Genomic DNA, 72,089 nt, shown 5'->3' with positions numbered 1-72,089 from the left:
TAAATCAGAATAAAGCCAGCATAAAATAGGTAAAGTAATAATAAGGAATATTCATTTTGTTTTGAGAGGCACCAAGGCAGTCATGTCGGGACAGCCAATATGCAGCTGGTTTTGTATTCATGCTGTTCAATTACATGAGGGATCATGAGAAATTCCCAGTGTCTCTGCCACATTTCTTTCCTATTATAGTTCTTATTTTAGAACTTGGATTTTCTTTAAAATGCATGAAATGCCTACCTCAGGGCAAACTTTCTCACCCCATGTGTCTTGTGTTGAAATAGCTGCAATTTACAGCTTCTATAGATAAGGAGGTCAGTTTGTTTTATGTAATGTGATGTTATTCAGGAAATACCTTTGATTTTTAAATTTAGGACTTGAGGTTTCAAATATTTGCTCTTTACCCAAGAGTGCCTCCTGGCCTGACCTGTCTCTCATTCTTAGGGCCAGGACTGCCTCGGGTTCCCTGCTTACCATTTCCCCCCAACACACACTTTTCCTATCTTCTGAAATGTCAGTCCTGCTATTTCTGCACTCTACTCTTGACTTCCAAGTGGACCGGACAGCATGCTTTCTTTGTCAGTGTAGAGATTCACACATTTCACAGAGTAATGCTAAAGATAGATTAGCACCTACATTAGGGTTTCTTCTTTATATAATCAGAAGAATTAGAAATTCGAAGGAGCAAACTTTGGAGAGAAAGACAAAACATGAACACTGGGAAGTTGTATGAAATGTTTTGCAACTGGAATAAATGCTTGCAGTTTTGTTCTTTCTTCTCAGGCATCTCCTGTCACTGGGGTAAGTATTCTATATGAATATTTTGTTTGAATAAGCCAGTATAATTATTTATTTACCCAGTCTCATTTCATAAGAACATCAAGTGGCTCACAAGAAATTAGTACAACAGAATACACGAAGGTAATGTTCACAACATACTAACCATTCTCAGCTGAAATTCTAGACCTTTCTGTGTCTGCCTTTCTTTCGATTTAATGTTAATGTTTTGATAACTACTAAAAAAACCTAACTAGGAACTGTTAAACAGTTAATGACTGGATCAGTTCATATGTAGTGATCAAATCATTTCTCTAGAAGTTATAAATTCCTGCAGGTAATTGAAAAGCCCAACTGGCTGTTCAATTGTTGCCCCATGTAGGGTGGGCTCAGCCACCCCGCCCAAAATCAGACCCGGCTCTCCAGACTGATGACACCACCCATATACTATGAGAGTGTGAAGGATGTGTTACTCACATACACAGGATTTCTGGGGAAAGTAGAAGAGCAGGCTCTTAAAGTATTCTGAAAATGGCTTGAGAGCGTGGAGAGGCAAATGATTTTTTTTCTTGTGGTTAGAGGGTAGGTGAGTTGTGAGTTTCCAGGTGGGAATCTTGACTCATTTAAGTCAAATACTAAATACTAAAATAGAGCAAAAACAAATTCTGAGTGTTATTTATTTGTTAAAGGTTTGGGGTGGAGCAGCAACTTTACTAAAGAAATACGAGTTGGAGACACACTTCTGATGACAAAAGGATGCTAAAATATTAAGCCATTTATGGGTTATTAGACATAACTACTCTTTGTTCACAGAAAGCAACAAGAAATATCTTAATTCTTGGAACATGAAGTGGATTTTCAATTTACAATCAATTATGTAAACTGCAGGAGGGCACAACTGAAGTCAGGGAAAATCTAATGAATACCTTACAAGTGAAATTTGTTATGTGTAGTTATTAACAAACCAAAATACCTCCTGAACAGAAGTGAATATAGACACACAGAAAAGTAATTAATAAATAAAATGTATGAATTAGATGTCATTCTGCTTTCCAGTCTAACCCACATCAGCACACAAAAGCTATTATTGTCTTGGAACTAAACAACAGTTTTTTGATTTATTACATATTCTGAGAGGTGGCTATTTTGATTTTAGTTCTTCTTAAATATCTAGTTCACTCTAATTAGTAACTATTATTACACAGGCATTTGATATTCTGCAGCTGTGAAGTTATATGGCTGCCAAACTCCGTGACTGATTGCAATGCTGTCAGAGTCTTGGAAAGGTGGCTCAGTCAGACCCCTTCTTGGTGTCCGACCCTCAGTTAGGTTAGCTTTCAGCTGCCTGCCTTTTATTAACTAAGGGATGTGGAGAACTGCATGCTTTTCAGAGAAGTCTGTTGCTCAGCAACCAGGCCTTCCCTCTTAGGAAACAGGTCAGGAAAGAGGGAAAGAGATGAGGGGTGATTAAATGTTTGTCTGCCATCCCTGATAAAGGAGAAATTCTCTGAAAAGAAATCATTCTGTATAGATACCTCCAACCCACAGGGAAACAAATTAATCTCATTAGGCAAGGGGTTAATATCTGTCTGCTAGGAAGGCTGTTTCCCCTATCACCTGGAGGAAAGTTTTAGTGGTTTTAAATAATACATAAGGCCAAATATAGCATTATATTTGATAAGGTTAGAAATTTTGCATGTTATGGCCATTGTCTCAACATCAAAGAAAAAAAATTCTTAAAAGACAAGAAATGATATTGTATATGGTATAGTTGATTTACTTAGTTAGTCAGATACTTAAAATCTTTAACGTCCTATATTTTTTTAAATCACAAAAAGTCATCTAAATGTCTTTCTTCTTCTGTTACTTAGGAATACTGACTGATAGCGCTTGTCAAGAAAAATTCCAAATGAAAAATGCATTGCAGAATCTTGACTATCTCTAATTGAAATATTTGAAACAGAAAATGCTCTTTTTAAACAAAAATTTCCTTTCATGTATTAAATAATGTAAAGTTGTGTTAACTGTATACCATTTGGTGGATTTACAGTCTAAGATAATTAAAAATTAGATCTGCAAACATATGGTAAAACAGACATTTTGTCTAGGAATAGTAGGTGGAAAAAGAATCCATGATTCTTTAAGAGTCCACTCTTACCACTCCTCTTAAATTAAACTTAAAAAAAGAATTTGTCTCATCTGGTAAAATTACACATGCCAAATGGTCATACATTTGTTTTCTATATTATGTGACTGATACGCTATTTAAAAGGAACAATAGGCCACTTTAGTTGCTTCTAAGTTAAGACCTTTACAATGTTCTCAAGAAATTAGAGCTCAATTTAAGGTAGGAGTCAGTTAAGAAAATGGGGTGTTACCCACGGTAATAGCCAAGTATCCACCTAGGACACTGTGGGTGCTTCTAAATATGTGTTGATGACTCTGCCAAAATCTGAAACTAGATCTATGTATCTGTCTACAACTTTCATTCATTTATGTGTCAGCTTTTACAAGGCCAACAAGAAATATGAATAAATTAATTTGGTAATTATTTTCTGCCTTTCATCTTGTTTTCTCAGTAGAGAATCTATTGGCTTGAGAACTGAAGAAAACTGAACATGTATAACACCCACAGAGAAATATGGGGTGAAAGTCAGCCCTTTCTTAATTCATGAGTGCTCACTACACTACAAATCCAAAAATCTACCTTAACTTTGTCTGCTGTAAAATAGGGTTTAAACTTTCTCTTGCACCTTTGAAGAGGTATTGTTTGGGAGTGTTATGAGATTTTATTTTTGTAAGTATTTTAGATCTTACAGTTAATTAATCATAATTTAAAATAACATTGCTATAAAACCAATAACAATTCCAATCTATCCATATAAAATACACACATTTCTGTTCATGTTTATATATATTTTATACATATTTTTGAGTTGAGCTCATATAAATTGTAATTTGAGTTAAACAATTTACAATAAATTGTAATTATTATGATTTTATTTAATATATTACATGATGATAATGGAAACTTTATCACATAAACGCATAGTGATATTTTACCCCGACTCTTGTAGAATTAGTTTGGAAGATTATAATTGTAATTAGAGCTGGAAGTTTTCATCCACATCTTTCTCATTCCCACATTTCAGCTCTTGTGCTGGAGGTTAAACCTCTGAGAATCAGAGAACAGAGGTATTCCATCCACTTCCGAGGCGATTTTCTGACTCTTGTATTACGGTTTAGCTCCCTTCACTGAAACATAAAGAGGTCATGTTCTATGTGAGGAATAGCATTTTCTCAAAACTTAAAACATTTAAGACTAATCCCCATAGGTTATATTCATTTTAACATGCCCTGTTCGGGTTTCACTGAGTAAAAAGTGGCAAAAAATATGCTTATATTATTTAGGCACAATGAACTTTTTTAAAAATAAGAAAATAATGCAAGCTCATATACCTTTTGCAGCTATAACTAAGCTATGGAATCTCTTTGCTTTATAAGATTTCTTCACAACTGTAACAGACTAGCAGTGTATCAAGCAATTTGCATTTAAACGTGATGATCAGGAAAAAGAGATTCTTTAAAATATAAAGCTCAGATTAAGAATAAATTGCACATGCAAATGTGCTGATTTAGATGCAGAGGATAAATTCCAAGAGTAGGCAACTATAGAAATTAAGGCTAACACTTTTCCTGAGTGCCCAGTAATGTTGAATTACAATTGAACACCTATAGAAATAAATGTGACATCCAAATGGTTACCAAATGAATATATTATGCTCTGTGATGTTTCGCTGAATTCTAAACGAGTTCAGAATGATGACATACCAAGAGGTGCTGAAGTACTTCAGACACACTCAGTAAAACGTGTGTAGTTAAATAAAACTCCGTGGAATGTTCCTTATATAAAATGAGTTTTTCCTAGTCAGAAGGCAAGTAGATCAATTTATTTTTTTCTCATACATTCTCATTACAAGTAGGAGTTTAATAAACTTGCTTTGGTTTTTAAAGAAACTCTTGCAGTTTGAAAGTTACTTTGTAATGTTTTCAAACCGTGATCTGCTACATTTGCGATCTTGCTTTTATTGTGTCCTGTAGCATTTATTAAGTGACATTTCCTGTATTTTATATTAAAAGCAGTAATGACCTGGGTAAGTGTACTAATCGGCAGAATAGTTTGTTACCAAAGGCTGTCCAGTAAGCTGGGGAGTGGGGATGTTCTGATTAAATGTTCTGGTTAATACTCTTAATGATATTTTAATAAGTAGTATTAAATGTTATAAATTTAGATTATGCGAAAACTGCACTTATATTCAAAGTCCCTACTCCTTTTGATAGGTATGAATTAGTGATTATGGAGTAAACTTCAAAGAGCAACTCATAAGGAGTGGCCCCTCTGAGGATGATTTCCCTGGGGTGGAATTTGTATTTGAACAATTGTTTGGAGGAGCCAGTGCCCCCCAGTGAGTTACAGCTAAACCTGGGCGATTACTAACACAGAGGAAGGACTGCATGGGTGGGGGACAGAGGAAGCAGAGAGGAGCCTGGAGTGGGGATTCATTCCTGGGGCCAGCGGAGGGAAGGGAAAACCGAACGGAGGAAGCGGGAAACGGCTCCTAAGCTCCTCTCATGTCTCCTCATATTTTCACCAAGAAATCAAATCCAGTAACTTCATAAAACATTACAAATTCTGAGGATGCCGATTATTTGCTGTGTAGCCTTGATGAAGTCATATAACCTCAGTTTCAGTCTTTCTGTCTCTCTTCCTTTTAGTTTTGGTGCTGACAGTTAAACCCTTGAGAATCAGGGAGCAGAGACATTCTATTCTCTTCTAGAACCATTTTCTGATCTCTTGTATTATCTGCTCAGCTCCCATTTCCCATCACTACAGTATGGAGACCACATCCTCTGGAGCGATGGGATTTCTCAAACTTACCTGCTAAAGAAAAGGATTGTACCAAACAAGACGAGCAGAAAAAAGTTGATTCTTTCTGCTAACGTCAGCGCATTACCAGCCAGCAATAGGAAGAGATCACAGACCAAGCCTGGGCACCAGCCCCGCTGAAACAGAAGCACTGGGGGGGGGGGGGGGGGGGGGGGGAGGAAGGTGCAGACCCTCTGTGCTTGCCGATTGGCCTTAATCAAAGGAGAAGTGAACTGTCTTTTATCGTGATGACAGAAGGTGATTTCACATCATGGAGCAAGCTGTCCGCGGAAGTCAGGTTCCAGCCTATGCACAGAGACTGGGAGATAGGGGAGCAATCTTCCATGATGAGCGTATTTCAAAGGAATGGCCCCGGGTCCTTGAGAAAGAAATTCCTAGATCAAAATCTGAAAGAAGTAAAAAACATTTACTTCTCAAGGGGCAGAGAATGGATTTAGAATGGCAAGTTTTCACAAGTAAAATGCTCTAATAAAACAGAAGTCAGGGGGCCAAAAGTCTAAAGTTAAGTCTAGCTGAGGGGAATGTCAAGACCCCCTTGGCCACCAAACATGTTTTAATTTCCTTAATGACTAAATTTAGAGGTATTTTAAAATGAGATGTTCATCTGGAAACCAGGTTGCTAACAATTTGCTTGCATTTTCTCTATTTTTCTTGCCTGGAATGTGAAGATTTTGGCTAGCTTAAAGGCATTCGTGGCTTAATGGTATATTTATTTTCTCAACTTTGTCTTTAAAATATCACAGAGTGCACTTTCCTAAATTAACAGCACAGTGAGTCCTGCTGGCTCTTTGGCTATCTTCATAGTGGTTTTTTCATCTTAACTTGCATTCCAAAGTTATTGGTTTTAAGCTTGATGAATGCTTACATGACATTATTAAAATAAAAAAAAAAGATTTATGCAAGTCTTATGTTAAAGTAATAGCACAACAGTAACCAAAATCATCTGTAAATGTTCCTATGTGTATAAACAACAGCTTGGATCACACGATACTGTGAAAGTTTAGAAGTGCTTAGAATACTTAGAAAAGTTTAGAATATTTCTGTTTACCCGCAAAAGTACTGCCTGTTGGGAGGCATAGACTGAAGCAGAGTTTATAGATCATTTGGCCTTCCAACTTGGCAATGTTGCCGTTACTAACTGAACTTTAAAATTGTTGCGAGGTTTCCATGGTTTCAAACTTTGTCATGAAATGGGCTAACAATATTAATCTATAGCAATACGTGGGCCTGTATTTTAAATTTCAAATGGAATTCTTGCTTTAGTTACAGGTGGCCACAATCTTAGCTAGTTACGTTTTGAAAGAGCAGAAACTCATCTTAAATTGCCTCGTTCAAGCACATGAATGCCTGATAGCGTGTCTCTCAGGGGTTTATGACAATTATCTGAGCCATCTTTGCAAGTGTCAGTGTGCTAGTAATGCTGATACTTGGGCATTAGCTGGGGCTATTACTACTTTTATTTACCTGCAAAATGTGTAATAGAGTCATCCTTTAGGTGACTGTTAAATCTTTTCTTTGATGTTCAGTTATTTTCAAGTTCATGACTACTTTTACTTCATATGGTATTTTAATTAAATGATTGAATTAGAGTTATGAGGTATCACGTTGTATGTCTAATATTTAATGAATGTTTGACATGACTTGAATGATATTATTTGTGTTGCTGTTGAATTGAGCAATCAAATCTCCTCCATATTTGATGTTACACTTTTCTATAATAGTTACAATAAAGAATGGAAACAAGCCCTTGATAAAACATATATAAGGGAAATGAAAATGTCTTTTCTGCCTGCACTAAGGTTGGGGAAAAAATGTTAGTGCTCTGAACTTATGACAGTTGTATATGGCAAAGTTTTTTTTCAATATAAAGCATATTGCTTTACACCTTTAATTTCAATTAAAATTTATGGAAATTATGAAACAAAAATATAATGAGTGGCAACCAAGGAAATGAAGCACAGAAACTATTACCAGATTGTTTAATGCTTAGAAATTTTTATATAATGGCTGAGACTTAACCTAAAAGCAGCCACATTTCTTACCACAAATGGCTTTATTCATGATAGCTCCCATTTACAACAAAGTTATCATTTTAAACTAGGTTTATTACTATCTACCAAAAACGTAAGAATTTACTGAAACTAAAGTCAGGGTCAGGTTGGCGTTAACTGTGGAGGCTGGTACCCTTTATTTTGCTTCTTCCTGGCAATTTGTCATCTGAAAGGACAATTAAGCAGTGTCTAAAGATTTTATTTTTCATCCATGAGCTGTGAATTAATCACATACATTGGGTTTTCTCAATTGGGGTGTGAAGGTGCTGAATCCGTCTCCTGCACACCCCTCTACCCCAATGCCCTACATTACGAAAATATTCTAGAAGGGACTGTGGCTGTTCATGAGCAATTTTTAAATTGAAAATTTTTACAGATGCCTAAAAAAAGTAAGCATATTCTGAATCACCTGAATGACCATGCTGTAACTGTTAGGTCATAGTATAGTAATAGTAGCTATCTAAATTTTTGTGTAAAATGGATCTCTGTAACTTTTTCATCTTGCACAACTGACACTTTATATCCATTGAGCCTCCTCCTTTTCCCCCTCCTCCCAGGTCCTGGGAACCACCATTTTCCTTTCTGTTTCTTAGAGTTGGACTATTTTAGAATCCTTGTATCAGTGGAATTGGCAGGATTCATCTTTTTCTGGCTGGCTGCTTTCATTTAACTATTTCTAGAAAAGTGGAAAATGTTAAATGGTTATTAACAATTAAGGTGAAGAAAGGAAACGTTGACAGGGCAAAACAAAGGGAAAAGAAAAGGAGAGGCACTGAAAGCAAGTGGGGTGGAAATCTATAGACAGTTATTAGGAAAAGGGATCAATAAAATGAACATTGATGGGGGTTAAAGTTTTCGTATAGCTCTGCCAAATGTTCAGCAGACGCAAAGGGCCTCCCTGCCTGTTTCCAGACATTAAAGGGGCCCAAACAAGTCCACTCTATTTACCCAAGTTTGGAGAACTTAGGTAAACTTAGTTAGGAAAACTTAGTCTGCTAATAACCCTGAGGCCATTATAATATCATTGTAATAAAATTTACATTGCCATTTTGGCCCCGACCTCACTTGGGTTTCTCTTAGGCATTATGGGAACATAATGAACACAAATTTGAACAGAGAGGCTGAAGGGGAGCCTGAAGGGGAGGATCAAGGCAGATCCAAAGGATGGTGTGAGAATGACAAAACACAGGGAAGAAACAAAATAAACCCCAATAAAAAGACAGTGTAAAAGCCAGCAGGCTGCTGCCCACCCTCAGCGTCAGCCTGCTTCTCTGTCTTTGGAACATACTTTTCTCTCTCTTTGCTGACTAAAAAAACCTTCACAGCTTTAACTCTCTATTGGTTCTTGACTCAGTTTTTTCCTTCAAGAAGCCAAGAACCTAGGAGTTCCACAATCCAGTGCCTCCTAACACATGCATTTAAGGAAACAGTTAAGTAGATTCATCAAGATAATGAGTGAGAATAGGGCCAGGGTCCCTTGGGTCACCCCCCTGCTTAGGGACCTGAGGCCTTTCGCACAGGAGTGGTTAAAGCAGCTGATGGAAAGGTGAAGTCTCGAGCGCCCTTCACACAGAAGCCTCACGCACTGTGCTGCCGAAGCTCCAGTGAGGCCCGGACTCAGGCCCCGACCGGACTGAGAGGATGTAGGGCACACGGGCTGATAAGATTAAGGAGAAAGTTGGAATGTTTAAATGAACTTTATGTAAAGGAACTGTGTCTCTTTTATCTGTTCTATGTCTGACCCTGGCACACTTTTTCTACCTACTATTAAAAACAAGAAGACATACAAATTCATCCTTCAAGCAATATGATTGGACAACCGAAGTGGGACCGGTATGACTGCCCCAGAGAGCACATGGTAGCATGGAAGCTGGAGCACAGGTAAGACCCCTCTCCTGTGTGATAGCTCTGTGCAGCGTGGGCTGGGCTGTGGCAAAGGCGTTTGGGATTAGAGAGTGTCCATCTGAGGGGCAAATGCTAGTATGTATCCATCTATTGAAACTGTCCCTATGACTGAAGGACGAAAATAATCTTGAAAGTCAAAATACCCATGATGTCTTGGGTGATGTTGGAGAAACACTCTAATGGGAATGGCAGTGCCCAGGAGAGTTCTGTGATAAAATGGAAGTGGTTTTTCCAGGGTCATGCTGGCTGGAGAATGCAAGAGAGAAGCTCATGAGTAGGGAGCCTCTTCTTCCCTAAGACTGACTTTGGAACTTTGTGAGTTGCTGCCAACTTCTGCCATCACTTGGACAATGCCCTACAGAAAGCCCTTGACTGACCAACAAATAGCTGCTTGGCTTGTGGACAGAAGTTCCAGAGTGAATGGACAGCATCCTATCTGGAAGGCTGCCACTCTGGTTGAAGAAGTTAAAAATAAATCAGCTCTGTGTGTTGAATTGCACATTGTTTTCCTAGCTGTGATGGAAATATTGAACAGTGGTTGAAGCCCCTATGTTTGGTATTTGCTGACTCATTAGCAGCAGTCAATGCCCTTCAAGAGAAAGGGCAAGAGAAACCAGGAGAAAAAAGCTGGGTAAAAGGGTTTCAGCCCAATAACATTCCACTGTCATTCTTCGATCTCACTGAATTTACAGTGAACTTGACCAGGGCTGAAACCCACTGGCGAGACAATTGGTAATGTCATCAGGATTCATTGTTGATCAAGAACAGAACAGGCTGCCCCAGTGGGTGCCGTACTTCAGTGGCCTGCCTCTATGAATTCAGAGAAAATCGAGTGTCTGCCAGTGGTCATGAGGTCTGAGGTGGCTTGCCTCCTAGAGGACTGGGCCCCACCCTGGGACTGGAAGCAGGTGGAGGTGATACCAGGGTCAGTAGAGGTGGTATAAAAAAGAGCTCCTTTGAGAAATAGAATGCCCGTGAGGCAGTGGGAACTGTTGGTTGGCTGTTTCTCACAGTATTAAAAAAGTCTACAGATGAGAAGAATGTGCTCTTGAAAGAGACACAAGAAATGGCAGCACAATAATATGAGCTATGAACTGCTGTGTATTCATTGAAGAATGAAATGGCTTTAATATGAGAGGAGGCAGTACAAGAATGCTGGCTGCGAGGTGCTATGGAGGAAATAGAAGATTTGTTAAAAACTGAAATGGTGTTGCTGCGAGGTACTGTGGAAGAGGTAAAGGCCATGAAGGAGAAGAACATACCCCTGCAAAGAGCACAAGAGGCAGTGAGAGAATATGTGCTGAGAGGTCCAGCAGAGGAGGTAAAAGATTCCTTTCAGAATGAGACACCAGTGCTGCAGATGCTCTGAAGGAGGCAAAGGCCATGGAGGAGAAAGACGTACTCCTGAGGGAAGCCCAGGAAGAGGCAGCATGAGAACAACAGCAGCAAGGTGTTGAGGTGAAGGTAAGAGAGCTGCTGAAGACGGAGCTAGCACTGCTGCGAGGCGCTGTAGAAAAAGTAAAGGGTATAGCAGAGGAGGCGCTCAGGGGAGTGGAGAGAAAGGTGCCATCAGCCCTGGAAAAGGGGCTGGGAAAGGACAAAGGGGTGGTGCTGGAGGCACCAACCCTCGCTACTGAAAGCATGCCAAGTGGTTGTAAATAAAATAGAAACACAGCAACCGAGGGTTCCTCTGGGAGAGGAGCAGCCCCCTCCCCAGGTCATGGGGCACTCTGTGCTTTGCCCCTATACTCAGGCTGAGGTGGTGGATTTGGGCTCCTGGTTTAGGCAGAAACTCTCAGAGTCAATACCAGCTTGGCTCCTGCATCTGTGGGATTTATGGGTGAATGGAATTGTTCTGTCTGGATCAGAGAAGGGAAAGCTGGCTTCCCTGGCAGCTCATCCTGCCTTGAGGCAGTGTTTACGAAATGCACATCAGACCCCAGAAAATCACTCCATCCTCTATTGGCTTATGGCTATGCTTTGTGTTGTGAGGCTCAATCAAGGTGTTAGGGGAGCTATGCATGAAAAATGCCATCTGTAGTCCAGAGAATTATGGCCCATATGAGGAGCCTATTACTGCAGAGATGAGAAATGTGATTCAAATGGTTCCCACATCCCTCTTTGGGCCCCTAGGGGTGATTCTTGCCTCTTACTTAGCGTAGCCCATAAGTGAGGTTACCTGTATAGTAGAAGACTTCAGAGAGGCTGAAGTAAAGACAGCACAGAAATAAATAAGGTCTGCTACTCAGGGGAAGAATTTAAAGGGCCCCATGAAGGTTACAAGGCCCCAGATGTGGGTTGATGTAATACAGGTAGGAGCAAACATAAGGAAATTAGATGGGAAGTCAAATAGAATCTTACTGGATCTGTGGCAACAACTGACACTGGAGTAGCAGTTCCAGCCACAGACGATGAAGAGGCAGAAGCTAGAGATAGAGCCACAAGTCTGGCCTGTGTTTTCAAGACTTCCTGCTGGAGAGTGAGTCAACCTAACTTGGACCCACACAGGAAGATGACTGGGGACAAGGCTTGATTGAGGAGAAGGTTGAGTTACCTGCCCTGAGGGACCAGGGTGGGACCAGATGCCACATTTGAAATATGTATCCATTGGTCTGCAGTGAATGTACAACATGTCCTGGCTCTGGTAGACACAGGAACTGAATGTTCACTGATTCATAGTAACCCTGAGCAGTTCCCCAGGACCCCCACTATCATAGATGGGTATGGGGGGAAGGCTATCAGAGTGAAACAAGCCCAAATACCTTTGGGAATAAGACATCTACACCCAAAGGAGTATACTTGTATATCTCTTCCATCCCTAAATATGTTTTGGGAATAGATAACCTGCAGAGTCTATGGTTTCAGACCACTGCAGGTGAGTTCAGACTGACAGTATATGTGGTGAAGGCAGTTCTGAGGGGACATGCTAGGTACCCATCTATAGCTCTGCCTGTAGTCAGCAGACGACTAATATCAAGCAATATAAATTGAATGAAGGGCATAAAGAAATTGGAGAAACCCTCCAGAAACTGGAAAAGTTGGGTATTATAAAGCCCAACCATAATTCTTTAAAGTAATAGAGAACAGAGAATAACTCTATTCTCCTCTATAAATATGCTCAAAATACTTAAAGATTTCTAACATGATTAACTGTTTGATAGAAAAATATTTTCATGCGTACCTATTTTTTAAAATTTTGGTACCATTAGTCTACAATTACATGAGGAACATTATGTTTACTAGACTCCCCCCATCACCAACTCCCCTTCCACATACCCCATCACAGTCATTGTCCATCAGTGTAGTAAGATGCTGTAGAATCACTACTTGTCTTCTCTGTGTTGCGCAGCCCTCTCTGTGCCCCCCTACATTATACATGCTAATCATAATGCCCCCTTTCTTTCTTCCCCACTTATTCCTCCCTTCCCACCCATATATTTTCCTCTTAGAACTGCTTTCACTGCATCCCACAGAAGTTGGGGCTTTATGCTGTCAGTGTCATTAGTCTCCATATATTGCTTGATCTCTGTTTTAATTTGGTCATTGATTCATTGATTATTTAGGAGCATGCTGTTAAGCCTCCAGGTGTTAGTGAGCCTTTTTGTTTTCTTTGTACAATTTATTTCTAGTTTTATGCCTTTGTGGTCTGAGAAGTTGGTTGGTAGAATTTCAATCTTTTTGAATTTACTGAGGCTCTTTTTGTGGCCTAGTATGTAGTCTATTTTGGAGGATGTTCCATGTGCACTTGAGAAGAATGTGTATCTTGCTGCTTTTGGGTGTAGAATTCTGTAGATGTACATTAGGTCCATCTGTTCTAGTGTGTTGTTCAGTGCCTCTGTGTCCTTACTTATTTTCTGTCTGGTAGATCTGTCCTTTGGAGTGAATGGTGTGTTAAAGTCTCCTAGAATGAATGCATTGCATTCTATTTCCTCCTTTAATTCTGTTAGTATTTGTTTCACATATGTTGGTGCTCCTGTATTGGGTGCATATATATTTATAATGGTTATATCTTCTTGTTGGACTGAACCCTTTATCATTATGTAATGTGCTTCTTTATCTCTTGTTACTTTCTTTGTTTTGAAGTCTATTTTGTCTGATACCAGTACTACTACACCTGCTTTTTTCTCCCTATTGTTTACATGAAATATGTTTTTCCATCCCTTGACTTTTAGTCTGTGCATGTCTTTGGGTTTGAGGTGAGTCTCTTGTAAGCAGCATATAGATGGGTCTTGCTTTTTTATCCATTCTGTTACTCTGTGTCTTTTGATTGGTGCATTGTCCATTTACATTTAGGATGATTATTGAGAGATATGTACTTATTTTCATTGAAGGCTTTAGATTCGTGGTTACCAAAGGTTCAAGGGTAGCTTCTTTACTATCTAACTGTCTAACTTAACTCACTTATTAAGCTATTATAAACTCAGTCTAATGACTCTTTATTTCTCTACCTTCTTATTCTTCCTCTTCCATTCTTTATGTTAGGTGTTTTATTCTGTGTTCTTTTGTGTTTCCTTTGACTGCTTTTGTGAGTAATTGATTTTATTTTTTGCCTTTAGTTAGTATTTGGTTGGTCTGCTTTCTTTGGTGTGATTTTATTTTCTCTGTTGACTCCTATTTAGCCTTAGAAGTTCTTCCATCTAGAGCAGTCCCTCTAAAATACCCTGTAGAGGTCATTTGTGGGAGGCAAATTCCCTCAGTATTTGCTTGTCTGGGAATTGTTTAATCCCTCCTTCATATTTAAATGATAGTCTTTCTGGATATAGTATTCTTGGTTCACGGCCCTTCTGTTTCATTGTATTAAATATATCATGCCATTCTCTTCTGGCCTGTAAGGTTTCTGTTGAGAAGTCTGATGATAGCCTGATGGGTTTTCCTTTGTAGGTGACCTTTTTTCTCTCTCTGGCTGCCTTTAATACTCTTTCTTTGTCTTTGATCTTTGCCATTTTAATTGTTATTTGTCTTGGTGTTGTCCTCCTTGGGTCTCTTGTGTTGGGAGTTCTGTGGGCCTCCATGGTCTGAGAGACTATTTCCTTCCCCAGTTTGGGGAAGTTTTCAGCAATTATTTCTTCAAAGACACTTTCTATCCCTTTTTCTTTGTCTTCAAAGACACTTCCTATCCCTTTTTCTTTGTCTTCTTCTTCTGGTACCCATGTAATGCGAATATTGTTCTGTTTGGATTGGTCACACAGTTCTCTTAATATTCTTTCATTCCTGGAGATCCTTTTGTCTCTCTCTGTCTCAGCTTCTCTGTGTTCCTGTTCTCTGATTTCTATTCCATTAACGGCCTCTTGCACCTCATCCAGTCTGCTCTTAAGTCCTTTCAGAGACTGTTTTATTTCTGTATTCTCCCTCCCAACTTTATCCTTTAACTCCTGCATATTTCTCTGCAGATCCATCAGCATGGTTATGACCTTCATTTTGAATTCTTTTTTGGGTAGTTTGGTTAAATCTATCTCCCCAGGCCCTCTCTCGGGGGTTGTCTGGGTAATTTTGGACTAGATCAAATTCTTCTGTCTTTTTGCAGTGATAGAGGTAGATGGGAGGACAAAGTCATTTCCTGCTTGCTGGTCGCCTTGCCCTTCTCTGCTGCCTATGTCAGCTACCCACACTTCTGTAGCCACCTCTGGATTAATCCCCTAAGCTGCTGTGGACAGGGTCTCCATCAGGGTAAGGCAGAGCCCTGTGGGGAGTTTCAGGCATGCCAGATGTGCCCTCATGTGAGAGCAGCACCCCAGCTAGGCAGCTGTGCACTGGTGGCAGCCTTTGGGTTTGGCCTGGGTGGCTGTGTGCCAGGAGGAGATTCTGGGTGGCTGCTGGGAGCATGGTTGCTCCTGGGCCACTTGGCTGCTACAGGCTCATGCAGGCTGCTCCTGGGCCACTCATTCAGCCACCACTGCTATGGGCTCACACAGGCCGCTCCCGGGCTGCTTGCTCAGCTGCCACTGCTGCCACCACTGCCGGCTTGCGCCCTACTGGGCCAGTGTGTCGGGGTCTGCACCAGCCCGGGAAATGACTGGCTGGCTGCTTATCACCATGAGGGGCTTCAGAGCTGCATTGCTGCCTAGGGGATTCCCAGCTGCTTGGCTGAGTGTGCCAGGACAATTCCATCCAGCTGTGAGTTCCCTGTCCCTTTAAGACTTTCAAAAAAGCACTCACTTCTCTTTTGTCCCAGGGGAGCCAGTTTCAGGTACGCACTCTCAGATTTTGCCCTTCTGTTTCTCTAACATCCAGCACACCATGCACCCTGTGTCTGCGCTCCCGGTGTGGATTATTAGAGCTGGCTGTTTAGCAGTCCTGGGCTTTCAGTCCCTCCCTGCTCTGACTCCTTTCTTCCCGCGAGGGTGCTGGGGTGCTCTCAGGTCCCACCTGGCCGCGGCTTGTATCTTACCCCCTTCGTGTGATGCTGAGTTCTCACTGATGCAGATGTTAAATCCCTTTTCCTAATTTTCCCACAAATTTATTTGTGTTCTTTATTCAATTAAATGGAGCTTGAAAAGTTCTGATCTAAAATAATTTCCATGATGTCATTTTCTTTTCTGCTCACTTTTCTCTTTACCCATTTATACAATTTCAGAGAATGAAAACTTTAGGATCAATTGATTATCATATAGAAAACTGTCAAGATATAGTAGGCATTAATATGACATGTAACTGGATTGTACTGACATTTGTATCAAAAGAATGTAAAGCAAAATCTATTACACTCTTCATAATTGTAACCATCATAGTATTTACATAATGCACCTTTTCCTTTTTGACCTTCCTTTTTCAATCCTTTCATTTATTTTTTATATCTTTTTTTCTATATTTCTCTTGTTTACATATGGTTCTTTATGTATAGATGCTTCTCTTTGCTATATTTCTCTTGTCTACATACACTCTTCTTGTCCTAATTCATATAAAAAATGTTTTTGGAAGGTAGTATTTATGTTTTAGCAAATTTCTTGGCTATCATTGTGTTTTAGAACTAATGACAAATGCGAGTGAAAAAATCAATAATAACACCAGAAAGAAAAATAAAATCAGCCTACAGATTTGATCATTTCGTATAAATCGTCTTTGCTTGTTTCTTTGACTAATGAATACAGTATGGAAATGTTCACACCCAGCAGCAACCTCCTGCAAACCCATTTGCAGAAGGCCTTAAAGAAGAATATAATTGAGCCTTAATTCATTTTAAATGGAAATAGTGGAATCTGAGTGGGACAAGAGTGTCACAGTGAAAGGTCGTGTTTTCCTGCATTGCAGAAAGCTGTCATGGTGACTAGGAGGCATAGCAACTTACTTATTTAGAAAAATAAATCTAAAAAGAGAATGAGTCAAGCATAGGTTTGTGATTTTACTCCTGTCAATGTTAGATGGAGAATATATCCTGAAAAATCTTACTTATCAGGATCCTGAACAAAAGCATTAGAGAAAGAATAATAACAGAACGCCACACCTTTTCAAAGGTGGAGATATAAAATGTATTCATTTGCAAGTTATTTGAGATTCCAGTAACTGACAATCTTTGGAATATTTTCTATATTAGAGGCAAGGAGTAATTTTTTGTGTGAAATTTAAAAACATGTATGTATATGAGTTCAGATTTCTATTAAAGTGTTTGGAGTTTTATAGTGATCATTTGAATCTGTCTTTTCTCACAAGTGTATTTTTCTCCAGTACCTTTCTTATCATAAACTGAATAAAATATCAAAGACTAGGGACTATGTTGAAACTCAGAGAAGAAAATTAATTGGAAATCAATCCTCAATAATATGGCAACAACCTAAAGGTAGAATATGCCCTTTCTCTGTTTGAGTGTATTAGGATAAAGTGTCACTGAGATTAGTTTGAGAAGCATGGGGTTGAATCCCTGCTCTGGGCAAAGAATTCCCTGCAGCTACAGCTGTGAGATCTGTAGGGTCCAGACCCCAAGGCCCTGGTGCTCAGCAATTAAGCTTAATTGGCTAGCCAGTCTTCCGTGGGGGATTGTGGAGGCACCCAATTAGCAGCAAGCAGGTGATTTTCCACCAGGGTGCTGTTTTACTTCCTTCCATATTTAGACTTTGAATTGGATGAAAGGTTAGTGATGAATTTTTCCCCTTAATGGTATGAATTTTGATGTGAAAATATAAGGTAAGAAGGTGTTCTCATTCTCAAATACATATGTGGATCCCACTGGGAATCTCACCTGGAGATTAGCTGGAGAGATTCGTGTCAGAGTTTAGTCTGTGAAAAGTGTCAGTTGTGTCCCCTCCCAAATCAATCATTCCAGAGCTCAGACTGAGGAAATGGGCAAGAAACTAAGGCTAGCTGATATTTTTAAGGAACGGATTACAGAACTTTAGTCAAACTTTGATATAATTTTTTAATTCAATGGCATGAAGAACACGAAAGGCTTATGAAATCAAAGTGTGTATCATGATGTTAGACATGCTTGTGGCCAATTTTAGGGTTTGTAATCATCTTATTTACAGTTCACAGAAAGCAAATACACTGCCAGCTTCAGATGGCTATATTTTCTGGTTCTGGATTAGACATTATAAAAGTACTTAAAATGTGCTTACTGTGTATGAAAAACTGTCCCACTGCTTTGTGAAATAAAAGTTTCTTGCCCTGGAATTGGTTATAATTTGTACGTGGAAAAGAGTTTGAAGAAAAAGAATATTTTGGTGAACATTCCTTTTACAAGACTATACCTAAATATTTAACATTCTAGAAGGAGCAGTTTTGTTAATTTCCAAGTAATTTCAACACTTTAGACATTTATCTTTCTCAAAGAAAATTCTGATTTTGTTTATTTCATTGCTTAAACTCCTTTGATAGCTTGCTTCTCACTCTGGCACATAGAATCTTAGATACCTTTTAGAAAACTTTATCTGAGCTCTCCATTCCTGTCAGACTTATGTCCTTCCACAAACACTGTCCTTCCCTTTTAATAGAAAATATTATTGGGCTTGTTTAATTTTCTCTCTGCTGCTAAATTGTATTTTCCACAGAGACAAAGATTCTGTCTACCCTATTTAATTGTGTATCCTTAGAAACTGGCACACTGGTACACCTCATAGCAAGTAAACAATAAAAATTTCTGGAAAGTGTGAATATTAATACCTCCTACTTGTGGCAGATCAGCAGGCAAAAAAGGAAAGCCAGAAGTTCTGTTCCTCTTTTGTGTGAATGCCTACAATCTTGGCTTATTAGGTGTTGGCTAGGGAAATAGGTGGCAGAATTTCTTGGGGTGCTGTATGTCTCCACTTTCAGAGTCAGCTACAGAAATGAAGAGAAAAATGAAGCTTATAGAGAGAAGACTGTAAATACTCACTTAAACATGGAGCTGGCTGAGTGGGCATTCAGATTTCCTAAACTCAGAGTCTCTCTCTCTTTTTTTCCTCATGCCTTTTCACATCCGATTGCCCTGTCTGGTCAGTTTTTAGGGTTGGTTTAACCCTAACATTCCTCAGATTTCTTTTGAGGCTCTTCCTGTTCCAAACAGACAGCAGACACACCCTCACACAATATATTCTTTCTGTCTCTGCTCCATCCCATCAGACTCATTGCATTCCTATAATAATTTCCTTATAGTGTGATCAGTAAAAATGATATATTATTTAACCCATTGAGAGAAATTCCTACTTTTTACTCATTCTTACCACAGTTAATTTTTTGCTGGATTAATTAATTATTGAAAAGAATAGAAATGACTGGATAAATAGATGTAGGGATTGGATCAGTAACTCCTTTTTTCCATTATTTTGTCAAGTTGGATAATTCTTATGTTCTAACAATAGATTAAGTAGATGAGAGTAAAAACTCTGCAGGAAGAAATTAATAGCAAAATAATGAGCAAAATAAAACATTTAAAAGTACTGCACGCAGTCTGGTACAGGCTCAGACATTTATATTACACAATATGTCAAGTTACTTAAGACATTTACCTATTTTGTACAGATTTTTGTTAGGGTTGGAGAAGAAATAGTATAAATCTTAAAAATGAGACTTGTGGAAAAGACTCAGTGATTTTAATGCACTTTTTTGATTACAGTTTTCCTTAGAAATTCTTGCTATAGTTTTATAATGACACTGAGTTATACCTGTGTACTTGATGGTGGTTAATAAGAAGCCATAGTAGAAAATGTGTTTATTTAAAAAACTTATATAACACCAGAATTTAGTATTAGTCCTAATGCACACAAATTGGTTTACACAGAAATAACAATGATTGCTTTGATGTCTACTGAAGAGGTCTTTCAGGCCTATTGGCATTCAAGTGGCCAACATTGTTCAACTGCAATATTGCATAACTGCAAAATGGAGCCACAAGTGGTGTGACACAACTCAAACTACATATGGTAAATTTAGGACTTGAGATTATTTCTTTTTAGAAGACATCAAACAGTAGAGCTGGGAGCGGTGAAGTTTCAGTTGAGTCATCTCACTTGTGACACATTTTAAGTGCAATCTGTTTAACTCAAAGTATTACCATCTTTAGAAATATAGGCCTCCTTTCCAGGGTATTTCTCTATCCATTTGTAAGCAGTTTGTTGAAGAGCTTCCAAAGAGAAAAAGCCCAACTCTTACAAAATAATATACTTTGACATACTTTTATAGAGAGTAGCTTTTCTAACACAAAAAAATGACTTGTTACTTTTTCTCTGTTGATTATTACCACCTGCTCTCAGAGAATGGCTTCTGGCAAGGTCTTACGGAGTTATATAGTCACAACCCAAAAAAGCAAAGATGTCTGAGCATTTTCCCCATGTTCCCTGCAATAAGACTAGTTATGTTCTAATCTTTGGATGGTTTTTGGGAGACAGTTTTCCATGGGCTTTTCACATTTCTGCCCATCTTGCAAGCAGAGGCATGGACTAATTTTGTTCTGGTCTAATTTTTCAAGACTTTTTTTTTTTTAATGTAGCAAACAGCCTTAGAAAATAGGGTGTCTCCCTCCAGAGCAAAGGATAGGCATGTATTACTGCCCACTATAAAAGATCCAGGTTCTCTAGGCTCAGGCTTTCTCTTGTAACATGTGCTGCTGAGTATGCAGTTATCACATGGCCCTCTGCACATTACCCTATGGAAGATGGGGCTCAAGGGTTCTGATACTCTGGTTACTGCCATTGCTGTGGGTAATAACGTCTTTTATCTCTGATTCAGTAGTCTTGTGTCTTCTGCTAGCATCTATGGAATTGTAATAGGATAACATCTCATATTCTTCATAATAAGTGAGAATAGTAGGGAAAGATATTATTTTAAGCATTGTGATATGGAATTAACTAATTAAAACTTTGGTTTTAACAATACTTGTAACATACATTAACTAACTCTTTACTGATGGCTGACTTGTATGTTAAGTTTAAAATGCTACAAAGAAATGCTTCATTATGATACAGTATGTGCATTTATTCAGTGTTAGAGCAAGGGTGAAATTATATTTGCATAATGTATTGCATGGAACTTGACAGTCAGTACGTTGCATGTTTTGTCAAAAGTTGCTACTTTTTCTAAGCTTAACATTTTAATCTTGAGAGAAAAGTAATTTTAAAAGTTATACATTAAAAAATATTAGGTACTTTCTACCATAAAGTTACTTGATTATTTTCTTATATTTCAAGTCTCCAAGAAATCAGATTTTCCCCAAGGCATGTTTCTGAACCAATCAGGCTTAACAAAAATCTTTATGTGTGTTCATTTTCAAATATAGTTCGATTTTAAATTCATGGAATATTGTAATTGTTTCTAAATTTGGTACCATTCTCTTAAAATCTTCAAGAAGCCTAATTTAAATAGCAGTTTTAAATAAGTCATATAGTTTCATCTTCTATGCATTTCATAAATAAAAATTTTCCATAAGCATTTACACAATGATTTAAATAACTTTTCCTTTCATATTGTAAATTTAATGAAAGTAACTCAGTGCAATAATATTGTTATTTTATTTGGGATTTAAAATTATCTGAAAAATGTAAATTCAATGAGATATAATGTTATTTTTCATTAAGTAAATTTAGGTGATATTTTAAATAGTATCTGGTAATTATAATAATAGAAAATAAATGTATTGGAAATTAGTGAGTTATGCATATTCTATAGTTTTTTCTTTTTGAAAACCCTACCTCTCATAGATTAACTTGGGTGATTTAACAGAGCGGGGTTAGGCAACTTTTATTGTTCATAAATGAAAACTCTGTCTTGATAATCAATATTTCCCTTGCATGTAGCTGTCCAGTTTTTCCAACACTATTTATTGAAGAGACTTTCTTTTCTGCACTTACATTCTTGCCTCCTTTTTCATATATTAATTTACCATATAGATATGGGTTTATTTCTGGGATTTTGTTCTGTTTCATTGATCCATATAGTGATTTGTGCACCAATTCCATACAGTTTTAATCACCACAGCTTTGTAGTATAACTTGAAATCAGAGTGAATGATACTGCCAGCTTTGTTATTCTTTCTCAAGATTGCTTTGGCTTGCCTATAAATTTCAGAATTATTTGCTCTAGTTCATTGAAAAGTGCCATTGGTATTTTGACAGGAATTCCAATAGACCTGCAAATTGCTTTGGGCAGGATGACCATTTTGACAACATTCACTTTTCCTACCCATGAGCTGAGCGTGGAATATATTCCCATTTATTTGAGTCTTCTTCAGTTACTTTTTTTTTTTTTAGAGAATTATTTTTTATTGAAGGGTAATTGACATACAGTATTACATTAGTTTCAGGTGTACAACACAATGACTGAACATTTATATACATGATAAATCTAGGTACCAGCTATCACCATACCAAGTTGTCACAATATTTTGACTATATTCCTTATGCTATACATTACATCCCAGTTACTTACTTATTTTACAATTGGAAGTGTGTACTTTATTTTATTTATTTCTTTTTTTAAAATTTATTTTATTTATTTATTTATTTATTTATTTATTTATTTATTTATTTATTTATTTATTTATTTATTGTGAGGGTATCTCTCCTATTTTTTTTGGTCAAATGGTTGTTAACAACAATAAAATTCTGTATAGGGGACTCAATGCTAAATGTATAATCATTAATCCACCCCAAACCTAATTTTCGTCAGTCTCCAATCTTCTGAAGCATAATGAACAAGTTCTTACATGGAGAACAAATTCTTACATAGTGAATAAGTTACATGGTGAATAGTACAAGGGCAGTCATCACAGAAACTTTCGGTTTTGATCATGCATTATGAACTATAAACAGTCAGTTCAAATATGAATATTCGTTTGATTTTTATACTTGATTTATATGTGGATACCACATTTCTCTCTTTATTGTTATTATTTTTAATAAAATGCTGAAGTGGTAGGTAGATGCAAGATAAAGGTAGAAAACATAGTCTAGTGTTGTAAGAGAGCAAATGTAGATGATCAGGTGTGTGCCTGTAGACTATGTGTTAATCCAAGCTAGACAAGGGCAATAAAACATCCACGGATGCAGAAGATTCCTCTCAAAACAGGGGGGGGGGGAGGTTCTAAGCCTCACATCTGTTGATCCCCAATTCCTCACCTGATGGACCCCCTGCAACTGTGCCTGTCTTAGGTTGTTCCTCCCTTGAGGAATCTTACCCATCTCTGGCTAACCAGTCATCTTCCAGGGCCATACAGGGAAATGTAAAGTTGGTAGTGAGAGAGAAGCCTTATTGTTTGAAAAGGTTAGTTTTTTACTTCTTTGCATATTTATGCCCTGGGGCTTCTATGCTCAGCATTTGTCTTGAGGTATCTTTACCACTTGGAAGAATTGTGATACACGGTAAATTCGATATGAGGCATGAATTCTATTTATGTGTTGTAATTAGGAAGGAAGAAGATAAGCTATAGAAGTAGCAGGCGGAAGAAAACATGGGAAGATTCATTATTTCTTTGACATATCTTCTTAAAGAGTAACTTCAGTATGCATAGTTTTTAAACTACTAATTAAATTGTGCACACACATTAACATAATAGGAATACAGTTACATAACCAAAGCACACTTATAATTACCAGCCATCTCCAGTGAAACCAAGAAAAAAAGTTAGGCACCTTAGGCATTTGTGAAGACTTATCTATGATATGGTGGATATTGTCCAAATGAGCTTGAATACTCTGAGAGAAATCAGACAAATTAAAACAACCAATTCCTGTGGACTGTTCACATCCCATATGTTCTTTTAACGGTAAATAGTCTGTAGTTGTAAGATTTTGGAGCACTACAATTTGCACTTCTCCTAATTCTTGGTTGAGTTCCAACAGTGTAGATCCAGTCAAATTTGTTGTTTTACTGTATGCACAGGCCAGCTTAGATATCTCCTTCTTCATTCCAATGGCAAGTCCAGGAACCGGTGGGATGAGTGCATCTACACCTGTAGCAGTGCGTGGCTCTTTGTTGAGGATTTTTGATTATCATCTTCTGGCATGAGTCTTCCAGAGAGTGCTGATGTTGGAAGTTCTTTTTCATATCGTATCTTAGTTCATTTTAGGGGTAGCCAAATTAGGCTTTGATCCTCTGTATAAGCACAAACAAACCCTTTGCCTAAACTTTTATGTGACCTTTATGCCATTGTGTAGAACTCATTGGAGGTCACCACACAGGAACTGCTTTTTTTTTTTTTTGTTATCATTAATCTACACTTATATGATGAATATTATGTTTACTAGGCTCTCCCCTATACCAGGTCCCCCCTATAAACCCCTTTACAGTCACTGTCCATCAGCATAGCAAAGTGTAGAGTCACTACTTGTCTTCTCTGTGTTGTACAGACGTCCCCTTTCGCCTACCCCCCCATGCATGCTAATCTTAATACCTCCCTTCTTCTTCCCCCCCACTTACCCTTACCCTCCGTACCCACCCATCCTCCCCAGCCCCTTTCCCTTTGGTACCTGTTAGTCCATTCCTGAGTTCTGTGATTCTGCTGCTGTTTTGTTCCTTCAGTTTTTCCTTTGTTCTTATACTCCACAGATGAGTGAAATCATTTGGTATTTCTCTTTCTCTGCTTGGCTTATTTCGCTGAGCATAAAACCCTCCAACTCCATCCATGTTGCTGCAAATGGTAGGATTTGCCCTTTTCTTATGGCTGAGTAGTATTCCATTGTGTATATGCACCACTTCTTCTTTATCCATTCATCTATCGATGGACATTTAGGTTGCTTCCAATTCTTGGCTATTGTAAATAGTGTAGTGATAAACATAGGGGTGCATCTGTCTTTCTCAAACTTGATTGCTACATTCTTAGGGTAAATTCCTAGGAGTGGAATTCCTGGGTCAAATGGTAAGTCTGTTTTGAGCATTTTGATGTACCTCCATACTGCTTTCCACAATGGTTGAACTAATTTACATTCCCACCAGCAGTATAGGTGGGTTCCCCTTTCCCCACAGCCTTGCCAACATTTGTTGTTGTTTGTCTTTTGGATAGCAGCCATCCTTACTGGTGTGAGGTGATACCTCATTGTAGTTTTAATTTGCATTTCTCTGATAATTAGCGATGTGGAGCATCTTTTCACGTGTCAGTTGGCCATCTGTATTTCTTTTTTAGAGAACTGTCTGTTCAGTTCCTCTGCCCATTTTTTAATTTGGTTATTTGTTTTTTGTTTGTTGAGGCATGTGAGCTCTTTATATATCCTGGACATCAAGCCTTTATTAGATCTGTCATTTTCAAATATATTCTCCCATACTGTAGGGTTCCTTTTTGTTCTATTGATGGTGTCTTTTGCTGTACAGAAGCTTTTCAGCTTAATATAGTCCCACTTGTTCATTTTTGCTGTTGTTTTCCTTGCCCGGGGAGATATATTCAAGTAGAGATCACTCATGTTTATGTCTAAGAGGATTTTGCCTATGTTTTTTTCCAAGAGTTTAATGGTTTCATGGCTTACATTCAGGTCTTTGATCCATTTTGAGTTTACTTTTGTATATGGGGTTAGGCAATGTTCCAGTTTCATTCTCCTACATGTAGCTGTCCAGTTTTGCCAGCACCATCTGTTGAAGAGACTGTCATTTTGCCATTGTATGTCCATGGCTCTTTTATCAAATATTAATTGACCATATATGTCTGGGTTAATGTCTGGATTCTCTAGTCTGTTCCATTGGTATGTGACTCTGTTCTTGTGCCAGTACCAAATTGTCTTGATTACTATGGCTTTGTAGTAGAGCTTGAAGTTGGGGAGTGAGACCCCCCCTACTTTATTCTTCTTTCTCAGGATTGCTTTGGCTATTCGGGGTCTTGGGTGTTTCCATATGAATTTTTGAATTATTTGTTCCAGTTCATTGAAGAATGTTGCTGGTAATTTGATAGGGATTGCATCAAATCTGTATATTGCTTTGGGCAGAATGGCCATTTTGACGATATTAATTCTTCCTGGCCACGAGCATGGGATGAGTTTCCATCTGTTAGTGTCCCCTTTAATTTCTCTTAAGAGTGACTTGTAGTTTTCGGAGTATAAGTCTTTCACTTCTTTGGTTAGGTTTATTCCTAGGTATTTTATTTTTTTTGATGCAATTGTGAATAAGTTGTTTTCCTGATTTCTCTTTCTGTTGGTTCATTGTTAGTGTATAGGAAAGCCACAGATTTCTGTGTGTTGATTTTGTACTCCTGCAACTTTGCTGTATTCTGATATCAGTTCTAGTAGTTTTGGGGTGGAGTCTTTAGGGTTTTTTATGTATAGTATCATATCATCTGCAAATAGTGACAGTTTAACTTCTTCTCTACTTATCTGGATTCCTTGTATTTCTTTGTTTTGTCTTATTGCCATGGCTAGGACCTCCAGTACTATGTTAAGTAACAGTGGGGAGAGTAGGCATCCCTGTCTAGTTCCTGATCTCAGAGGAAAAGCTTTCAGCTTCTCGCTGTTTAATATAATGCTGGCTGTGGGTTTATCATATATGGCCTTTATTATGTTGAGGTACTTGCCCTCTATTCCCATTTTGCTGAGAGTTTTTATCATGAATGGATGTTGAACTTTGTCAAATGCTTTTTCAGCATCTCTGGAGATGATCATGTGATTTTTGACTTTCTTTTTGTTGATGTGGTGGATGATGTTGATGGACTTTTGAATGTTGTACCATCCTTGCATCCCTGGGATGAATCCCACTTGGTGATGGTGTACAATCCTTTTGATGTATTTTTGAATTCGGTTTGCTAATATTTTGTTGAGTACTTTTGCATCTACATTCATCTTGGATATTTGTCTGTAGTTTTCTTTTTTGGTGGGATCTTTGCCTGGTTTTGGTATTAGGGTGATGTTGGCTTCATAGAATGAGTTTGGGAGTATTCCCTCCTCTTCTATTTTTTGGAAAACTTTAAGGAGAATGGGTATTATGTCTGATAAAACTCCGAGGTGAATCCATCTGGCCTGGGGTTTTTTTTCTTTGGTAGTTTTTTGATTACTGCTTCAATTTCGTTGCTGGTAGTTGGTCTGTTTAAATTTTCTGTTTCTTTCTGGGTCAGTCTTGTAAGGTTGTATTTTTCTAGGAAGTTGTCCATTTCTCCTAGGTTTCCAAGCTTGTTAGCATATAGGTTTTCATAGTACTCACTAATAATTCTTTGTATTTCTGTGGGGTCCGTCGTGATTTTTCCTTTCTCGTTTCTGATACTGTTGATTTGTGTTGACTCTCTTTTCCTCTTAATAAGTGTGGCTAAAGGCTAATCTATTTTGTTTATTTTCTCGAAGAACCAGCTCTTGGTTTCATTGATTTTTGCTATTGTTTTGTTCTTCTCAATTTTATTTATTTCTTCTCTGATCTTTATTATGTCCACCTTCTGCTGACCTTAGGCCTCATTTGTTCTTCTTTTTCCAATTTCTATAATTGTGACGTTAGACCATTCATTTGGGATTGTTCTTCCTTTTCTAAATATGCCTGAATTGCTATATACTTGCCTCGTAAGACTGCTTTTGCTGTGTCCCACAGTAGTTGGAGCTTAGTGTTGTTGTTGTCGTTTGTTTCCATATATTGCTGGATCTCCATGTTGATTTGTTCATTGATCCATTGATTATTTAGGAGCATGTTGTTAAGCTCCATGTGTTTGTGAGCCTTTTTGCTTTCTTTGTACAGTTTATTTCTAGTTTTATGCCTTTGTGGTCTGAAAAGTTGGTTGGTAGGATTTCAATCTTTTGGAATTTACTGAGGCTCTTTTTGTGGCCTAGTATGTGGTCTATTCTGGAGAATGTTCCATGTGCACTTCAGAAGAATGTGTATCCTGTTGCTTTTGGATGTAGAGTTCTGTAGATGTCTATTAGGTCCATCTGTTCTAGTGTGTTGTTCATTGCCTCTGTGTCCTTACTTATTTTCTGCCCGGTGGATGTATCCTTTGGAGTGAGTGGTGTGTTGAAGTCTCCTAAAATGAATGCATTGCAGTCTATTTCCCTCTTTAGTTCTTTTAGTATTTGTTTCACATATGCTGGTGCTCCTGTGTTGGGTGCATATATATTTAGAATGGTTATATCCTCTTGTTGGACTGAGTCCTTTATTATTATGTAGTGTCCTACTTTATCTCTTGTTACTTTCTTTGTTTTGAAGTCTATTTTGTCTGATATTAGTACTGCAACCCCTGCTTTCTTCTCACTGTTGTTTGCCTGAAATATGTTTTTCCATCCCTTGACTTTTAGTCTGTGCATGTCTTTGGGTTTAAGGTGAGTTTCTTGTAAGCAGCGTATAGATGGGTCTTGCTTTTTTATGCATTCTATTACTCTGTGTCTTTTGATTGGTGCATTCAGTCCGTTTACATTTAGGGTGACTATTGAAAGATATGTACTTATTGCCATTGCAGGCTTTAGATTTGTGGTTACCAAACGTTCGAGGTTAGCCTCTTTTGTATCTTACTGCCTAACTTAGCTCGCTTATTGAGCTGTTATATACACTGTCTGGAGATTCTTTTCTTCTCTCCCTTCTTATTCCTCCTCCTCCCTTCTTCATATGTTGTGTGTTTTGTTCTGTGCTCTCTTTAGGGGTGCTCCCATCTAGAGCAGTCCCTGTAAGATGCCCTGTAGAGGTGGTTTGTGGGAAGCAAATTCCCTCAGCTTTTGCTTGTCTGGGAATTATTTAATCCCGCCATCATATTTAAATGATAGTTTTGCTGGATACAGTATCCTTGGTTCAAGGCCCTTCTGTTTCATTGCATTAAATATATCATGCCATTCTCTTCTGGCCTGTAGTGTTTCTGTCGAGAAGTCTATGTTAGCCTGATGGGTTTTCCTTTATAGGTGACCTTTTTCTCTCTAGCTGCCTTTAAAACTCTTTCCTTGTCCTTGATCCTTGCCATTTTAATTATTATGTGTCTTGGTGTTGTCCTCCTTGTATCCTTTCTGTTGGGGGTTCTATGTATTTCCGTGGTCTGTTTGGTTATTTCCTCCCCCAGTTTGGTGAAGTTTTCAGCAATTATTTCTTCAAAGAGACTTTCTATCCCTTTTCCTCTCTCTTCTTCTTCTGGTACCCCTATAATACAGATATTATTCCTTTTGGATTGGTCACATAGTTCTCTTAGTATTGTTTCATTCCTGGAGATCCTTTTATCTCTCTCTAGGTCAGCTTCTATACATTCCTGTTCTCTGGTTTCTATTCCTTCAATGGCCTCTTGCATCTTATCCATTCTGCTTATAAATCCTTCCAGGGTTTGTGTTACTTCTGTGATCTCCTTCCTGACATCTGTGATCTCCCTCTGGAGTTCATCCCATTGCTCTTGCATTTTTCTCTGCATCTCATCCCATTGCTCTTGCATTTTTCTCTGCATCTCCTTCAGCATTTTCATGATTTTTATTTTGAATTCTTTTTCAGGAAGACTGGTTAGGTCTGTCTCCTTCTCAGGTGTTGTGTCTGTGATCTTTGTCTGCCTGTAGTTTTGCCTTTTCATGGTGATAGAGATAGTTTGCAGAGCTGGTATGAGTCACAGCTGGAAGAGCTTTCCTTCTTGTTGGTTTGTGGCCTTCCTCTCCTGGGAGAATAGCGACCTCTAGTGGCTTGTGCCTTGCAGCTGTGCGCAGACAGGGCCTCTGCTTCCTGCCCAGTTGCCATTGAGTTTATCTCCGCTGTTGCTGTGGGCGTGACCTCCCTCGGGCTTCTCCTCCAAAATGGTGGAGCCCCATTGGTGGGGGAGCTGCCGGGAGGCCCAATGCCAGGGGGCCTCTGTGCTCCCTCCTGCCCAGGTATCCCCAGATTCCCTGCCTCTGGGCTACGTGTGCTGTCTTACCCCTTTAAGACTTCCAAAAAGCACTCTCCAAACCAAAACAACAACAGCAACAACGAAAGAGAAAAAATAAAATAAAACAAAGAAAACAGGTCTTGCTGCCCTGTTTCCCTAGTATTGGGCTCCCTGTCCCTTTAAGACTTCTAAAAAGCACTCGCCAAAAAAAAAAAAAAAAAGAAAAAGCCACTCCCATTTCTTTGTTCTCTGGCGTCTGCCTCAGGCACCCACTCTCTGGTCCTGCCGCCTTGTTTCCCTAGTATCCAGGACCCCGCACATGCACTGTGTCTGCGCTCTGGTCCAGAATCCTGGGGCTGAGTGTTCAGCAGTCCTGGGCTCCCTAGCCCTCCTAGCTGACTCCTCTCCTCCCGTGGGGAGGTAGGGGGAGGGGCGCTCAGGTCCTGCTGGGCTGGGGCTTGTATCTTACCCCCTTCACAAGGCGCTGGGTTCTCGCAGGTGTGGATGTGGTCTGGATGTTTTCCTGTGTCCTCTGGTCTCTATTTTAGGAAGAGTTGTCTTTGTTTATTTTCATAGATAAATGTGATTTTGGGAGGAGATTTCTGCTGCTCTACTCATGCCACCATCTTCTCCCCCCTTCAGTTACTTTTATTAATATCTTATAGTTTTCAGAGTAAAGGTCTTTAGCTTCTTGATTAGGTTTACTCTTAGGATTTTATTATTTTTGATGCAATTTAAAGTGAAATTATTTTCTTGAATTATGTTTCTGCTAGTTTGTTACTAGTATGTAGAAATGCCACAGATTTCTGTATGTTGATTTTGTATCTTGCAACTTTGCTGAATTCATTTATTAGTTCTAATAGTTTTTGGATAAAGTCTTCAGAATTTTCTATATTCAGTATCTTGTTATCTGCAAATATGTTTCACTTTTTCCTTATCAAAGTGGATGCCGTTTATTTCTTGTCTGACTGCTGTGGCTAGGACTTCCAGTACTGTGTTGAATACCCATCACTTTTTATACCTAATTTCAGGTATTAAATTTCCTCTCTTAGCATTCCCAAAATGGTTTCTGTTTTCCCTACTGGACCCTGAAAACTCTTGAAGGGATAAGACATCTTTATTGCCTTTACTATTCAGAGTTTCTTCTCATTTCTATTTTAATTTTTTACCCTTGAATGTCATTTACTTTTTGACAGGTAGAACAGATTATGATTATAACTACCCAATAGAACATATGGAAAACAATGTTGGCTGAATTTCTGTTAAACATTTTATGTATCACAATATAAAAGGAATAAGTAAAATAATTATTTTAAAAACTAATTAAAATGCATAATTTGTTTTGTGTATGTTTGTGTGCATATAGGTGACTAAGAAAAATGAGAGAGCAAGGTATTAAAGTCAAACTCAAGTACCAACTGTGCATCTTGCTTTAGAATTTTGAGCTAATTTACTCATTTTTTTGCCTTTGCTTCTTCATTGGTGCAGTTAAAAAATACCTAAAATTTGGAAAAAAGCAAGGGAAGACTGTAAGTGTTTTGTGTCATATTAGGACATTGCTGCAACAGGCTCATCCAAGGATTATTTTAATGCCAAGGGCAGGGGTTTAGCAAATTATGGCCCACAGGTGAAACCTGGCCCAAGTAAGGCCTTGTGTTTATTCAGTTTGTGAGCTAATTATGGACTTCACATTTTTAAGGAATTATAAAAAAATGATTAATATGTGGCAGAGACTTTGTATGGACCACAAATATTAAAATATTTACTATCTGGCACTTTACAGAACTCTAGGGGAATGAACCATTGTTGGATCTATTTACTATTGATCAGGATTCAGACTTAGTGAAGATAGAGGATAATTTGTATATTGATAAATAACAGATGGTTTTGTCCACTGGAGGAGCAATAGATTTGTTCCTGGTAGAACAGATAATTCCAAAGATTATGGCTATATTACTCTCTAGGACATTAACTGGTTTCACATATAACTGTAATTATAGTTTAGCCCCTTCAGTTGGCTGTAAGTAGTTCTGTTCTCTCATTCTCTTTTGAAACAGCTTTACTATCCTGCTTGTTCCCTTGTTAATAAGTACAATAATTTTGTCAACATTTATTTATTTTATATTTTCACTTGAATCATATTTTTACCTCTCAGATTTTAGCTTTGACAAAAATGGCCCACTCCCTTTTTCATATTTAGCTATTATCTCTTTCATGGGTTTAATAGAACATGGTATTGGACAACTAAGCATGGATTTTCCTATAATGCTCATCTTAAAAGTCAGTCTAGGTATTCTCTTAGCCAAACTCCAATTAAGGACCTTTCTGAATTATTCCACTTTCTCTGTTTTTTCAACATCCTGTTTGATGTCTGCAATATGGAATTCTTGTGGCTAGTGCTCCTCTCCTCATACCAATAGAATTGTGTTTATTAAAAGACAGTGAAGTTTTATTTTTCCTTTATTCTTTATGTGTGTTTTACTTATTATTGCTAATATGTAATTTAATTAAATAATGCACAAACAAAATCAGCGTAGGAAGGAGAGCTGAGTCAATGACTACTAAATTAAATACTTTCAGAAGACTCATGAGGGGCGAATTTCTAAATAATTGCCATGCAATTACATGTGGGTGAAGCGGTAGCACAAAGTTGGCATGCTTGACTATGACCAGGGCTCTATGGAGAAGCACCTAGTTTTAAAAACATCTGTGTTATATGTAAAGTCCTTCTGTTACATCTTTTATGCCTTATGTCTCAGTAACAATTAAAAGACTTATTACCTTTTGTGTGATATGGTAATAACAGGGTAGTTACATTTACATAGGTGGACACTAGGGCCAATTGGTGGAAATTGGGGCTAAAAGCCCAGTCACAGAAACTCTTCTGTCTTATGAACCAGAAAGCACCTGTTGAGGTATTTGGAAGGCACGGGAGAGCAGGTGTACCTTTTCTTCTAAACAGCTGAACTCTTCTCTTTACCAAAGAAAATGTAAGGAACTACTGTAAATAGTCTGAGTGTTGACCCCACAACTAGACTGGGCTCCCATGTTTGAAAATAAAAATTTAGAAAGTTTCCTAAGGTGCCTGGTATAGAAGTAAATGGCTCATCAAGGAGAAACAAAGTCTGAGTATATGAAAACACAAGTTGTTCTGTGAAAAATTCTTCTAATCATCCAGATGTATAAAACTTTCAAGTGGAGGCTTTGGTTCTGACTAATGCTTGGTCAAATAGAAGTTCTTTTCTTTTGTGGACATATTTGATAATGAAATATGTAATTATAAATGTCATATATATTTAAAGGGAATTGCAAGAAATGAACTTTATCTAAATTCCTTTTTTTAGGACACAAATTTGTAACAACATTATGTACAGCAAGTTCATCAGTATGAGAGACTCATGTTCTTTGCATTTCATATATCAGTAATAAAAGATAACATCTGGTTAATCATGCTAGATGAAAGACTCATTTATCTTTCTATTCTCTAGACTATTAAAAAAAATGAAAATGGAGTAAATTGTGGAGTTGTGTCAATTAATGAAACTGTGCTCATCTTATTTCTATGATGCTGTGATATTTGTCAGCCTTTTAGAAAATATTATTTTGTTTTGTTCTAAGTATATATTCACTTTTTTAAACTGAATTCTGTATCCAGAATTCTGTATTCCTTTCCTTATGGAGGGCCCTCCGTATTGGATGAGCTTCAGACCCCACAGGACCTGAATCACTCCAGGAGTCAAAATAGTCAGAGTGCTGAAGCCTGGGGAGCTGGAGATGCCCAGGCGAGTGCGCGGAGGGAAGGAGGAGAACAAGGACGGAAACTGAAATGTGGGAACATACGGAGCAGGCGGCCAAAGAGTAGCCGGAGGCCTAGCCAGAAAGGTGGCGGCTGGGGAGGGAGGCGCTCACGGGACCATGGGGCAGGGCTGAGGAGGGCGTGGTCAGCAGGGCGTGGTCAGCAGGGCGTGGCACCCAGCCCGCCACGAGGAGAGGCCTGGAAACTGGTCCCCAGATCCGCCCTCAAAGGGCCTTGGTAGTTTCAGGGAGAAGCCAGTGCCTTGGGCTAAGGTAGATAAAGAATTTAAGATGAGCAAGTAAAGACAAAGTGCAGACAAAACTTGCCTTTTGCTTGGTTTAAAGATTATAAATTATGGTAGAAAGAGAGCAGGGACTAAGCATGAGAGAGAGCTTTCTCATTCCAAAGCGGAAGAATTGGGAGCTTGTCGCTGCTCACGGAAGCTGCGCTGTTTATGTTAGGCCATATAACCTATATAAGAGGCTATGGGTACTTAAGGAGAGGCGTGCACTTGTTCTACATCCCTTAAAAGCACCTGACATGAGGGACCTTAACAACTGTACTTGTGAAACTCAACACCTTTAATGTGAACCTAAGTCATGATCTTGCTTCAGTTTTCCTGCTTTTCTATTAGTTTTAGCATTATTCTTCCATTCTTCCAAGCCCAAATCCTGAAATCCACCTATATTTAGCCAACTGCAAGGTGATCTTCTTTTGCCCTGTTTCTTTCCCAGACTCCTGATTCTACATAGGTCCAATCCTGCGGTTTCATATGCTGTTGAATGCTTTGCTCACACTTTCTCCTGCTCTCTTCTCTGGTTGATGGCCACTACATTTTTCACACATTGATTCAAAATTTCTCTTTTCAAAGTCTTAGTTGGTCTTATTTTAATTAGTCATGACTTTATAGATTTTTTTATATATTGATATTATCAACATTCATATGCATGTATATTATCCTGCAATTATTACATATTCTATAGTTCTTTTCATCATTTATTTTACAAACAAAACATTACTTTGTGAAAATACTTTAAACTTAAGAGCTGCTGTACAAATTCTACTGTTTTTCTAGTTTTTGGCACACTTTTTGAAGACATAAAAGTCTTTTGTGTTTTCTATACTGCTTACTTCTGAATTGTTAATTCAATGAGAAATTCTTGAAAGTCAACTGATTAGACAGTAGTTATTAAACACTTATGAATATACAATTAGTCTTTCAATATTGACTTAAGAAATGCCCCTTCATGTTTCAGGGCTAATGATTTCATTTTAATTAGCTTCAGAATGAGAAAATAAATGTATTTGCTTGTATTTAGTCTCTTTTTTCAAAGTTATAGATTTAGAAAACAGATCTGATTTGATTAATACTTGCTTTTATTTTCTTTTTGCTGAAACTTTACTTGTGTTTGGCATGGAGATAATATGAAATATAATTTATAGGGATTTAAAAAATAACCAATTGAAATAAGTAATTGATGTTTTAAAAGACAGAAACTTAAACAGAAACCGAATACCTTAAGTGGATATATATATATATATATATATATATATATATATATATATATATATATATATGTATGTATATATGCTTAAATATACTTGTAAACTTAGAGTTCTCAATAAATTTCTAAATTTACTTACAGCCACTATGTAATGATACTTGGTATTCTCCATTGACTTCTACCACTTAATATAAAAACTGCATTTGAGAAAATGGCTTTTATCTGGCTTAAGCCATAGTATGGCTAATGGTTTGAAGTTGCCAATCAATCTTTAACTACTAGTGTTAGAGTTTATTTACTCATTTTAAAAGTATGCTTCTAGCAGAAAGAAAATCCTATAAAGGAATCTAGAGAATTATTGGATAATAAACAGCACTTTGAATGCAAATTTTTAGTAGATCAATCATAAATTCAACATTTAAATCTCCCTTGATGTGTTCTTGGTTTTTAATAATGGATTTTGACATGATCCCATAAAAGATTCATATTCAGATATTAAATAAATACTGCTTTGACTAATTAAATTTAAAGTCTACTTTCCTATTAAATAATAGGAATTTCCGTTGTCTTTGTTTGTCTTTTCTGTGTAAGAGGTAAGGAATACCAGTCTTAAGTTTTGAATTCATGTCTTTGTGGTAAACATGATATATTTGGGAAGAAGAACAAAAACTATAATTCAAAGCCATCAAGCACAAAACTCCTTTATAGTTTAAAAGCCTAAAACTGATACTTTAAAAATAAGACATTTTAATTAAAATTATATGAAATTAATGCAAGAATATTTAAATATGGAATCTTTATCTTTTTTCTTACTGGTTTTTAGGAAACATCAGATATTTATTTTATTTTTATCTAAGCAATTATCATTCATGATTAATGAACCAAATATTACAACTTATTTTCCTAAATGCACAAAAATAATAAAAGAATTAGAACAAGGAAACCACAACAAATTTGTAAGGAATTATATGCTTCAAAATTCTCATTTATAAGTCAATGAAATGATGTCTTACATGGGGTATCCAGTAATAGTTAAACAATCATTCCCAAGGAAAAAATGTGAATTGATCATGACAGTTTTCCTTTTCTTTGGAATATTCATAGCTGACTTTAATGTAGATATAACACAAAACATCAACGTTCAATGGCTAAACAATAACCTGATTAAACTTTATTAGTTTTTTTCTCTACCAGATTCAATATTGATTTTGCATCTTAAACAAAATAAGGCAAAAACAGATGTGGTTTCTTATAAATATGAGGTCATTTAACAAATGTTATTTTCCCACCTTGTGTTATAATTGGAAAAACACCAATATCTGTTTATTAATTGTTACAATTAATTATGCACATTTATTTTGTATTCAAATACTATAAATGGCAATTGTATATAATTTAAAAATTTTCCTCTGAAATGGATAGCTGAAGTAAATTGTTACCACTTGTTATTCACTCCTGATGCTTCCCTGTTAAAAAGCAATGGCAAATCTGACAAAACAGTAAGAGGAACATAAAGTCAGTGCCTTCTTATTCATATAATAATTGATTATTTTGTTTTGACAACATCCCACCTGTTTCATGTAGTTGTGGAAAGAGTTCACTTTAAATTGATTGGTGTCACCATAAAATAAATTACATGACTGTGTGGTTGGGAAGCAAATCAGGCCCGCATTAATATAATTTGGGTGAAACTTCTAGATAAGGGGTGTGTGGGTGAAGGCTAGAGATAGAATTGTTGCATAGGGAATAAATATGTGAAAAGGCTAGGGTTACTGAGATCAGATTGCATGTTTTGTTTTTTAAAGGTAGTTTCCTTTTTTTTTTTTTTACAATGGATCTCTTTAGTTTTGCAACAATGATTTATATTTATTGCTTATGTTAGGACTTAGCTTACAAGATTGGGAAGATTAGCTATCAGCTTCCATTTAAACAGAAGGAAAGTCAATTTAATATATATTTCAAGTCCAGGACAATGGATTTAAAATTTTATTGAAATTCCAGGAAAGAAATCTAGGCTCTTCTCCAGAATTATGGGCCAGAATACTATTATTTTAAAGGCCAAGATAATATTGTTTATTAGAAAGGATATGAGAAAGGAAGCAGAAAACATTTTTTTTCTGCTTTTATTATATCACCATTTACTCTTATTAGGAATACTATGGATACACATAGTCAATACATAACACAAAATTAGGAAAATTTTAGAGAAAAGTAAAACAATAAAGGTGAGTAGAATGAATTGTATATAGAGACAGAATAAAAGACTTTGAGATGATATAGTTTGACACTAGCTCATGTTTGGAATATCCTATAGGTTTTAGATTTTTACTGTATGGTATTAGTAAAAAAAAAAGTGTTGATTATAATTTGAGCCTGAAATAGATCCTTTCTAGGCAAGTATGAAAACTATATTTGTATAAACTTATAAGAATCAGTAATCATTATTGATGAATTAAATTATTTCTACTTGATATTCACGTAAATTAAACAGGATTTTAGATAAATTCATGGATTGTAACATCAAATTAGATTGTTAAAGAACTTAAGATTCTTTTAGGAATGTATCATTTGATTACTTTAGATGTGATCTAATGGAGGGCAAACATAAATTGTTTTAAAATATATTTTATAGGAACTGTCAGAAAATGGGAAAGACTGTTCTTGGAAAAACTTTCTTATGATTTGAAGGTCATTTCTATGTCAATATCTTGTAATTTCATTGCTGTTTTACTGCTTAGCTTAGTTTTTCTTGTAAGCTCTTCATTTCTTAAAACTAACGTAAATATTTTTAGAAAATGGCATTATGCAATCATTGAATATTTAAATATGTTAGCAGGAAAGTTGTAATCATTTTTTACAAGTTAATCATTTTTATTTAAAAATACCATCCATAAAATCAGACATTAATGATAACTGATGAAATAAAATAACATATGGGGTGAGAAAGACATAAATAGAACCACATGTGAAAGATATGCATCTCATAGTTTTACTCAAAATCCTCACTTCCAAATATTCCCAAAACTTGCTATTGTTTTTCTTTTCTGTCCTATTAAATAAAGAATTTACAGCTTGGGATGGGGAATGCATTGAGGAGGTGGGAAGAAGACTTTGTGAGAGACCCTGGTTGGGGTCTACTAGCGTTCATTCAACACCCAAGTTTTCCACATATCATTTTGACACTTACTGTGTTTTTACCCACTACCAATCCCCTCCTGCTTCTAGGTGGTGAAAGTTTGCTTTGCGGCTTTCCACCTTTCATTAGAGAAAACCTGAAAGGCGATCACTAAACATGAAGTCTTACTGTATAATAATAATAATAAGGAAGTTACAAACTGACTCTCAAAGGATAGTTGAAACATTAATGAAAGAAACGGTGCCTGAGTATTTTAGGGTTAGTAGGAACTGAGATTTTTTCAGGCCTCAGCACTAACCTGGGGGTCCCCAGCAGTGGGTGGGGAGCCCGCACTGCTGCGCAGGCACGGGGAGCTAGTGCGGCCCAGCGGTGAGAGCGCTGTTCTTACGGCTCTGCCACTTTCAGCTGCGCGACCGTAGGAAATAACTGAGATCTCTTTTTCTTTTTCCAGGTCTGAAAAGAGGGGATGTGATTCTAATTTTTGAGTTGCCTTCTATCTTCTAAAGTCTTTCTCATGTCTGGGAATAATTTAAAATTTCCTATTTAGGTACAGGCTAAATTAAGGTTGGAAACTTCAGAATAAATGTTGGAAAGTATATAGCTGTTTTCCACTAAGTACACCATGAGATGCACTGAATATTTCACAGTCAGTTTGTATTACACTTTTCTGTAAAGAATTTGCAAATGTACAGGGAATATTTCATTTTAACATATTTCAATATTTGTTTTTTGTGACAAAAGGGAGACAAAAATTTGTCTGTCAAATGAGCACTTTGTGGAGACAAATTAAGTAATGCTCTTTTTCCTCTATTTTTTTAATGTTCAAATAATCTCCAAATTAGAGATATCAATAAAGATAAATCTATGCAAATACAACGGAAATAAGGATGATCTGTTGAATCCTTATAGATCCTCTTACTACATTAAATTATTCATGCTCATTACAAGACATTTATATATAGAAAGAAACAATTTTAGGCACGACTCAAAATAAATGTTTTTAAAATTTATTTGACTTTTATAAACATGTTCCAGTGCTGAATGAGTGAATAGATACTTAACTCCCTAATTTGAGTATATAATGTTGCAATATGTTTTTATTTTGTGGGACAATTACTGTTACGCAGGTCATTATATAAGAACTTAGTCATACTCCCATTCCTCTTCTTTATATTTTTATTAATCTAAGAAAATCAGTCTTCCCCACACTTCAGACTCTTCCCATATATATGCCAATGTGATGTCAGAGAATTGAACCAACCGATAATATTTTGACAAAGTCTAAGCCATAGTCATATATAAAATGTGACACTTTATAAAAAGTCATATACATAAAATATATATTTATTATATATATAATGACATATATAAAAATATGTATACATTCTTTTAATTTTCTTTTTAATTAAACTGAGGGCTATAGCAGTTTAGATAACCACAGAGTTATTATGTGGCAAATCCTGGCTGAAAAAAAATAGCTGAGTACACTAGGTAGAAGGTTGTATTTGGTTCAGAATTTCTCTTTCTACTTATGTGAGGTTCTAAACAATGCAAATGGTATTTAAAATCATGTATATGATGCTAACCAGGCTCCCATTCAGCAACATGAAGGTATATAATTCCTTGAATTTATATTGTTATATGAATATCTACTTAGTGTATTATCTCTACAAACTCCCTTTGTATTTTACCAGTAGAACATTTTTAAGTACTTGATAAAGTGAATAAATTATAAACAAATGACTCAGAATATCAGGCATCATATAGAAAAAGTATTCTTCCTTTGGAGCAAAAAATGTTTTCTAAACCCTAAAAAACCTTTATGTTGTATTAGTATATTTAACATTTTAGCCTTCAGGTACAGAAATTAAGAATTATTCTCTCCTATCATTTGTTTTCCCCCAAATTGTAACTTGGTTATTTGTTTACTGTTTACCTTTACAAGAAAGGAAGCCATTTTTTATGATTTCCAACCTGTTTGCTATTTACCAGTTTCTTGTAAATCTCTGACTTTAGAAATCGAGGGAAAGAATCCTTGGCCATGAGACTATAGATTAACTGCTGGGCCTCATCAAAACATTTGAGAGTTGGTTCTGCAATATTCTTTGAGATGAGATCCCTGGTACTGAAGTCAATGTTAATCTGTGGAAATAAGTTTGCATACCATTAGATTAGTTTAATCAAAGAATACATGACTTATACAGATGGTAGATACACGTACTTCTTAAATTCTTTTCTGAGCACAAAGTTAATTTTATGCGAAACAGCAGAAAGGTCATGTGTCAATTTTTTGGAATGCAGGACACATGCTTTGTTTGATTATTTTTCCTAGGTAGTGGGTTGGCATAGACTGAATACAAAGGTAAAGCCTTATTTTGAGTTTATAAAAAATGTCAAAGAGAAAAAGCAAGCAAGATATTTTATGATTTTAAATTTCTGTTTCTAGTACTTGACCCTAATGCCTACTACATACTTTCCACAGGCAGAACAATAATTAGAATTTACTAGGTTGGCTTCCATGGATCCATTTCCATTCTCCATACTTTCCCTTGTTTGCCACATATCGCTTTCTAATTCTTATTTCATTTTGTTTGCCAAAATGGACCAAATAACACCCTCTTCACTGACCTTGCCTCCCACAGAATATACATATATATGTGTCCCCTTGCCACTACCACACATAAATAGAAACAGAAAATTTCATATACAAGTTGTTTAATTATTAACTGAAAATATTCATGAAGTACAAAAAAAATATTCAATTTTAAGGTCAATCTTAAAATTGAAAGCTCACCAAAACAGGTGCTCTGTCTCATTCTGCATTCTGTTTTATGGCATTTAGCAGAATGTATGCCACTGAACAGACAATCAATAAATATGTGTTGAATAGAATTAAAATGTCTTTTGGAAAAATGGGGGAGACAGTGAAAATGCCAGAATTTTGGGGTCTGGTAAAAGAGAGCATAAATGACAGCTTATGCTTATTAAATTGAGGTCAGAAGATAGCAGCCAGCCCCACAACCAAATCTCCCCTCGGCTATTCATTTGCTGTTCATATAAGTGAAGCAAGTTCTACCATTTTCTTTCATCTTCGATTGCCATGGTATAAAAGAGAATAGTCATAGCATCTATCTTAAAGTGTTTAAAGTACCAAATTAATTAAATAACAAAAATATTTTAATATTATTATTCTAGGAAGGAGAAATAATTCTAATTTGAAAAGAATCATCAAAAGGCCTTCAAAAGGCCACTGTTCACACATGACTTCTTTCTTTAGGGACTTCGGCTGCTCTGTGATCTTAGAGCACATCTGCCCTTCTATTTATTCGTTCGTCAGAGCTCTAGATCGAATGCTGCAACTCCCTTGGAGGTCTTAAAATCCAGAATCAAGTTCTCCTTCTCTGTGCAGGAAGATGGGGAGGGGTAGTGGAAAGACTTTGGGCTTATTTTCAAATCTTGTGCTCTGACACTGATGACCTCAGTGTCCTGAATTTCCTGTAATATTTCCGAGCTGTCCTTCCCCATCTTTAAGCTAGGTATTTCTTGACTGAGTTGTTGTAAGAATTAAAGTGAGGCAATCCATATATTCATTGATTCTGCCAGTGTTAGTGAGTGTCTATTTTGTGCCAAATGCTTTTTATATTTGGGGAAAGATAACAAGTAACTAAATAAATAGCATTATTTTAGATTTACACTTGAAAGATGAGAAGAAACAAAATCCTCTGAGAATCTCGGAGAAAATGTTTCTGGCAGGAAACACAACAAATACAGAGTTCTTGATGCAAGAAGGAATTTGCTGTATTCTGAAAAGCCACTATGGCTGGACAGCTGGAGTATAGGATATGACAAAGAAAGTTCCTGTGATGAGGTTGGAAGTGGAGATACAGGACAGGTCTAGTCAGATTGATGCGCTGTGCTAAGGAGTTCTTACCTTTCTACTAGAAGCAATAGGAAGACACTGGAAGAGTTTTGAGCAGGGAAGTGTCATGATAACGTTATGAACCCAGTGTAGTACCTGCCTCATAGTAGGAATCATTGAACAGTGGGTGTTACCAAGATCATTTAGTGACTTTTAAACGCCTAGGATAGTCTTGTCTCACAGATCCTACCTTACATTGTGGGGATATGAGATAATATGTATTGCCTCCTATAACTGTCTTGTTAATTGTTTAATGGCATCATTTGAAATTTGTTTAACTTTAGATCCACTATAATGGTAAACATAACAACTTAGCTCATTGAAGTATTCATTCACTGGGTGAGTTTTCACAGAGAGCAGGGTTCGTGTGTGCTCAGGGTACAGTGTTGGCTTATTATGTTTATCAGAACTGAACACCTGCAATAACTCCCCGATGCCTATTTAAAAAAGTTCCAAAGTCCGGTTTTGGCATTTATGGCCTTTACAATGCAGTTTAACTTATGTATTTTTTCTCTTCTGTGTGTGCTCTGTATTCCCACCAAGCTAGACACTACCCTTTTAATTTCCCCGATGAATACCTTTTTAAACCTAGCTGAAAGTCATGCTTTTTCATCTAAGTCTTTCAGTCTTTCATGTCCTTAAGGATGCGTTCAAAAATAACATGTACCTGTGAAGTTTACCTGTGCATTGTTTCCCTCTCTGACCCCTCAAAGAACTTTGTGTCACTTAGATGATATTTACATTTTGTGCATGCCTTATAATGTCTTGAACAGTGTAAGGGCTCAATAAATGTATGTTGTATAAATAAAGTGAAAACATTTATTTATTTGTTGAAAATCATGTTTAAATTTTAAAGAACATTATTCTATTTCAAATTAATACTTATAATTAATATTATTTATTCAATTATATTAAGCATGTAGTTCTGACTTATCTCTCTCACTTTTTCTTATTTGCCTGTTCTCCCACCGCAGACCTGCCAACATCAGCTATTGATAGTTGAGTGATGGGCACATGTACTGAGATAATCAGCAGTCTTACGAAGCTGTGTCTTGGCAATTCAGCTTAATGTCAGTGACAAAACATCACACCCACATGTTTGTATAAATGTCATTATTTTTCTCCAAGTTGTTCAAGCTGGAAACATAAGAATCATCTCTGACACTTCTTTTTTCTCCAATCTCTTATTTCATATGTATATTTTTTCTCATTTGTCTTTTATTTTGTAATTTCATGTGATCTTTTTCTTTCTCACTTTCATCTCTCCAGTGTAGTCTTTTATAACCTAATCCCTCCCCTGAACTGCAGAATTTACACCTCAACTCTTCTTATAATTCCCTTCCCTTCTGAACCTGTAGAAGCATTACTATATTTATTTCACCAAAATATCACTTTCATTGTATGAATATTCAGTTGAAACCCATTATTTTTTATGACATAAACTTTAAACACCTTATCTTGTCGTTTGAGCTTCAGCCCGTTCAGATGTCAATGTATTATTTCAAAATGGTCTCCTCCTTGTCCTTAGTGATGCCCCTAAGACTGGTCTGCTCCCTAATTGCAAAGTGAATCTTGCACTACAGCCCTTGTTCACGCTGTTTCACCATCTAAAATCCTCTGATCCCCACAGTTCTATTCCAAACAGACTTTCCTTGCCCCTATTGATTTAGCTCAAGTTGAATAACCTCTAAGAAGTCTTCCTTGGCCACAGAAGGAAAGTCACTATCATTTCCTTACCATTATACATTATTTTGAGTCACAAATCTTAAGAAATTTGATTTCTTGTTTAAACAGATTTGAGTACGAAGGCTTCTATTGATGTTATGTACTCAATCTGATTATCAGAGTAAGAAGATCTGTCAGTACAAAAGGGAACTCAATGGCACATGACATGGAATTAACCTGACTTTTATCTGTGATCATTTACTATATCTTTCATTAATTTGTTTTCTCTGCATGTTCCTTAAAATATGAGCAGAACAGATATGCATTCTCCAAGTTCTGTCCCAACTCTTTTCTCCCCAGGTTTTTTCCCTTGGTTACTCTGTCTTCTTCCATGGCAAGATATCTGAACAATGGCATTATTTCTAACACAATCATAAGAATATTTAAAACGGTTATTTTTACTATAAATAATAATTAAAATTTATTGAATATTAGTACTAATGTACCAAGTCTTTATGTGACCATTTTATGTCATATACACACAACTATCAGATGAATAGTAGTATTGTCCCCATTTTTCTGGATAAAAACAACTAACGTGTATATGAAAAAACAGTTATTTCATTTGTGGTCATTTCTAGAATTTATTCATGTGAAGTATTATTTTTTGAGTGGATGCTTAGGAATTGTGCTAAGGATCTGAAGATATAAAGTGATTAAGATAAAAAGGCAGTTGAAAAGACAGATTTTCAAAAAGCAATCCAAAGGGAAAAAATATGCTCTCTAAAGGAAATTAGAGTTTAAGTTTACCATTGAAGTGTTATTATGAGTAGAAGATTAAGGAAGGGACTTACACATGGAAGCGTAAACCAAAAGAAGCCCAGTGGGTTTTGCAGGGGAAGAAAGCCAAGAGCCTGGACAGGCACGGAGGTGCCAGTCACACAGAACCTTGTAGGTCTTCTTAACGGAATTTTTACTTAACCTGGGAGCAAGGAAGAGAATCTGAAGTAAGGGACTGATGCAAACACATATTTGAAAAAACATATCACTGTGTGGTCTAGTAGCCAGGTGTGGATAAAAGGAAGAAAATTTAGGAAACTGTAACAGAAGGTGATCAGTGATGCTGGGTCAGTTGTTGAGAATCAGGGGAACTGCATAGATTTCCAAGATATTTAGAAAGGCTCAAACTTGTGATCAAATATTTATGAGCTGGGACAAGGGACAAAGATGTTTAAAATGACTGGATTTTAGAAATATTCTGAAGAGTATATGGCAGAGTGTTGGTGGGTTAGATATGAAGTATGAACACAAAAGAAAAATCGAGGATGAATAGCGATTATTTAGCCGGAGCTAATAGAAGACTGGAGTTGCCATGAACTGAGGTAGAGACTCAGGTAGGACAAAGTTTTGAGCATAAAATCAGGACTGAGATTTGAATTTGTTAAGTTTGAGAGGCTCTTTTAAAGACACAAGACTATAAAAGAGATCACCGAGAGAATGAATGTAAGCGGAAAATAAATGAGGATTTCCTCCCCTCATTCTAGTGCATGCTGGATTATGAGTAGGAACAGCAAAATAAAATCCGAAAGAGCAGTCAGGAAAGGAGGAGGAAAATGAGCACGAGAAGCCAACTGAAGACTGTATTTCACAACTAGAGACAGTGATCAGTTTGGTTACATGCTCCTGAGAGGTCCACCTGTGCGAATAGGCTATCAAGCCTTGTCTTTTCCTCTTGACTCCCATGAAATTTCAGTAACAAGAAATAAATGAAAACATTAGGATGAGTATATATTTTGACACATACATTCCTTTAATAGGATCACTTTTCTGGAGGCTTCTCTATAAACTCCAACTCCAACTTTACACTTAACTCAAATTTGATTTTTGGTTGGGCTCTACAAGAAGATATATGGATGAATATCTATCTCAAAAAGTAAGACAGAGGAGATATCTTACTTATAATGTAGTTGAGTGAAGTTTAGTGAGGTAGACTGAATGGGAGACCCTGGAGGTGACCTTCTAGAGAGGGCAGACTTTCCAACCGTGTAGTCTAGGGGCACTCCTGTGAGTGGGGAGTTACAGGGAAATTATAGGGAAGCTTTGACTTTGCTGGGAATCTCAAACAGCAAGGGCTGAACAGTGTATCTGTTGATTAAATAAACAGTTATGTCTATAGTATTTACTGATATGAATAGTCACTTGCATTTTGTTTGTATGGATCGTCTTCAAGGACTCTGAGAAATACAGTATTTTGTTTGCTTATATTTCAAAGGGTCATGAGTTATCTTAGATATCTGAGACCGCTGCACTGACAGTCTCAGAAAACAAGATGTAGGATTGTGATTCTTATGAAATGACAGCTGAGATGTCATCACAACCATTTAGAGGCTTTTAAATCCTGTCAATTTTGAAAAGGCCTTGACACAGCTGACACTGACAACAATCCATTGCATTAAAATGACTGCCTTCTGAATAATGCTTGTGGTAGTTGTTTCAAAACAGTTTCATTATAAAGACCCAGAATATTTTAATGCTCATGTGCTTTTGTTAACTGTAAGTTATGCAAGCCAAATTTCCCTTTCCTATACCAACAGTTTTAAATTATTTTGGCTTTCAACGAATTATTTTAGTAGGAAAAATACCTTTTAAAGTGCAACCTTTGGCTTTCCTCTGACTCTAAACTGTGCTTTATATGTTTTTACATAATTTGAATGAAAAGCTTTCACCTGTGTTCTCACATTCAAATGACATAATCTTTTCCTCATTTAGAATGGATAGTGTAGCAGGAGACTGTCATTATGCAAAGGGTGTGTGCCTGCATATGTAAAACACCTTACTGAAATGGAGCAGGCAGCATCTTAGGCCTCATTCACAACAGAGCTTAAAATTACTATTCAAATTAAAGCTGCCTATAATCATGTTTTTGGTAGCATAATTCTATTCAATCACTACTAACACCTCACGTATTACTGCATTCTTGGCATCATGAAAAGCAAACTAATATCCTGAAATATATTCTCAAGGATGGCTATTAAAGTTGAGAATAGCAAAGTTTGTAACATCTAGAAGGAATCCATCCTTGGCCAGGACTGTATCCTTTTGTTATTACTGGTTTTCAAGGCAGAAATACATGCCATGACTTGGGAGGCAGTACCAACACCTGGAATTGGGCAAGAGAAGTGAAAGAATCATAATGCATGTAATCATAATGTACAAAACTGTAATACATACAGATTGCTGAAAATAGTTGTACATGAGCAAAAGCTGTCTGGAGCAGCTAAAAGGGAGCCAGATCTACTGGTTTCCTTCACTAACCTCAGTTTGCTAATCCAAGATTAATTTAAGTGTCACAGGGATGTGTGGAAATTCAAAAAACACTGAGCATTTTGTTTTTGTGTTGAAATGCAGCCATCGATTTTTCAGAGTGCCAAAATGATTCCACAGATCATTAGAAGAAATACTCCTGCTACTATTTTCCCTCCTGATGTTTTATCTGAATCTGGGCTTCACAGTTTAAGAAGTTATACAAATTAAAGGAGATATGAGAAAAGAAATGAAGGTTTTGATAGAAAGGAAGATAGACTTGATGTGACAAGATCGTTTTATGCTTTTTTCCTTAGCATACACATCAGTTCCCAGGCTGTGTCATGAACATTTACAATAAATGGCAGATCTAGAAAAAGGAATTTGCAACCTAAAAGTGTGGGCTGTACATCTCCCTCCTCAGGGTCTGTGTATCTTAATGACTGCAGGACTCATCAGTTTGTCTCTAGGACTCAGGTCATTTTTCTCCTGCACGATGTGGATAGTCTTGCAATACCTTCCTTAGAAGTGAACACAATCAAATGAGATAGTCCCTTGAAAGCTCTGTGCAGATGTTTCTTTATCTCTGCTCTTCTTTCTTTCTTCCCCTCCTTTCCTTCCGTCAGCCCTTCCTCCTCCTCCTCTCTCTCTCCACCACCCCCCTCTCCTCTCTGAAATCCCTTCATTGTAAGATGAAATAAATACAGATGCGGAAATCACTGGGATCCAGGAGGTACAGGCGCACTCAGAGACACCCAGCACCAGGCTTCCTTACTAGCCTTGGGGGCATGGGCTGGTCCTTTGCTCGGCTCCTCCTCTCCTCTTTCCCTCCTCCCTTCTTCTCTTGTTTCCCTCTATGCTTAAATTTCTGGTCAAAGCTTATGAATTACATTTTTGAGATACGTTTCCTGACCCCATAGACATGGATTTTCCTGCTGCGAGCTACCACGTCACCTGTATTTCCCTGTCATGATGCTCACAGGAGTTTATTGTTATTATCTTTATCTGGTGTCTTCGCATCAAGACAGTATTTTCTATTCAGGGACTCTGTCTTTTTTCTTAGGGGCACCAGTATGGTACTTGGCATATAATAGACACTTAACTATTGATTAGTGTACAAAAACTTAGGAAATTAATAAGTAGACTCATTATATCTGGGGATAATTCTATAGTTGGGGGTATTGTTGGCAAGCAGCAACTTGTGGGGCAAGACTAAAACCAAAAATAACATCAACACATTGGGGGAATGGCACTTAAAATGCAAAGAAAAAAATGTGAATGTAAAATGGAGAAAAGTTGGTATTATAGTAATATTAAGAAATGCCTCCAAATGTCCATTTTCACTGGCTTCTTGTTACCAATAATTCACATATCTATTTCTTCACTTAAGACTCAATTTAAAACTAAAGGCCATTTAAAATAAAGGCCATATCTCAGTATCCGGTGTCACTGCTATTCAATCATTATATCCTTTATGCATAATGCAAACAATCTCATCTGATACTTTATCTTTTGCACCTGATTACTTGTTTTGCTATTTTTGACTAGTTCTATACATTTCATCTTTAAATCAACTAGATTGACAGTTTCTTCTGAGCTAAATCATAGTTCTGACCTATTTTGTTTTTCATTTCCTTATTGAGCTGCCTAGTTCACACAACACATTGCCTTATACTTATTAGTTTATTATCTGTTCTCCTGCCTAGACTGAACTTCCCTTCTATGGAGGAACTTTATCTTATAAGGAGGTGAATAGCAGGCACAGAATAAACATATTAATGTGAAATAAAATAAGTCAATAAATAATATTTACTGCATTAAAAATAAAAATAAAAACCAGACGCAGATATTAAAAACAAGTTCTGCACAGATCCATTAAGATATCTTCTCCTTTATGACTACAGTTTCTTCTTTGTTTTGTGAGTTATGGTCCTCACATTTAATTAATGCATTTAAGAATTAAATATTTTGTACTAATATTATTGGGCTTAAAAACTTTCCAATATATTTGTTCCTGGAGTGGTGGTAATGTGAAGTTGAATTTATATAATTTTTAAACATTACACTATACTATATTTTGGAACATTTTCTAATCTCACAGGATAACAACATAAACTTCTTTCGATCACATATTTTTCATGCTGACCAATTTGTTTTTCAATATAAAGTAACAACGATATGAATATAGTGTAAATATTTAAAATATGCCAGTGTCCTAAGTTGACCATGAAAATATTATTTAAAATTTTTGAAGATTTACATTCTCTTGAAACCAAGTAATATTTTTTCTTGAAACTTTCCAAATATTATGAAATTAGTGGTCCAAATTGAATGAAGAATTAATACAAGTGTAAGTTTTTCCTTTGTCACTCATAGGTTCTTACTGTGTGCAAAATAGAGACCCTTTAAAATATATATTGTTTTTCTAAAAATTTTCTCATTTTCATATCACTTAGTTGAAATACCTGGCTCAGACCTATTTTTTTTCCTCTCAGCGTTTTCTTCTGAAACTGACTAGGTACAATCCATTCAGTGAGTAGCTCTTTTTATCTGAAACTAGTGTTTTTGTTAATATGTTTTTATAACATGTGTTCATGTATATATATTTATCTAGTCTTTTAAAGTTGCTTATCTTCAAATGTTCTCAAGTTTGTTGATGGTTGTTTTTGGGTTGATTTATAATGATTTGTTAAATAAAAGGATTACAATTTCTTAAAAGCCATTCTGCATAATTTAAACTCTAGACACATGAATTTTCATCATTCTGTGTAGTTGTTAATACTTTTTATTGACACATTTTTAGAGAGGAAACTGAGGTTCAGAGAGTTTACCACAGAATTACAGGATTTGAACTTAGAGGTCTAGATATTTTCAAATTTTAGGTTTTCCATTACATCACCCTATTACTGTAGAAACTGAAAGTGCTTATTACTGTAGAAACCATATGGAAGGAGACATTGTGAGAGAAAGAGAATAATATCCAGTTGGAATTGTTATCATCTCTCAGAGAAACTGAAAGTTCAACTTTTGTGTGTAGTCCTTGTTAGAACAGGAAGCTGAGAAGGGCTAGTGATGTCAATTTAAAGACAGGGATCATTTAGTAAGGGTAGTATGGTCTAATTGCAAATTGCCTAATTGCATCAATTAAAAATTATTAAATCATGCTAGCAATTTTATAGATGAAGAAGTAAAGACACAAGAAATTGAAAAGAAAGTAAATGGAATTTAATAGACATATGGATAAGATGACCTCATTGTTCTTTATTTTAACATTTTCAACCAAGGAAATTGGTTATAATTTTGATTCTTTATAAAAGTCAGTTGTACAACAATAATCGAATATATAAAATGGAGAATAGTCTCAAATGGATCTCAATCTTGAATTAATTTTCTACTTATGAAAATTATATTTTCCAACTACCATATCAAATACATTACCTTGTCTTGGTAAGTCTTGTTAAGCCTATAAGATAAACCTAGAATTCTTCCCATGGTTTTTTTTATCTTTTTTGCTATCTATCTACTCCTCATTAGCAATATCAAAATGATTGTAATTTTCAGGGAGTTTTGGGCCTCCATGCTATCTTGTGCCTTCAGTCTGAAATATTCTTTCTTCATTTGCTTTCTTGATAAATATGACTCACTTTTCATGATATATCTTTTCATATGTGAACCACTCTGCAAATCCATCCCTTAATTCTCCAGATAGATATAGTACTTTTTCTTACTGTGCTAATGATAAACATTATATGTGATTTTATTATATTATATACTGTATCTTCTACTGGGAGCATTATATGTCAGTATCTTCTTCTGCTCTGTGACTTTATTGTGAGGACAGGCACTCAGAAAATCAGTTTAATGAATCAACCTTAACTGCTGTATCATACTTAACATAAAACTGATGGACCACATGGATCCTTCTTTTTTTCAGTGAATTTTGTCATATCCAATAATAATATTTTTAGACACTTCAAGGATTCAAGTAGACAACATAATCTATTACTTGAAGAGCAGCCATAAATTTAATTATATTTTACTTAGTCAAAATTAATGAGATGTAGAAATTATAAAATGCTATGAAAGCTTTAAATCCTAAAATAGCTGCACTATTCATTTAAATTATTACTATACATTTATTTTGCAAAAAAAGACTAGGAGATTAAACAAAACTATTTTGTCAAAGTTGATAATTTATTGTACATTGTTTGCTTGAATTCAGCTCTAATGAAAAGATTACATTTTTTGTTAGAAGATTTTTCATATATAATGTTTGAGAATGTTATCCTAAAAAAATCATTGTTTATTAGATGGGCTCATAAGAAAAAAATCTGGCTTTCAGGTCAATGTCACAATAAATAGGACATCTTTAGAGTTTATTTCAAAGCCTTTTAGGGAATGACACATTACTTGAAAAATCTCACATATTATATTTTCAATTTTCCAGATTCTTATTTATTCTTAGATGGTGATGCAAAATGTTGAAATAGCTCCATAGGAATTAAAGTTCTTTTCTTTTTCCCCCTATGAATTCTAGGTCATGCTTTGTTGGTTAATATATCTGCAATGTTATATGAGACCAGTATATCCTGCAATAATTAATATCCATCTAAAACTTGAACTGTTGATACAGCAACTTTATCCCTAGACTTTCTGAAAATGTTTGCATATCATTTTTCTGTCCTTTGTCTCCATAAGCACAAAAAGCCTTCTCATACCACAAATCTTAATTTTGGATCAGAAAATGTGGTAACTGTCACCTATGAGGATATTGGCATTTCACTCTATAAGAAAGATGACTTTTATTAGTAGTTTATGATTGGTACCAGTAGTTTAATGTAGCTTCCTGCTTGCTACTTATGCATGAAAACTCTTTGCTTATATGATATATTCAGTGAGTAATCTCAGTGGTTAAAAAATATAAATTGCCTAAACTTTAAAATTAACCAATAAAGTATGTGGAGATAGTCATGGTTTGGGTTCTGGAAATTAAATCAGATATTAATGAGATGTCACAAGCCTAAAACATTTTTTGAGGCTATTAGCAAGGTCATTCCAGATTTCTCTCTAAGTTGTTTTCTATTTTCCTGATCTTGAAGAAGCACAGGTGGGTCCTGATCACTTGAGATAATGCCTCATACCTTTAGCTCATTTTCACCATCAAAGAAATAAAGGCAAGCAAACCTTTTTATTTTTTTGGTGGTGGCGGTAGGGGGTGGGGAGTAAGACTATTACATGCTTAACGTGAATCTCCAAAATATTGAAAGTCAAGAATTTGTACTGTTAGTAAGTAGTTGTATCCACCCTATGTTGTTCTTTTAAAAAACATTTAAATTTTATTCAAGAGTTTTATTCCACATTGACCTGCATGGTTCTCAAAATGATAAACAAAGGTGAATGTGAAATCTAACAGCACATTTAAGTAGGATTTCTGGAGGGTTAACTTTAGAACATTTAATCTGAGATAGTAAACACTATTTTTCAAGAGCCTGCATGTTATGCTAAGAAAACAGAAATATTTGTCATATCCAGCACATAGTAGGTGTTGAAAAATGTTTGCTGAATCCATAAAAGACAGAGGATAATTTTAAGGAACTTCTACTGAAGTTTACAGATATTTTCTATTTGAATACAGTGACAATTTGGTTTCACTTTAGATGGATTTAATGTCTTTTAATTGAGAGCTTTGCTAGAAGATGAATATTCATTATCCTAGAGTTTTTTACTTACCTCTTTAGGGGCATTGGTTTCAATGAATTCAGAATAAATCATCTTGGCTTTAGAAGCAATTTTTTCTGCACTTTCTGTTTTCTTGAAGTCTTCACAGGCAAGCCAGAACTCAACATTCTCTTCACTAAACTCTGACTTTAGAAATGTTCGAAAAGCATCTAGACCAGCTGTAAAATATGTGAAAAATCTTTCTATGGCCTGTACTGCAGTAATATGACAAAATGAACACATTGTTGCATGAGTGTATATTGAATATTCAGTGGCAAATATTTATCATTCTTCTAATATAACACATATGTTTCTCTTTTTAAGTTTTGAAAACCTTATTTTGGATCAATAACATAACATAAAATATTTCTATCTATATTTTTATAATTAGCTCCATTAACAAAGAAAACCTGTATGTGGGGAAAATGGAAATTCCTATGGCCAGGATCCTCATCTGACCCTAATCTACTTGACGATGTAACTGGCCTTCTGCTAGGCTACTGCTTCCACACCAGTAGGCAATGGGCTGTTATTGTCTGAGTCACTATATAAAGAGTTCTGCCCAGTGCTCTGGGCAGAGGCAGAGACGAAGAAGGCTTACAGACCTGTGGACTGTTGGGTGCAAACATGATCCTCATGCTCAACCTACCACTGGGAGAACAAGCCGGGTAATAAACCTTTTTCCCCAAGAACATTCCATTGTCATTCCTGTCTCACTGAATTTATAGTGAGCTTGCCCAGGGCTGAAACCCTCAGGCAAGACACTGTACTTTTTCTTTCTAGGTATGTAAAATCTAAGATTTTGGTTAGGAGAAAGTCTTTTTTTTTTAAATGGAAGTTTTTCAGAGGAAATTCTGGATTTGACCTGACTTTCCAGACCCATTGCACTAAGCCCAAGTCTACTGAATGATGTTATACTAACTTCAGATTAAGAATACTTTTGTTGCTATGAGTTGGTGAGGAAATTCGAATTGATGCTATGGGGATAGATTGTGTTGGTTGGGTTTACAGTGAAGGGGGAAGGGCTGGCCGTCATTAATTTTGGATGATATATTGGTCAGTTGTAATCTCTAAAAGAAGAAAGATTTGGTATGAATGCTTCTTCCCTTTATGTTGTGATGGGCAATTTTAATTCAATGAGGCCAGTTGCACTGACTTCTCCCTGATGCTCCCTCAAGCAGAATGGTACCTGTTCTGACTCAGCCTGTCACAGTGTTTTCCTCCCGTTCCCAGGCATCCTCCGAGCATGCATTTTCCAGACACTTTAGACCAGGGACTGTAAGTGGGCCCACTTACTTGAAGACTTGTTTACTTTGCCTTGAGTAGTATATGCATTTCTTAAAAATTTAATAACAGATAGTGCTTGTAGTTTGGGATTTCCATAGGTCCCACTTCCCCCATTACCCTACTTTCAGCCAAATTTACACATTTGCCATTCCTTGCTCCCACAGATATTTGAGTTTATGGCCACCATTTATACTGTTCCTTTCTCTATTTTCCTCAGCAAAATGTGCCCTGACATAGTCTTCTTTGGTATATCTAGAGCTCATTTGGGCAGGTAATTCTCGCTGAATCTCATAAGGCTGAGTATGGTTAAAAGTGTGCTTCTGGTTAGATAACAGGTTAGAAAGAGCATTATCAGATTCCCATAGTTGAATGAAGTAAGTCAGTTCTTTAAATTCATATTATTCAGTTTCAAACTTTTTACTCTTCTAAGGGCAGTTGCTGTTCATAATCAAGACTATGTATCTCTCTGAGGAGGAATATGTATACTAGTGCTTTTATCTCTTAGAGGGATTTGCCCTACAAAATGGTGGTGGTTTTCTCCTCCACCTGCCCCCTGTCCTTTACATGTGCTCGAAGCAGCTTGGCCCTGCCTGCATGCTCAGAGAGGTGACCCTTCAGATCCCAAAGTAGGGAGAAATAAGTTCTATGGGGACTCAGGGGCAAGGAAAAATTGACTAGAGAAAAAGAAAATAAAAGAAAAATTTATGTAAAAGCAGCCAGTCAGTTATTTGTACGTTGCTATAGGTAGGAGGTGAAGTGAAGGTTAGTTGAGAGAAAAGAGAAAAAGGCTTCATGGAGTAAGATTAAAGTGTCTAAAAACACTGAATTAAAAATAGATGTAATTTTTTTTATTATTTGAAACAGAGGTGAAATAACAAGTCATTGCAAAAGGTTATCAGGTACAATTAAAATTCTTAGTAGAAATATTGGAGAGTGTGGATGTCGTTAATATGTGAGCACTATAAAAAATTCAATGAACTCACATTTCTTGCATTTAAAAATACATCCAAGAAGCTTCTGTGACACAAATTTAGGTTATAAAAATCTTCTTAGTAACACTCAATTAAAATTTTCCATGAGTTTGGTCCAAATAACAATGAATTTGAGGGGTCTAAACTGAATATATGCTAATGTCTATTTTATATAGAGTAAAGTATGTTCTAATAATAATGAAAGAATGTTGTAGATTCAGGTCTGTTATATACATGTGCCATTAAGGCATATGAAAGCTTTCTTGTGGTGAGGATTATCTAAATTCATCCCCAAAAGATGGGAAGTTAGAGATAAAGAAACTTACTATTTTCTCCTATCCTGCAATTTTAATGAAGGATACTCTGAGCTAACAATTAACATCTCTCCTAACTTCCATTGCTAGGTGTAGCACACAATGGAAGAGAATAAAAAATTAAAAGGAGCTAGTTGTCTTTGTCTTGGACACACTATTTTATTGAACTACTCTTTTATGCAGTATATATACATTGAATGTTCAAAGATGTCATATGGAATGATATGCTACATGCCATTAAAATCATACCATGTGAGGATATTCTCTACAAGATGGAATGATGACTGGTTAGACCCAACAGGGGCTTACAAATGGATACGTTAGCAATAGGTGATGCAACCTGCACTAGCGCCTGTGCCCACTACTAGCAAGGCACGTCCTCAAGTAGACAAAACAATTAGAGAATTCAGTGAGTCCTTTAGCTGTTTGAAGCATTCAAATGCATGTAAGCTGTTTCGCTGGTATTATAAAAAGCAAAGCAAAAGCCTAACAGCTATTCAGATGAATCTATGACTTTTCTATTTTATGTGGGCATGAAATAAAAGATCCTAGGAGGAATGCAGATGGAAGTATTTGTCTCTATCTCCCTACTTTCCATGCCTCTGTTCTGTGGTTCTGTCCTCTAGAGCTCCCCTACTCTGGAGCCAGCCAAGTCACCACCTGCTGAGGTGGTGTATTGTAAAGCAGGATTATCTATACCACAAACAAGCTCTAGATACCTTTGTAAATAATTACTTCATAACAAATTCTGGATTTTTTTATAATTGGCCAAAATTAGCTTATTTCCTGAGGCTCTTAGCAAACCTGATCTGTTTCACTGGTTACATATTTAAGGAGGAAAGAAACATGCCATTCAAAACTTACAAAAATGCAATTCCACTTCCTTGATGTCTTTATTGTACGTCTTTAGTTGGATTCTAGGAGTAATGTGGATTATTTTATATCTATGCTTTAGGAATTAGTTACTTAAGAAACATAAAATCAGAGGGTAATTGCATCTAATTAAATCTAACTTTATATATTAATAAACATCTATGAAGAATTTATGAAGTTTGATCATGTTTTAATCTTCTCCAATACTCTGATATTTACTGTATGAAGTAAAAGTGAAAATGACATGTGACTAATACAAACAATATTACATTTAAAATGTAGTCTATAAATGACTATATAACATCAGTTTTCTCCCTGTATGAAATAGAATTATTGTAAAGCAGGATTATCTATACCACAAACAAGCTCTAGATACCTTTGTAAATAATTACTTCATAACAAATTCTGGATTTTTTTATAATTGGCCAAAATTAGCTTATTGAACCACCATATTAGATCCAAATTCACATCTGCAGATGTACATTCATATCTACACATACATTTAAGTGTGATTTTGTATGCACTAAAAATAAGACTAGCTCAGTTGAAATAAATATTTTAAAAACTTTATTTTAGCCCACAGGATATGAAAAACAAGTGACTTATTTAAAGTTTCAACTTTTTAATAGTTTGTATGTTTCTTTAATTTATAACAAATATAGTCATTATATACCTCAAATGTTAATGAGTGTAAGGAAATGACAAATTTCTTACTTCTTATTTGGGATTTCATTTTTGTTTTAATGTTCAGAGTTTCTATAATCTTGTCATATTTTAGTTCTAACTTAATTCCATTTAGACTCTGAGCCTGTATAAATCTGTGACTATTGGGACCGTTATTCAAATATAGATAAGACTTGTACTTTATGTCTACAACTTCCAGAATTTAACAACTTACTTTTAATCATTGTATGTTTAAACTTATTATTGGATCTTACCTTGGTTTGTTAAAAGTATGTCCATATTTTCAGACCACACTATTGCCTCAGTCGTTGGTGACCTGTAGAAACAACATCTACCCTTGACAATAGCATTGTGATCTTTTTCTTCTATAATGTATGGTAATACTTGAGCTATATATATTTATTGAATTACGTCATTTAAATCACCTTGGCACCATGAATCAAACTGCAAAAGGTCAACAAGAATTATATATTTTTTTCCTACACAGGACTGCAATAGCAACACAAAGTGGGGTGTAATTTTGATAGCAGCAAATTATTTATTAATATAACTAACACTGTTACCACTATTAGCATATTCTTAAATTCTCATAAAGGCAAAAGGGAGATATTGCTCATCATTCTATGGAGCATAGTGAATTTTTTCTTTATGCAACATGAGTCTATTACTGAAAAGTTATTATGATAGAATAGTGATGAATGAGCTATTTCCTAAGTTTTTCATTATATGAAATTACCAGATTCACAATTATACATCTCAAAAAAGTTTTGAAAAGTTTTGATTAAGGATTTCTAACATGTGATGACCCTGAAAATATTTATTTATTGTATTTTGAGAAGTCTTTAACCCACTCTGAGACAAGCCTTTATTTCTCTTCAGACTGGGATGCTTCCAGTTCTGGGCTGATTTATTTAAATCTAGGCATCTGTCAGGCCAGAATAATATCTTTTCCAAAGCAGTCAAAAATTTATAGACTTAAGTTTTCTAAAGAAAGTATACTTTTGGAGATGTGATGTAGAAATAATAAATCAGGTTTAAGATACAAACTTTCTGAGATGCAAATATATCATGTATTATTCCCCTTAGTAAACAAAGATCCCAATGAAATAAGCCCCCATTTATAGAAAGCATCTGTTGTCCAAAAAAAACCACAGCACCTTGGTTTATGTAGCTGTGGTGTGCAAATGACTTAGTTGCAGAATGGGATGGGCTAACTGAAGAATTCTATTAGTGACTGATAATTAAATAGAGTCTCATATCTAGTCATTCCTATAAAATTTTACATTTATATATCAAGGTGACTAATCTTAAGCCAGCATGAAGGGACCACTTTGCTCATATCCTATGATTTTCTGTGATCTGCTGCAGTTCTTTTTGTGTCGGGCTCGATGGGTTCCCTTGTGTTGGTACAGTCGGAGCTGGGTTTTCAGGTGATGATGGCTGTCCTCGGGACACAGAGAGGGGCTATGTCACTCCTGTGACATTTTGTTATCCTCCATTATATGTCCTGTCTCACATTTACTTCCCCAGTGGTGGCAGCTGATTTTCCTTTCTCCCTTGATTTTCTCAATTTTGGTGACACACAATTTCATCCAAAACCATTTTGAGATGGTGGTTTTTCATTCAAACAGACATTTTACAAATCTAAGTTGCTCAATTTCTATCTTTCATAAATAGAGAATGAGACCCAATCTTGGGTTAATTTTACATTGAAAAGCTTTTGTGTGCTATAAAACCTGTTACTCTAATAAGCATATATTTCGTATGAGTCAAATAATAGGAATTTTATCAGATAGTGCAAAAATCATCATACAGTCTCTTAAAATGAACATGTTTAAAAATGTCTCTATTTGTAGATTGAAATTTGGTGGTTAGAAGAGTATTTGAATTAAAATGTACTTAGGACCTGTGGAATCTGTGTTAATGAATAGGGCAGAGGGGACTTTTGAGCCTCAGCCTGGCCGCACCATGTAGCCATTTTGAATGAGGAACAGCCGTCCAAGAAAAACACTGTGAAATAAAATCTTGACGAAAATCATTCAAGGACAAACATATGTTTCCCCATTAGGATGTAAGTTTTCTGATGATAGGAATAAATGTAACTTTTCCACCAAAAACATAGTGTTTGGTCCAAGAAATATTTGTCAAGCATATAAATGAATAATGAATGAATGAGCACACCCCAAATAGTGGCAGACAAAGCCGGCAGTGGAATAGGGCAGCAGCCTTAGAGAAGCTGGTAGGTAACAGCCATAAGAAGGTTACTGAGAGGTATGGTTGAAGTGTGTTAGCTTCAAAGGGTGTTCTCAGTGAGGGAAAAGGGGAATGGTATGAAAGCATCCCCGGCAGTGACACACCACAGACCTCACCCTCAGCCCTGAATATGTGAAACTGGAGATAATGGACACCATCCATTCTGGAAAGCATAAAGGCAAATCATATCCGTTAGCAACAGCCAGATTTTGCTTAAACCAAAAGCAAAAGGAATAAAGAAGTCTTTTTGGAATGGAGTGTTCAAATAAATGGTAGTTATTGTTATTATCTTGGTTAATGTAGGAAGACAGTAAAAAGAGAAGAAAGTAAAGTTTGAGAGATGGTACAGAACCAAGCACAGAAGAAAAATCTTGTTTTGAATTAGATCTCCTAGAATATGATAGATAGTCTATAGATAAAGAATATCATATATATATAAAAGAAGTAGAGATAATGGCATATTTAGCACCCTATTTGAGGTCCACCAGTTGCTGACATTGTTATAAAGGGAGAAGCTGCCCAGTTCTCAGAAGGAATGACTCTGCTGGTGTTTCGCAGTGCCTGGAATGCCCTCAGCTCATTGTCTGCCAACTGATTGCATGTTGGATCTGAGAGGTTTTATTCTGACTACTTGATAGGTTGGAAGGCTGGTGGCACCCCAGCACTTACTTTTCAGAAGCTGGGTAAAATATAATTATTTTAAGGAGTAATGTTTTTAATTTGCTGTACAAATTTTTAAGTTTAGGGCTGACTGTATATTTATAATACTGTGGAAGTAGATTATTGCTATATATGAATAAACAGAGAGACAATGTCTAAAATAGCCCTGAAATGCACCAAAATGTATTGAATATTCACAATCTATACCACCACATGGTGCTAAGCATGTCATATGTTTTACCTCATTTAATCTTGAAAATGACGTCTGTTTTTTAATCCTGTATTATTAATGACTGAAAAGGCCCAGACATGCTAATAACTGGCAAAATATCTCACATATATTAATGAGCAGTTAGAATTCAAACACAAGTGTATCTGCTTTTAACCCTGACTGTTTTTATACTTCTTCCTGGAATAGATGAATCAATACACATATGCTTACACATTGTTCATGTTTTGAAACATTACGGTAAATACTTGGAAAGTGCTTTTTCTGCAACAGTTTTATTAAACACACAAATATTACCTCTAAGTAATAGTTAAATTGTGATAATTAGCTACTCAATAGAAAGTTTACGGAAGACAAAGATTCTTAAATCTTATGCATTATCAAATGAAAATGGGATATTTCTCATTTGAGATGTGAGGGAGAAATGTGTTTTATGCTTTAAAAAATGCATTTATATAAATGTTAAGAAGGAAATCTATTGAATTTGAATTGTGGAAAAAGAGGGTAGCTGATTTAAAAGTACAATGACGTGGCTAAAGTTTACCTGCCATGTGGTACCGTAAGTCAATGTACGATGTGTCACTGTCATTTCTTTCTTTCTCTTTTTTTTATGTTACTTGAATTTTCATTGTAATTTGAACAGAGCTCTTGCTTGGCCCCTCTCATTTGTATGCATGTATGTATTTCCTGGATAATTGTGATGCATAATCAGGGTAACTTTTTGTATGCATATAATTTGCCATGAAAATTCACCATATATCTGGAGCCAAAACTGCACTTAGTGTTTCATGGGGTTTTGGCTGATTTTCTTTCTGTTTCCTTCATTAAGCAAGTATCATCAAGGCCAGCAGTTCTCATATTATTTGTCCGGAGAAGAGCCAGGCCAGATGGGAACTGCGTGAAAGCCACCAGTTATCTTGCTAATTGTGCCAGCTAGAACCAGTTGTATTGCATTAAAAAATTTGGAATCCAACAACTTAGCTGTTCACACTCAATTAGCAGTGTGCTGGAGAATGGGAAATTCAAGCAAGGAGTCCATGTGTTCAAGGAAGTGACAGCTGCTTCCTTACCCAGCATTTAATATCTATTTTCAAATTTCTTAATAAGTATCACAAAAATAAATAAGTTTTGCAAGGGTCATATATGTCTTATGTCTTTAACATTTAATAATTTTGAAAAGTTTCACTGAGAGAGAACTCAGTGGTTTTTTTCTCCACTTTATAACCTTTCTTTATCTTAGCAAATATAAAAATTAACTGTAGAAGAGAACCACAACTTTTGTTGACGTATATTAGGAAACAAGAAACCTACAGAGAAAGGAGAAAAAATAAATCAGGAACACAACAATTAGCATATTTAACATAAATGAAGGAAACAAACTACCCAGGTTAATGGAGACTCAAGTGCTGCATTTGTACATCTTCGGAGATAAAAACAGCTTTAAACAGCAACTCACTTTACTGGCATTTTTCCTTCCTGTCTGATTGTCACAGATGATGTCAAATTTCTCTTTCTGACAGATCTTCAAGCTGAAGGTAATGTAACAGTAGGAACATTACAGTTAGTATGCAAATACCTATCCCCTGGGTTCTTTAAGTCATTGGCATCCTTTAAATCATGCTATTCTCAGTATTTTTCATTTTGATGTTAACTTTTCACTGGTCAAACCACTTAAGCTTCTAAGTAACAAATAATTCTGAATAAAAATGTGACATTTCTCCAAGTCTGTGGCATGACTGAAATAAATTCCATTTGAAAGTTTGCTTTTCTAAAGTTCATATACATCCGTTTACAAGACAGCTATTGTTCACATGAGGTAAAATCAACTCAAAAACTTATAAAATTTACATTTACCTTCAGGTCTTTAATTTGTCTAGGAGATCATATTCTTTTCCTTTTTTCTTTCATTCTCAGAAAGTCTGAGGAAGACTTTTTAATATACTTCTCTTAATATATTTTTAAGTATTTTTACAATTTTATTCATGGACCAAAATATTCTAGTATATGGCATTATACTTTTTAAAAAACTATGCACTTTTTATAGCTTGATAACATGCATTTCTCTATTTTTTAACCTTGAATCTCATGGCATTTTACACCAATATTTCTTCATGCAAAGCTGATATTTAAGGTAGTTATACTTGAATACATTTATCAAAATAAAGGCCATATGTTCGTTTTTTAATTCGTAGGCAAAGTTTTGTACATGTAACCCATGCTTTATCACGTTTTAATCTAATATAACAATAGTTCTTTGGTAGTAAAATCCTACCACTATACATTTGTAACCCTCGATGTAAATTAAACACTCCTGAAAAATTGAAGAGTTTCAGGGTACAAGAACGAAAGGAGTTGGAAGACAGCAGAAAGCTGTCTCTCCCTGACTTAGCACCGACACATTCCCATTTAGTTGATCTCTACAATGCCAGAGGGTGCCTCCTATGCAAGTGGCCTTGAGCTGTTGAGACTGATAGAAAAAGGAATGACCCAGAGTTAGTGTATCATTAAGAAGGGATGTCATCAATTACTTAGTTCATTTTAATTCAAGCACCATTAAGTATTGTTTTTATGAAATGCAAAAACTGAATTGTTAAACTTACTTAGACTTTTTGTTTTGCAGAGAAGGGATAATGAAGTACTAACTTTGTAATATTTGCTAGAACATAGTACCTTTTGGAAAAATAAACTGTCAAAAATTTAAAGACTCTCGGTAAAAACCATGCAAAATATGTAAAAAATATGAGCCAGAGTTAGGCTTACTTTATAAAACTTTAAAACAAAAAATGAAATTTGTTATGATTTCAATGTAGCTGAAAGTATGTGCATTCTCGTACATCCTTCCACAGCACGAATCATTTGTTTAATGTGCAATGCCCATTCCTTACAAACTTCTTTCACTTTTTCAGGAAAATTGTATTTGATTTATCAAATGAGGCTTCCTAATAAATGAGCAGAAGAGTAAACTGATTTTTTTAGGCTGAATGATTCATTACTGCATTCAATACATCTTGGCAAAAGACTGCCATATAAAGGTAGTGTTGGAACATCTAAATATCACCAGCTTGTGGTCTCAGGGGATTCAGGTTCCATTATCAGAGCTCGTGCTCAGCATGGTAGGCTAAATAATGGCCCACAAAGATGTCTGTGTTAATGCCTAGAGCCTGTGAATATCCTACCCTACATGGCAAAGATTTGTTGATCATTCTAGATTATCCAGGTGGGTTCAGTGCAATCGCTAGGGTTTTACAGGAAAGGGGCAAGAGGCTTAGTCACTTGTAGCATATGTGAAGACAGAAACAAGAGGTCAGAGCGAAGGAGGCAAGGAATGTGGTGGCCTCCCACAGCTGAGCAAGGCAGGGCACCAGGGCTTGCTGACAAATCGGTCACGTTACTTGGTAGGCACATCTCAGGACCGTGTGCCTTAGGGGTACTTTTTCTGTGTTACCATAGGATTCCCAGTCACTGATGACCAAAGAAACATTCACCTCAGGAGAGTGAAATGTTTAACAAGCTTTCTGATGTAAGCAAAAACGTCTTTTATGTTTCAAAAGTTGAATACTATCTTACACTTTAATGGATTCATATACTTCTATTAATTTGAATAGCATGATAGCAATGAGTAAAACTAAAAGTGTTATCCAAATCAAAAGGTCACTTTTCTCTATTATTTTTGCAAAGAATATTTAACCTCACATTATAATCTTATTGCCTTCATAATATCTATTATTAATCAATTCCTTGTAGTTTTTTCTTTAGCTGAGTATTTTAACCACATAGAGATAAATAACCATTTAATTGACTCTTCTTCCCCATATTGTAATTTCTGTGTTGCTATCTCATACACACAGCAACTAATATTTGACTTTTCTCCTGAACTAAACTTCCCTTTCTTTACTACATGGTAGAGCTCAGTATTCAGTGCCAAAATATGTAAGGCAGGGTAGCAGTTATATGGAATATTAATAAAGCTAAGTAACAATTTTAAGAAGAATATTTCAACTGGCATCTATGTACATCTTTGGCTAAAAATATTTTGTTCACTTTTGTGACCCAACAGACTACTCGAGGCTTTTTAATAGGGAATAAATACCTTAGTCTGGGTAGTGGAATTTTGACATATTGAGAAGAAGAATAATCAGTACATTATAGCTTTTTAAAATACAAAGTAGAGAGAAGATGCTAAGGTGTTCTTATATTTGAAAGTACTAATCCCTAAAAAGGAAGAATGAAATACAAATTCAGGCTATGTATGTCTAAATTGAAATTCTCTGATACATCCAGATACATTTCAAGCACAGTATACAATATTCATTACCATTTTATAAGGCAATGGCTCTATTTATTTTGTCACTAGAATCGTTATGTAAGCCATGATATAAATTTAAGTTTATTTAATTCTGTTATTTCAACCAGATCCAAATTCCAATTAGGGATGAACTGGCCCTCCCTATTTAGTTATCCAGAATGGAAAAGGTAAAAGCAAATAAAATTCCCACCAAGTCAGTCAACTTTCTTCCTTAACATACGACAAGACTATTTTCATGTCGTTTTTTCAGAACAAGACTTTATATCCTTGCATAATAATTTTCCTTTCATACATATGTGTGTGTGAATATATATGGAAAATTTCACATATTTATATATGATAAAATATATAACTTAAATTTGTGAAATTATTTTTCTAGAATGGAGAAGGGAAAAGGCAATGAAAAACTACTCACTTTTTATAGCAAGTATTAGTAAAACATCTGGCTAGATTCTTGAGGACATTCAACCATTTAATTTTTTGACAGACTGAATGAGTTTCTCCTAATTTGTGGATTATTGCTGGAAGAACTCTCTTTTCAACATTATAAAGGAGGCAGGAAGTCATCAAATATGTTCACTGCCGGGAATCAGACAGTAGCAATGTCTTCCATTGAATTTATCATTCCCTGGCAGCTTGAGCCTTTTGTCTTCTGATCAGTGGTGCTTAGGCTTGACTTATAGACTGGCTACAGGAAATTCAGAAATGTCATACCTACATTAATTTTCAATCAATTGATCTTTAGACAATATGCTTCACACAGAAGGTTACAGAATTGTTAATCTAGATACTATTACAATGAGTGTACTTCCCCGAACAACAACAGAAATCTTCAGGAGTTTCCCATTGCTTACTTAGTAAGTCAAGAATCTTGAACATGGCCATATGCACCCTATTTCTCGAAAACATATTTTTTTGCCATTACTAAGATGCTATTGGATACCAGATACTGTATATAGCTTTACATAGAGTGTTTAATTTCATTCTATAAAATTCTAAGGTCCTCATTTATATGGGAGGAAAGAAGTTAAAAAAGTCAGTTCCTTTCTCCCAAAAGAAATTTAAATGATGGAGCAAGGGTTCAAATATGGGTTTAACTGATTCCAAAACCTATGTTCTTTCTTTGCATATTATTTAAAAATTCAAATCATGTACATCCTTTGCTGTTAAGGTATTTATCATAAGTTTAAAAGAAAAAAATGTCAAGTATTACTCTGATGATCTTTGAAATTATATTTTTTATAGAAGACATGGCAGTGTGGGTTATATAATGAACAGGTTTGTTCAGGATCATATCTCAACTGTTAGAGGTCCAGACATGGTAATAAATATATATTTGGAAGAGTATATGAAATTAGACTTAAAAATAAGAGGCTTTCAAGGTTTGTAATGATGTAAGTAGAATATGGGTTATGATTTATTTTAAAAAGTGTGCTACCCTAACATCAGCTCAGTCTTGGTGGGAAAAGGGCAAAGAAGTGAAGATACAGCACATAACCTTTTGTAAATTTAGCACTATGATTTCACACGTGTCATGCCCTTTATTACATGGGTTCCTTTAATAGGCTTAATATACATATATGTAAATACCACATTTTATTTCCTAATGTTTGCTCAGAATTTTGTAACTCATTCTTTATTCCAATATCTTCTCCCTCTTCAACATTTGTCTTTACTTGATTTTTTTGGGGGGCTCCTAAGTTTCCCACACATATTCCAGCATTATTTTGATGATGCATGTTCTTTATTTGTTAAAGGTTTTAAATGAGAAATAAGGTGGTCTCTCATGATATAATCATAAAAGTAAGTTATGCTCATTGTTCTATGAAGGGATGTCAGTTCTTTCTAACATAGACAAATTCAATTCTAAAACTAATAAGGAAGAATGTTGGTAGAAATCACTTCATAAATTGTGTCTTATCTTGACCACAAAACTATACAATCATGATTTATTATCCTCACTTTAAAGATGATAAACAGAAACTTGGAAAATGAATTAAGACTTTCATTTATGATTACACAATTAGTAACTTCTTAAGTGAATAACTGCTGTGTCTTGGATTGAAGTTTTGAACTCTTCAAATCCATATATACTTTCTGCTAAACTTCTTCTGAGAAGTTCTCTGTCTTAAAATGTAGCCTAGATTAGCAAAGGACATGCAGACCCAAAGACAATACTATATATACAGGAAGTCCATCTTTTTATAGCCACAATGTGTTTAGAGAGCCATATGTTAAAGTAGTTCACTTTTATCACAGGATTAATGATATAATTTTGAGTTATATTTTAAGCCATACAACATGTTTTAATTTTTTAAGGCTTTTTATTTTGACATAACTATAAATTAACAAGAAATTATGAAGATAAGACAGAGAGGTCCCATATACCCTTCACTCAGTCCATCCCAGTGGTTGTATCTTATATAATTATAGCACATTGACAGCAACCCGACATTGGTACATGGATGTTTGTTTCTGTCATTTTATCACATGCATAGATTCATGTAACCACTATTGCCATCAAAATACAGAACTATTCATCTCCTAAGTGATCTCCCTTATGCTTCCCCTTTAGAGTCATCCTCTGCGTCAATTCCTGCTACTGGAAACCACTAATCTGATTTTATCTCTGTATTTTTTGTCTTTGGATACTGTTCTATAAATGAAATTATATACTTTATGACCTTTTGATATTGGCTATTTTCACTTAGCATAATGTCATTGAGCTCCAGCCAAGTTGTTGTGTGTATTCCATAGTACGGATGTACCACTGTTTGTTTAATGGTTCACCTGCTGAGAGACATTTTTGTTGTTTATAGTTGTTGGTCTATTACAAATAGAGCTGTTATGAATAGTTCTGGGCAGGATTTTGTGTGGACATAGGTTCTCATTTATCTGAAATAAATGCTGAAGGTTGTAATTGGTAAGATTGCATATGGTAAGTAGATGTATATATGTGTGTGTGTGTGTATATATATATATGTTTACTAATATATGTGGCATTTATATATGTATATATTTACATATATATGTGTATACACACACATACTTTTTTTAAAGAAACTGATAAAGTATTTCCACAGAGACTACATTTTATATTCTTACCTGCAGTGTATGAGAGACTCAGTATTTCTGCATTCTCACCAGCTTTTACTTTTGTCATTGTTTTTTATTTTGTATGTTCTAATAGGTATGTAGTGATAACACCTCGTGGAATTAATTTAATTCCATAACAGCTAGTGATGTTGAGCATCTTTGCACATGCTTCTTTACCATCTGCATATTCTCTTTGGTGAAGTACCTCTTCATGTGTTGCACATTTTCTAACTGGACCACAAGTTTTTTTAAACGCTTGAGTTTGAGAATTCTTTATATATGATAGGTATGAGTTCTTTGTTAGATAGGTAGCTTGCAAATACGATTTTCTAATAATATATTTCATCCTCTTACCATGGTTTTTCACAGAGCAGGACATCTTAGCTTTGGTGAAGTACAAATGATTGTTGTTCTTTTATGAATGTGCTTTTGGTATTATTTCTAAGAACTCTTCCCCAAGTCCTCTGTCTCAAACATTTTCTCCTGTTACATTCTAAAAAAATTCATTTTCTGTTTTACATTTGGAATATTATTCAGTCTTAAAAAAAGGAAGGAAATCCTGCTGTTTGTGAGACTATGGATGCCTCTTGAAGTCATTGTGCTAAGTGAAAAAAGCCAGACACAGAAAGACAAATACTGCATGAAATGATTTATATGTGGAATCCAAAATAGTCAAATTCTTAGAAGCAGTGAGTGGAATAGTGGTTGCCAGGGATGGACACAAGGGGGATAATGGGGAGCCATTGTTCAGAAGGTACAAAGTTTCAGTTATACAAGATAAAGTGGTTCTGGAGATCTAATGTATGCTATGGTGACTACAGTCTGTATGGTGTAGTTGAAATTTGCTTGAGAGGGTAGACCTTAAATATTCTCACCACTCCCAAAGGAAGAAAATGGTAACTGTGTAAGGCAATAGTCATGTTAAGTAGCTTGATTGTGGTGATTGTTTCAGTGTATACATATATTAAAACATTAAGTTGTATACATTAAATGTATATAATTCCTATGTTCATAACTCAATAAAGCTGACAAATCAGTTTAAGTTAGGTACATCTACCTTTATTTAAAATAGTAAATTTTTTATCAAGTTACTTTCAGCTTTTTGATCCAATCACAAGGAAGAAAGTAAAATGTGCACAACTACATGCAGCTAGATCTTCAACAAGAATGCAAAGCTCCTCATAACCAGGGCTACATGTGCTCTACCATGGAATCATTCTTGAAGTTGTCTAGATGGCATGGTCAAACAGTATACATCAACCATAATCATGAACTATTGCTGTGTACATAGGCATCAATATAATCTATATCATCATCACCTAACTGATTACCAAACTAAGTCTCAGTGACACATTCCAATTGTTACATGCCTCAACCTGGTTAATCCTCAGTTCATCAAATTCAAGCGTCAGAAATTTAATTCCCCATTTTCCATCCTTTATCATTCATTCCTCATTTTATGCTTATGATTAACCTATACTCTCAATCATTCAAATGTAAACTTCACAGTTATCATCAATGGTACCTCACACAAAGGTTACATATTGTCAGATTATATATCTCATTTTAGATATCCCTCACATTTATCTTTGCATCCCAGGTCTGCCAACATTACCCTAGTCCACGCCCTCGCTTAGGTGGACTGACACATCTAACGGATTGCGTTTTCTCTGGATTTCTCACTCTCCAGTTCACCCGGTGTATCTTAGAAGAGTCTTGCTGAAAACAGCTACTATCCCAGTATTTTCTGTCTTAAGACCTTTTGTGTTCCTCTGTTATTTACTAAATCACATGCAAATCTTTTAAAATGACTTTCAACATCTACCATAGTCTGGTTCACAGCCGATTGTCAAGATTTTCTTCCAAAATGTATTGTCTTAAAGTAGCTTGTAGTCAGGAAAACTATTTCTGTTCACACCTAACTTTAATTTATCCATTCGGTGCTTTTGTCCACACTTAAAACCCACTATAGAATTGCTTTAACCTATCTTTAATTTTCTAAATTCTTCTCCGAATCAAAGTTTGGCTTTCTGATCTCCAATCCAAAGAGATGGAAGTGAATTCTGGTTTCTCTGAAGTTTCATAGCATATGTACAGGATGCTTTATCACTTTCTAACTTTATATTTCTAGTATATGACTAGATATTCTCTCTTCTTTTAGGTTTCTTATCCATGAAAATGCCAGGTTTTTATTCAGCTTTTAATTCCTTTTCAATACTTAGCACATTACTTCATAAATAACAACAAAATTGGTATAATATTAATAACATTAGATATAAAAATAGAATTCAATAGAGTAGAATTATAAATAACTTTTTTCCTCTGTCAGCAGCTAGAGAGTTATTCATGGCAACATGGCTTTAAATTGCGGTGAACGTGTCTGCAAGAAGGCGTTTATCATTGAGTTAGGATACCACTGTTTAAATAAGCTCCTATGCCTAATCCTGTTTGTAATGTAGAAAGGCAAAGAATGTCTATTCTGTATATGTAGATTTTGGGAGTTTGGGGCATGATTCAATTTTGTATTATTTCTTGTCTATGCTGACCTCCTTTCCTCATTTGTAGTATTGCTTCAGGCAGCAAGATTACAGTGATTATAGCACAAAGATTTGGCTACAGTTTTACATTAATTGCATGACACACCTCATTTGAGAAACATTCCTCTCCTTTATAGAGTCTATGAAATTGCCTTTATACTTTAATTCCTCAGTTACAGGTATTTCCATAAGTCAGAGTAAGAGTGGTTTTGCAGTTTTTTGTTCTTGTGTTAGCTGCAGTTTGCATAGCTACCCTTTTCCCCTTAATAGTAAGCAGATAAACTAAAAAAGACTCTCCCACATTTCACTCTTTTCTGAAGTAGGCATTACAAAATCAGAAATAGTCAAAATGTTACTTTGGTAAGTAGAAGACCTGCTTAATCTTAGGGTGATGGCCTTGAGAAGAAAAGATTAAAACTGAAATAATGTACATCTTATGCTCATTAAGAAGCTAAAATATAATCCAAAGGAAAAAAGACAATAGATGATTAGATTTTATGCTCACACTAGTGGGATCAGTCCTGTATAACATCTTAGGTGCCCAATATCTACTTTTTTTTTTCACTGAATTTAGTGAGATATTAAACCACTAAATGTATATATAAAATTTGTTGATACTATATGTGTGATTTTTAAAATTAAATAACTCATCTGTGCCTCTCTGAGATGAACTGCTCTGATCTATCATTTAAAAGGAAAAAAGTTGGTTCATAGACTTCTTAAGATTTGATTTGTAGGAAATCATTTTAAATCATGTAACACTTTACAAATAAATTTAATCATATTTCTAATGTGAAAATATGAGATCCTGTTAATATTAACCTTTAACCTTTGCTTAACCTTAACCTTTATCTTGAGCAGAATAGCTACTGTCTGCAAATTACTTCATTATTTATTTAATCACTCCTCTATTAAAGTTTGCTCATAACAGGTGAGTGATGCCACTATTGGATATAATACTATAATAGACAATCTTGTGTGCATGTATTTTGCACATATGTGGTAATATCAGTGTAAATTCTAGAATTAAGATTGCTAGGTCAAATTTTATGTGCAATTCATATTTTGATACTTATTGACAAACTGCTCATTAGAAACTTTGCATCTGTTTGTAGTTACACAAAGAGCATTTCCCTAAACTTTTTTTAAATAAAAAGTTTTTATTATTAAAAAAAAAACCTTTGTAAATATATTTCATTTAGAAAAAAATATAGAAACAAATTGAATTTACTAAGCACTTATATTACCAATAATGAAACTAATATTAGGTAAATGAGATCCATCTGTTTTTAACTTTTATCTTCATTTTATACATTGAAACCTATAAATTGAGTTAATATATAATATGAAGTTGTACATGTATATAATACATAATATAAAATTAATGTTAATTTTAGTATTCTACAGCATTTTGCATGCTTTCATTTTTAAAAAGACAAAATACTGTATTTTCTTTTGCATATGGGATATAGTCACATTGTCAATTACTTGAATTTTACTCATCAAAGTAAAGACAGCTTTCTTAGTCTTCCCTTGATTAGGCAACGTGACTTAAAAGTAATAAGCATCTCATAAGGAATTGTAAATACTCTAATGCTGCAAATAATGATAATGAAGTCAGTCTCAATATTTTTCCACGATAATTTTGCTCATGTTTTGCTAATCTTCTTTATTTACCAAATGCTTAGTTAATAATTTACTAGGACTTTGCTTTCCAGAGAGCAAATCCTTTTAAGATGCTTTTGCTTTCCCTTTAAAAATATAATATTCTTTATTTCATACATTTTGGAGATTCGACCTTATTATTTATTTTTTCATTTCCCCTTTCCAGCATAATGGTCTGTGAATTGTATAATCGGCTCTTGCTAGAATGTTGTGTTCTCATTACTTCTAACCTTTTTGCAAGGCTGCTCTGCTCTTATTTTTGTTGGTTCTGCTCATTTAGTATTGAACTTAGTTTTTTTTTTTACATGTTGTCCTTTACCACTTGATAATGCCCATCTAGGCTTCTTATCAAGGTTTCATGCTATTTGTCTGACT

General features: G+C 35.6%; 1 protein-coding gene across 1 annotated transcript; it reads right to left on the bottom strand.

Annotated features, from left to right (window-relative positions):
* Window positions 1-39,353: 39,353 nt before the first annotated feature.
* On the bottom strand, window positions 39,354-57,384 carry RGS21 (regulator of G protein signaling 21). The gene is made up of 4 exons (XM_073222054.1): window positions 57,380-57,384; window positions 57,223-57,284; window positions 52,852-53,018; window positions 39,354-40,376 (listed from the first exon to the last, which is right to left on the bottom strand). Exons 1-4 carry the CDS (start codon window positions 57,382-57,384, stop codon window positions 40,173-40,175), a joined length of 438 nt encoding a protein of 145 aa, XP_073078155.1. The 3' UTR covers window positions 39,354-40,172.
* Window positions 57,385-72,089: the final 14,705 nt, after the last annotated feature.

Source organism: Manis javanica, chromosome 14 (genome assembly GCF_040802235.1).
Source record: "Manis javanica isolate MJ-LG chromosome 14, MJ_LKY, whole genome shotgun sequence".
In the NCBI taxonomy this organism is placed as follows: domain Eukaryota; kingdom Metazoa; phylum Chordata; class Mammalia; order Pholidota; family Manidae; genus Manis; species Manis javanica.
This window is presented reverse-complemented; position numbering and strand designations above follow the sequence as displayed.

Excerpts from the sequence above, each read along its gene's own strand:
- RGS21 (XM_073222054.1), bottom strand. Across the intron at positions 53,019-57,222 it reads CATACTTTTAACAAACCAAG|CTGGTCTAGATGCTTTTCGA; the intron begins GTAAGATCCAAT and ends CATATTTTACAG. Across the intron at positions 40,377-52,851 it reads AAACCAATGCCCCTAAAGAG|ATTAACATTGACTTCAGTAC; the intron begins GTAAGTAAAAAA and ends TTATTTCCACAG.